The sequence below is a fragment of the Mustela erminea genome, chromosome 11, assembly GCF_009829155.1.
Source record: "Mustela erminea isolate mMusErm1 chromosome 11, mMusErm1.Pri, whole genome shotgun sequence".
NCBI classification, from domain to species: domain Eukaryota; kingdom Metazoa; phylum Chordata; class Mammalia; order Carnivora; family Mustelidae; genus Mustela; species Mustela erminea.
Window position 1 is genome coordinate 49,478,325 of NC_045624.1, and position 71,750 is coordinate 49,550,074.

Here is a 71,750-nt window from a genome sequence, read left to right on the forward strand (position 1 = left end):
CTGGGCCAGAGGAAGTCCTCCTCTGCCCTGCGGAGGTGGGGTTCTGTGTTCACGGGCTCTCCTTGCAAGGGATTTACCCCTGGGCATTCCTCCAGAGCGCGGCAACCCCGTTAAGGCTCCTGACACAAGTCCATGTGTTAGAGATATGGAAATTCTGCCATGTCAGGGCTGGTGAGGGTTTTCCTAACCCAGAGAGGGCTTGGGAAGGAACTAAACCGAGGGATCCACCCCCCTTCCTGCTTGCTTCCCAGAAGCCACCCACACACACCAACAGAATCAGGCAGGAGGGTCCATGTGGGCTGACCTGACTCAGGGGACTGTTGAAATGGCAGGGCCCAACCCTCTTCAACTCCAGGTAGGCAGTGCCATTGGCAAGCTGGTTCACTGCCAGAGTCTGGAACCTAGTGCCTTGGGCAGGACAAACTCTGGCTTTGATACGGAGGTTGCAAAAGCAGAGGCTGTGATGGGTGCTCTGGAAAGCTGGTGCACTTCCGAATCACCTGGGGAGCTTCTCTGGCCTCACCCACAGTCCCATTCCCTAGTTCGCACCAGTGGCCTGGGAAGTTGGAATTTTAATAAATATCCTTGTGCTGCTTATCAGCACGAATTCCCCAACACCGGTCTTCATATTCTACACGAACTACTGCACTTGGCCGTAGACTCCACAGGTTTAAGGGCCCAGTACCCCCCAGGATGGCCCTCTCTTCAGAGGCCAGTGGCAAGTGCAGGGTCTCTAGGCCCACCAAATTCTCTCTGACTTGGCTACAAATTCAAAGGTTTCTATAGCTCACCCGCACCTCCCCAGTTCTGATCATTCACAAAGTGACTCATAAAACTTAGGAAAAGTCCTACACTGAATGCTTTCTTAGAAAGAACACAACTCAGGAACAGCCTAACGGGATTTATACCTATAGCGTAAAGTAAGGGGTGGGGGCACTTAGCTTCCGTGTCCTTGCAGGGTGCCCCACCCTCCCAGCACATAAATGTGCTCACAAAACTAGAAGCTCCCAGAAGCTCCTCCTTCAGAAGTTTTTTATCTGGACTTCATCAGTAGGCACGACTGATTCAATCACTGGCCATTTGTGATTGGACTGGATCGTGCAGCACTTCCCCCACACCCCGCTCCCCAGCCCCCTGGGCTGCAAATCAATCCTTCAATCACGTGCTTGATCTTTCTGTTGTGTTCAGACCTTCCCTTGAAACTCAGGGGCCACCAACAGTTGCCTTGCTAGCATAAACTCAGATATGATTCAGAAGGGGATGTTGTTGTTGGTTTTTTTTTTTTTTCATGAGTAACAAAAGATGCTTCTATCACTCAGAAAATGTCAAGAGTTTTAGGAGCTCTGTGTCGAGAATCAGGGACAAAGACCAAATATAGTTTATTATAGCACAACCCCCCCCCCCCAATTGATTCTGATGCAGTTGCCATACATTGAGAACCACTGTGTAAGAAGATACTGATATTGCTTGAAAACTCCAAGTATCTGGCCACCTGGGTGACTCAGTTCGTTAAGCATCTGCCTTCAGCTCAGGTCATGATCCTGGGGTCCTGAGATGGAGCCCCACATCTGGCTCCCTGCTCAGCGGGAAGTCTGCTTCTCTCTCTCCATCTGTGTGCGAGCTCTCAATCTCTCTCTCTTTCAGATAAATAAATAAATAAATAAATAAATCTTTAAAAGAAGCAAGAAAACTCTTAAGTATCAACACCATTTTGGTGAGCAGAGAATTCTGCCTTTGATGTAGGCTTCTCCCTGCCTTATAATGTCGTTCTCTCCTCTTCCCTCCAGTAACTTTCTTCAAGATACAACTATAACTTATTTCTCAGTCCCCATGGGGCTCCCTCTTCTTGGTGTTAGTGTGGTACTGATTTGTAAAATTCTCTGGCCCTTTGCGCAATGTTTTCAATGCTCCTCTGCTCCTCTCTTATGTGTGTCTGCCTGTCTCATCAGATCAGCTGTCCAGGGACCCTGCTTTATGTTTCTTTAATGACCCCTGATGCAAGATTTAGTATCCTTGGGCATGGTGCTAAGTCAGCTTTCAATAAGTAGTCAGTAGGAATAAATGAAGGCATGAATGTTTGACCTAATATAGGAGGAAGGAGCAAGTGGTCTGCATATAATTTGGATGTCATACATTTTTGTCAACTACCTGAGTGAATCCAACATTGAGACTAAATTCTTTACCTGGGGGCGCCAGGTGGCTCAGTGGGTTAAGCCTCTGCCTTTGGCTCAGATCATGATCTCAGGGTCCTGGGATGGAGCCCCGCATTGGGCTCTCTGCTCAGTGGGGAGCCTCCTTCCCCCCTCCCCCGCCTACTTGTGATCCCTGTCTGTCAAATAAATAAATAAAAGCTTTAAAAAAATTAATAAATTCTTTGCCTGGAACCAGATAATTTGTAACGAATGTCGAAGCAGAACTTCTACTTTGGACCGACCACAGTTGACTGCGAGGCAACCCAGCTTGGTGGATTTATTAATAAGTGTGAAAATCAGTAGAACTGTCACTAGACTTGAAATCGGAGAATATAGGATCATGGCCTGGATCTGCCCTTGGGAGTTGTGAGATCCTGGGGGATGTCCTTTGCTTGAATAAGTTTTATTCACTTATGCATTGTTTCGGCCATCTGTACTGAGAAACCACTGCGTATTGGCACTGCACTATATACTTTAAACGCGATCTCACTTCGTCTTCACACCTCTTTTAAGTAGATAGTTGTCTTCCCGATTTATACTTTTTTTTTTGACATTTTATGGATTTTAAAGCAAGAGTGCGAGTTAGAGTGAGAGTGCCCTGGAGAGTGGAGGGAGGGAATGAGGGGGAGGGAGGGGATCTCAACAGACTGAAGACAGAGCCTGATGTAGGGACTGACCTCTTGGCCCTGAGATCATGACCTGAGCTGAATCCAAGAGTTGGATGCTTAGCTGACTGAGCCACCCAGGCGCTCCCATTTATAATTTTATAGTTGAAGAAAAATCACATTTCCATGTCATTCTTGGCAGATGTGCCCTTCAGCCTCTAGACGGCTTTCCCAGGGTTCCTGACCTCTGAACCCCAAAGCACAGCTACTACTATTTATCCTGAATGGCCTCTGAGGCCTTAGAGTCTGTAAAAGGGCATCAATCTTGAATGAAGGAACAAGAGAGATGGTCTAATTGACCTGCATTCAAATGAAGATTTGGAGGCCAAGGTCCCAAATTGGGGAGTAAGAGGAGATTCTTCCAGAAAATCCCCTTTGGTACCCCAGGTCTCTCTCGCTTTGGCTTCTACTCTCTGCCTTCAAGTTGACGACATCATGGCAACCAGACGGCAGCGTTCACAGGAAGTGCCGTCAGATTCACCCTTGTGGAGGCCAGCCTCTCTGAAATTTGCAACCACACATTGAGGCCTAAAGTGGAACCAAACATGGTCCTTGCCTGGTGTATTCAGCCAAACTCTACACTCTCCGTTAATTCCCAACTGATTTTCCCATTTCTTTCAGCAGGCTAACCACTGTAAGCCAACCAAACCTATGTGTCCTGGCAGGCTGGGAAAGGAGCGGAAACCGTCGATGCATCAGAAGAAGAAACTCATGATTGTTGCTGATCTGGATGAAAATTATGAGGTTCCCCCAGCCAAAATGATGGGATTCTCTTCAACACTCACTCCTGGTAAGGTTAGAAACCAGAGCTGAAAAAAGGCAGGATTAAACAATCACCCAGTTAAAAAAATAAAGACGCAGTGTTTAGCTCTCACTTCTCAATGTATGAGCATTTGTTGTTCTGTTAAAAAAACAAATCCTGAGGGAAGTGTAGTTACACGGGGCTCGTTTGGATACACTGCACCTCCCCCTCATCCCCAGAACAAAATGAGCCAACAGCAACAAGAATCCTACAGCTGGAATGCATTCTGGATTTCTGATCTGAATATTTACCCGGGATTATACGTTGTTCCCCGCCCCCCACAGCGTTCCCATACCCATAAGCATACATTTAAAGCCAAGATCCCAAATCCCTTAAATCAAACCTTTTTCACGAGTCACATGCTTTATCCAATTCAAACTTAGGAGCTTGAAGAAAAAAAAAAATCACTAACTACAGCTGGATTCACAAGCAAGTTCTCCTGCCCATCGACTCACCACAGTCTTATTTGATGAACCAGAAGGCAGGATCTTGTGTGTGTGTGCTTGCACAGCAATGAGCTCTGAGGATGCAAATGTGTGACTTTGAAAGCCATTGAGTGACCTTCTGGCATGTGGTTGTTGGTATTAGCAGCATATTTGCCCTCCAGATCAGGTGAGACATGAGCTGGTGTTCCCAATCCTTTTGCTCTCCCAGGGTGACCCAGGTCACAAGCAGGAGAGGGGACGGAGGGAACAGCGGAAGCAAGCAACCCTCATAGTGAGGACCCCGACAGTACTCGCCGAACAAGCCTGACACATAGAAGGACTCCATAGGTTTGGAAAAAGCCCGTTTCTTGGGTTGAACTGATTTTTGCCTGGGGCTTGTCCTGTTGCTAAGAAGAGACTATCTGCAGCAGGCGCTGGAGAGATACAAACTGTACATTTGCTTCGGGGCTTTTCCTCAACGATCTGTGCCTGGACAAACAGAGAACTGCATTTCTTGGCTTCCTGCCCATCTGGAGTGGGGAAGCATCCTGCTACATTGGCAAGACATCAACCGGACTCCACAGGAGAATGAACAAAAAGAATGGCCTCCTATCCTCGGCTGGAGAAAAACCACTCACAGGATTTCAGGTCCGCCGCGCACCGTGGAGAAAATGCCTTATCGGTAGGTAAGAGAGGCTTCCTTGCCATTCTTGGAGCGTTCCCTCCATGGTCCAAATGTCACCCATGCTTTAGAGCCAAACCAAAGTCTTCACTAAGCGCCCAGAAGGCAGGCAAGCGAGTCCTTGTTTATGGCCAACGTGGTGGGACTTCGGAAGAGTCCTGATTGTGTCACACTCTGACCCGTGGGAGTTCTTCACCGCTCGATGGGCACATCTGGATATTCAGTGAAGCGAGGGGTTGCCAGACTTCTCAAGTCTTCAGAGCAAGGTGGGGGAGATAATGTTGAAACTTCTGGTGGGAGGCGACTGGGGGTGCAGGGCTCAGAGAACAGGTGGGTCCTGCTTTACAATGCTCAAGTTCAATTCAAAACAGCAGCAGCAGCAGCACCAGTGACCCTCCAGGTGTTCTATACCTGGCCTCTACTCTCAGTCCAGATGTCAGTGTCTTGCCTGCCACCGAGGCTGGTACCACTGGGGACAGGCACAGCAAGTCTGGTCACTGGAGGATTTTGCAGGTTTCATGTCTCAAAACACAGAACCCCGTGTTCTGGCCACCCCAACTAGCAGGCAGCCACAGAGGTTGCTCCTTACCAGGCACTACAGTAGAATTGGTAACCGATCTAAAGAGTGTTACCCGAGCATCTATTATGTGCCAGGTCCTGAACAAAGTGGGCGGATTCACTACAGCTTTCCAGCAAGTGCATGGCAAGGCTGCGACTCGAATCAAGCCCGACTGACAGCAGACTTCCTGTTCTGGACCATGGCTGTGAAGGGGAGTTTCCTACTCATTGCATCCTTCACCGAATGTAAGGCAGTGTGCCCCATGTAGCCTGTGCTGGACATTTCCAGGACATAGGGAGCACTCAGGGTGGCTCTGTAGTTCCACTTGGGGAGAGAGTCTGCCCCGGAGTGAGGCTGATCTGCTGCAGCATTTCAGAGCCTCTGGATAGTAGATCCTTGAAGGTGGGGTCCAGGCACGCAGCAGTAGTGCGTCATGGTGTTCAAACGACAGAGGTGCCTTTCCAGCACATGAATCCTCACTGGCCCCCCATGCTCCGCTGTTGGATACCAGGGCTATTGGTGGGCCCATGAGGGAGTCACATTGTGCTCTCTGGAGCCTTCACTGGTAAGTTCCAGCACTGCTCAAAGATGGTGGTGCAGAGCTAGGTTGGCACAGAAGGAGCGAGTTCCCAAACAATGACAGTCACAGTCCCACCCAACAGGAAGCTGGGTACAAAACTAGAGCAGAGGTGATAAAGGTTCCAAAAATCCGTGATTACCCTTCCTTTTCCTCTAAAGCCAAGAGGAAAAAGACTATGGCTCTTTCGCTCCAGAGGAGCAGCCAAAACGAATGAATTCTGGATAATTTATGAATGACAACTCATCATGGGGCACCTGGGTGGCTCAGTCAGTTAACCATCTGTCTTCGGGTCCGGTCATGATCCCAGGGTCCTGGGATCGGGCTCCGCATCGGGCTCCCTGCTCAGCAGTGGAGTTGGCTTCTCCCTCTCCCACTCTCCCCTGCTTGTGTTTTCTCTCGCTCACTCCTTCTCTCAAATAAATAAGCAAAATCTTAAAAAAAAAAAAAAAGAATGAGAATGCATCAAGCACACAAACAGGTGGGAAATAAAAAGTGTGTCTTCATGCACACTCTACATGTTCAGCTTCATAGGCTGCAGGCGTTCTATGTAAGTCAGAACCAACTTTTCTGGACTTTTCTTTTAACCCTAAGAAATATGTTTGCATTGCCAATAATGCTCTTCATTTCGGTCAGTGTTTTAACATAAGGTCTCTTCAATTTCACAAAAGAATCCAGTTTTAAACTGAATAAAATGTTTTGTAACTAAAACACCAGCAGAAAAAATTGAAATAAGAAAATGCAAAGAAGCATTTGCAATGAATTCTTGGCAAAAAATACAATACAAATGCAAAATAGTTCCCCTGTGGTTTGAGCGAAACTATACCTCAGGTATTTAGTTAAACAACCTGGTTAGAACCAGGAGAATTCTCCCAGAGTAAAATAGTTCTCTGGGAACCAAGACATTTCACACCAAGGGCAGGGACTATCTGGGGAGAGATTGATCAGAGTTTTAATCCCCACAGAAATATTCCAGGACAGTGAAAAGACAAAGCTGATTGCCTACATGGTCTTCAGCAGGGCAAAGAGACAGAAGTTTCAATAATGCAGGTGTCAGTGCTTTGCTTGCCTGAGCTGCGGTCTGGGTGATGGGGCACTGTTTTTCATAAGTGGGTGGATCTGAGTGTGTGATTCTTCCTTCTGTCGCAATTTGCACAGTGCACAACCACGTGTCATGTCTCCCCAGCATTGGTTTCTCCCATGCTGACTCATCATGAAGAATTTGCTTTGGTTGACTCTTATCCCATCAATTATTTTTGGAACGACGTTGGCCAGGCACTATACTGGGGAAAAAATTACTACCTTCCGCTACCACCATCTCTCTCCTCAATTATTGCCATAATTTACCCTTACCCTATTCTTACGTTGAAGAAAGATCATTTCCTTCCTATGCTTTTTGACCTGGCAGGAGCTCCCCAGTTCACTCAGAGTAAAGGCTTGGAAGGCCCTTCATAACACGCCCTCTCCCCCAACCCTTCCACCTGACCTGTCTCCCACTGCCTCGGGGCTCCATGTTCGCCCCCACTGCAGCCACACTGGCCTCCTTGCTGAGTACCACAGGATCACTCCTTCTTGCCCCAATTCCACTTGGCTCGCTTAGTCCCATTCTTAAGTCTTTGCTCGGATGTTCTCTGATGATCCTGTTCAATACAAACTCCCCCACTACTCCCCTGCTTTCTTCCTGATCGCTCTTACCTACCTTTATGTCCCATTTTTTCCCCAAAACACATATTACCTTCTAACACCCTATACAGTTTACTTATTTCTTATGCTTATCATCTGCCTTTCCCTTGGAGATGCCAGGTCTATGAGGGCAGAGATCTTTGTTGTATCCACGATGTGTCCCAGTCCCCTGGAACTGTGCCTGGCCCGCAGTAGGTACTCAACAGATATGGTCAAATGAATAAAACACACCAAGGCCCCCCTTCTTGCCACCACCCACAGAGATCATTGGTTTTCACCAACCACAGTGCTAGGGGTGTTTTCAGTCCCTGCTGGCGCCGTATTTTACAAGCAGTGGCCACACAATTCCACCATCCAGTTGCTCCCAGAGGGTGAGACCAAGTCGAGCTTGTAGAAAGGAGGGGGGTAGTACACGCATGTCCCCATCCCCACAACCCCAAGTGGGGTCAAATCTAAGAGAAAGGTGCAGAAGGGATGCCGATGAACAAAGAAAGAAGACGCTTCATATAGAATGGCCTGTGAAGTAATTGTATCTTACACACACCAGCAGTCGTCATCTAGCAAATAGCTCTTAAGCCCTAGCTTTTGCTACAGTATATCCTGAATCTTCCTTCTCACCAGGCCTAGGCCCCATCCTGCGGGAATGAGTGACTATTACCCAGATTAAGAACATGAGGGAGGGACCCTGATGCATCCGTCTTCTCTTTAGCGGAGGGCTAATAGCTTTCATCACATCACACACCAGGAGCTGGTGTAGCCTGCTGGCAGAGAGCGTGGGTTCCTGAGGCCTGAAGCCTGGATTCACATCCTACCCCTATCACGTGTAGAGTACCTTGAGTACGGTCTCAGGGTTTGAGCTCCTCCAGCGTCTTCAGGGGGAAAGCAGCCTCTCTTGTATGACGTCCTCACTGTAAAGTGCTCAGAGCGGAGCCTGTCTGTGATAACCCCCCATCTGTGTGAACTATCATTGCTGTGCTACTCAGAAATCTACATATAACCTTGAATATCTTTGCCTGACCTTCAAGTTCACCCTCACTCCCAACCTTATTTCTCAGTATCAGCTCTTCATTGTGCCAGACCCATCTCTCCCGCTGAGCCTGGACTAGTCATTTTACTCCTTCTTGCCTTTTTCCTCATTGTACTTACTTACTTTATCAACTCGACCCTAGAGTTTCTTCTTTATTCATTCTCTCAGTCCTTCCAGATTGAACCCAGACCCTGAAGCTGAAGCTCCATCATCTCCTGCGTGGCTCCTCCCACTCCATCTGTCTCCCCCTTCCCTGCAGGCATGTGGAGCTTATCTCCTGGCATACACAGGAGAGCTGTTGCTTGGAAGCCAGCCATACATTTTCCTGCCTCTTTCAAGGACCTTCTGAGAAAGAACACTGGTCCTGCAATTGTCAACTTTCGCTGAACCTTTATCTCCATTCTTGTTTTCCCAGGTGCAGCCTGGCCTTGGAAAAAGCCCTACATAGCCCAAGGGTAGAGGGCAGGGTTTCATTCATTCATTCAACAAATATTTATAGAGCACAAATGAAATGCGTGGTATAGAACCAGGCATATATCATTCCTTCCCCACAGGAGTTTACGGCTTATGGAGTTGGTGCTGAAATATATATTAATTTATAATATAGCACTGCGGACAAAAGGAAATTGCAGCCTGGCTTATCAGGACGAATATAGTTTTGGATGCAGCCTCAGTGGGGTTTGAGCACTGGCTTTGCTACTGCTGGTATATGACATTGGGTGGGTTGGTTAACCTCTGAGAAACTCAGTTTTCTCATCTACAAAATGGAGTGATAACTCATGCTTCCCAGAATTAATATTTTCTATATTCTTCTACTTTCTGTTGGTCTTGGGCTTCAGCTCTGCTGGTTAGTCCAGGGGTGGGTGGGTGAGGTGAAAAAGCAAGTTCCTTAAACTTGACAATGATAATGTCTTTGTTTCTTCCTGTGCTTGTGTCTCAGAGTAAAAGAGCTGTTTCTGGGACAGATGTTAAGTTTGTCAGGGTCTCTACCCTTGCCCTCATTTCAAAGTGGCGGCTAGGTCTAGCGCAGTTTCTAATTCAGCAGTGATTTTATTTCCCCCAAATGTTTGACAATATCTGCAGACAGTTTTGAATACCACGAGAGCAGTGGTGGGGGGGAATTACTGCATTAGTGTGTAGAAGTCAGTGAAGCTGCTAATTATCATCCCAAAATGAACACAATGGACTCCTTCGATAAAAAAAATTATTAGGCCTGGGGGCACCTGGGAGCTTCTGTCAGTTAAATGTCTGACTCTTGAATTTGGCTCAAGTCATGATCTCAGGGTCGTGAGATCAAGCCCCACATTGGGCTCCTTGCTCAGTATGGAGTCTGCTTGAGAGTCTCTCTCTCTCTCCTTCTTCCTCTATTCCAACCCCAAAAGGCTACACATGCACTCTCCTTTTTACTCTCCCTCTCTCTCTCTCTCAATATATATGTGATTATTATATTTAAAATGTTTTTTAAAATTTTTAGACCTGGATGGCAATAGTCTGAGTATCAACATTGGCCCAGTGGAAAGAGTACGATAAGTCATGACAAGGGATGTACTTGCTGATTCTGTGGCTGAAGAGACAATGAGGTTTTGCTAAACCAACACCCTAACCCAAACTCCACCTTTAACTAGAACCCTAACCTCAATGCCAAACTCAATGCTAACAATAACGCTAAATAAACATAACCCTAAACATACGCAAAGCTAACCCCAATCCCAGCACTAACCCAAACTCTAAACTTAATATGAACTCCAACCCCAACAGCAGCCCTAATCCTAACTCTTCTACCCCATTCTAACCCTAATCCCAACCCTAACCCAATCCTAACCCTATTCCTAAGGTCAACACTGACCCCAACCCCAACCCCAACCGAACTCTAACTCCAACCCTAACTCTATCTCCAACCTAAACTCTAACCCCAACCCTAACCCTAACCACAACCCTAACTGGCTGGGCCTGGTGTTCTTTGAGCTCTCCATCTTGACTTTCACTGGCTCCACAGACCTGAATTTCATCTTTGACCTCTTACGGACCTCTGTCATAGAGTTGACTCATCCCTTAACAACTCAGCTCATTGGCAGGTGTGTACCCTCTACTCCCCAACCCCACATAGGAAACAAGGGAGGTGCAGAAGCATTGGCTCAGGGCCCTTCTCAGTGCAGCTGTGCTGGGCTGTCATTTTTGCTTTGCAGTGTCTGTGCCGTCCTGGTACCATGATGCCAGCAAAGAGAGTCACTTCCTGGAACCCACCATGAAGAGTGGAGTAATAAAGCCTTCCAGACCATTTTCCCTCCAATCTTTCTAAAGCCCAGGTCCACCCCCATGCCAAGATTTCTGTCCAGAGTAGGGGGAGGGCCTGGACCAATGGGTTTGACTATTTGCTCCCTAGACTTCTGTTCCATCAACTTTCTTTCAGAACTAGAAGGCTTTCTTTTACTTCCCTGTCTGTCTGGCATATCAAACCTCCCTGTGCTGTATTCTTGTTTTTCCTGGATGGCAATTCATTTCCCTTTTTTTCTGGAGCTATGGAATGTCTGCAGGGAATGTGATGTGGGAGTGGAATAAAAAAACCACACCATTAATATTTTCAAAATATTATTCTTGTTGGTGGCGTGTATTCTAGAGCTTCTAGGCTAGGCCTAGACCATCATGTACCCTCCATCCTCCATGAATGTTAGCTTTCCCCAGACTGTGGGAGCAGAACAAAGTGGGTGATAGGACAGCAGCTTCTCGGCACATTTGTCTGGTAACAAATCATTCCTGGATTTCTCCTGGAAACTCATTCTTCACTTCCCTGAGTTAGGAAGGTGCCCTCTAACGAAGTCACCTGCCTTGATCTTAGACTTAGAGCAGGAGTAGGGCAGGTCAACACCTGCGCACTGTTTGCCTGGTTTATCTTGTTTTCTATGGGAGAAGTTGCAGCTTTTCACTCTTAAGAAAGAGTTTTAACTGCAGTCACCTCATGACAGAGGCTGAGACTTTGATCCTGAGCTTTATTTAACAACCGTGCTCTATTTTGCAGATGCCAACTTATCTTTGGGAAATGTGTTCCAAGAAATCAATCATACTAGTCTTACTGTGGACTCCTGAAATCTTAAAATAAGAAAAGATATAAAAATATATATGTAATATAATAATAATATGTCTCTTAAGAAAACACTTTCATTACAATTTCTGATCTCAGTAACTATGATTTGGCAAATTTATTTTTCATTATATAAGTGGCAAAATGCAGTTAAGTAGTATTAAGTATAAGTGAAAAATTACGTTTTCCTCCACTAAATCCTTTAAGGAAAAACTTTAGGACTTTGCATTCTTTTAATGGCTTTTATAATTTAAAACCCCTGCTTATATTGCTTTACCTTTATGAGGGTGATTTAAAAGCATTGCTGGTCATTTTTATACATTGTCATTTTATGATCATCAGAAATACAAACTTGCAAACTTGTGTTCATGTTTATATGTCAACATCCTTAAGGCCAGAAGATGTTCTGTGATCAATAATGCACAATTTATATACATTTTCCTGAAGTGTCCTTGGCTGGAAATGATGGTTGGCAGTATCCAAATTATGGCTGAATATGAATAATGGTGATGAACAAGAAAGGTGGCTTCAGTATGGCCATTGTGGCAAGTTTTATTTCAGCAGGGGAAGTAAAGTAGCTATTGATTTCAATTAAGTTTTGTAAGCCCAAACATGATTTTCAGTAGACTAGTGGATCCATTTGGGAGTTCAATGGTACTCAAATGAACCTTGGTGTTCCTAGGGACATACAATTGCTAACAATCTTGCATTATGTTGCAGAAAGTTTGCTCCTTAAGTAAATTTAGGCCCAATAAAGTGTCTGAAATATATTGTTTGCATTTGCAGTTAGTAAACAAAATATACCAAACTTTTTTTTTCTGATGCCTCATAATCTCAGTCAAGAATAGATGAATGTGATATATTAAATATCTTGAGGTGGGGCTACTGTTTCATCTTAGGGCAATGGTTCCCAGCCCTGATTGGTATTAGAATCACCTAGAGAACATAAACAAAATAAAACAATGTCAAAAATCCACCAGACCAATTGAATCGTCTCTCTGGGGATGGGTTCTGGGCATTAACATTTAAAAAATATATATACAAGGTATTTGGGGGGAGGTGCAGAAGGGGAGGGAGAGAGAGAATCTTAAGTGTGCTCCGAGCTGGGCAGAGGAGGGGTTTGATCTCACGACCCTGTGATCATGTCCTGAACCAGAATCAAGAGTCAGATGCTTAACTGACTGCTCCACCCAGACACCCCTATACAAGGTATTTTTAATGTGCATCTTGGTATTAGAACTTCTGCCCTACGTGAACTATCTCTGACAAATAATCCTGTTGAGGAAAACTTGGAAGTATTGCAACTAGTTTGCAAACAAATTACCTTCTATTACAGTTTTATTTCAGCTAACATACAAGTGGTGTTTTTTAAAAAGATTTTATTTATTTATTTGACAGACAGCGATCACAAGTAGGCAGAAAGGCAGGCAGAGAGAGAGAGGAAGGGAAGCAGGCTCCCCACTGAGCAGAGCGCCCGATGTGGAGCTCGATCCCAGATCCTAGGATGCTGGGATCACGACCTGAGCCCAAGGCAGAGGCTTTAACCCACTGAGCCATCCAGGCATCCCACAAGTGGTGTTTTTTAAAAAATTAATGTGTGTAAGATTAATCTTACATTAATTAAAATGAGGGTATAACTTAGGTTATCCCTGTGTGTCCAGAGCATTCACAAAAACAGGTCCACCTTCTGGAAATATCTGAGTTAATTAATCCATCGAAATGATAAGGATCTGTGTTCTTAGTGGGATTTTCCTTCTTTTGCTCCTTGGGAGGGTAGAGTGATTCCTGTTGGGCTCCTTGAGAGTTAAAAGAACTCTCTTTCATGTGTCTAAAGAGTCAGGTCTGAATCTCAGTGCTGCTGCTTCTTGGTCCTGACCCAGTGCTGTGATGTGTAGACACCTAGCATTGCTTGAGGACAGGTTAGAAATGCAGAGTCTCAGGCCCCATCCAACCCAGCGAATCTGACTTGTGCATTGTGACAGGGTCCCCTGGGGGTTCTGGGCACGTCTAAAGCAAGTCAGTGGATTCTTTTGAGCCTTCCTTTCCATGTCTTTGCAGTGAAAGATCCTACTATCGCCTCTACTTCCCCATAGGGCATTTGGACCAAATGGATGATATGTAAGTATTTTTCATAAAGTGTTTTTTATTGTGGTAAAATATGCATAACATAAAGCTGATCATTTTAAGCATTTCTAAGTGTATAGTGGCATTAAGAACATTCATGTTGTTATGCAACGATCACCACCATCCATCTCTAGAACGCTTCATCCTCCCAAACTCAAACTCTGTGTCCTTAGACAGTAACTCCCTGTTCTCTCCTACCCCGGCCCCTGGCAACCACCATCTTATTTTCTGTCTCTATGAGTTTGACTACTTTAGGTATCTCACATGAGTAGAATCGTACAATATTTATCCTTTTGTGACTGACTTCTGCCAGTTAGCATGATGTTCTCAACGTTCATCTAGGTTGTAACAGGGTAAGAATTTCACTCCTTTCTAGGGCTCAGCATTATTCCATTATATGGATATGCCACATTTTGCCTGTTCGTTTTTGGGTTTTTGTTTTTTTTTTTTTTTTTTTTTTGCATTCAACTTTGCATTCTATCTTTGGCTATTATGAATACTGCTGCTATGAACAAGGGTGTGCAAAATTTTCTTTTTAGGTCCCTGCTTTCAATTTTTGGGGGAATAGCCCAGATCACATGGTAATTCTGTGTGTAATTTTTTTGGAGGGAGCTGCCATATTGTTTTTCACGGCAACTGCACAATCTTACACTCCCACCAACACTACCCAAGGATTTCAATTTCTCCACATTTTCTCCATAGTTAGACACATGATTTACCAGTTTTCTTTCTTTCTTTCTTTTAATACACTAGCCATCCTAACGAGTGTGAAGTTGTACCTCATTATGGGCTTGACTTGCCATCGACCCAGTGTTAGTGATGGTGAGTAGCTTTTTATAGTACTATTAGCTATAGACTATTTTATACCACGTACACTGTTGCCATTTTGAGATTATTCTACTGAATTTTGAACATACCGACTACTTTGTTCAAGAAATGCTACAGAATTCCGTTATCTATTTTTAGGATTAAATTAGCCACATTTTCTTCTGGAGACTGAGTGAGATGTAAACACCATCTGAGAATTGAATCATGCAGTCTGAAATACCTTCATGTTTGGCTTAAATTCCTTCCTCCATAAAGTGGAGGAAATAATCCTACCTTGTAGAGTTGTTTTGAGAATTAAGTGAAGTAATGGATATAAAATGCTTAGTGAGTAAACAAGAGGCATTGTTTGCTGTTCTTATACATAGTGGACAGACCGTTGCACCTTTGTTTGGAGAAGGGGAGGGACCCTCTTAGGGTTGGGGGATGCGGAGTGTGCAAGGTGACAGTGGCAGAGGAAGGAGAAGGGAAGATACGTCGAGGTCACTAAGTCAGCGGTGAGCTGTGTGCAGCGTGCTTGGTGGATTTGTTCATAAGAGTGGGAAGCAGTGGGAGGTAAGATTGGGAGCGTGGGTGGGGACCAGGTGGCAGGAGTATGGAGAGTGAATCCACCAAAAAGTGTGGGCTTTTGAAAGCAATGGGGAACCACTGAAGGTTCTGTGTTGGAAGGGACACGATCAAAGCCATCCTGTGTTTATTGTTCTTCCCAGGCAGGTATGACCCTCAAACCGTAATAGCAGCATGTAATAGCTGAGGCTTTGATCTTGACTAATACCATTGTTTGCCTTTTGGGGAGTACCCTGGATATTTACAAAGTGCCATGTAGTCAGTTTCATTAGTTAAGAGATAAGATTAATGAGATTTTTGTGGCAAGCGAAAGACTGAATTTGGCTTTGAAAATCACAGGCACTAAGGAAGGGCTGCAGGAGGCTTAGGGACTGGTTCTCTCTGCAGATCTGAAGTGTGACTTCCTCAGTAACATTTTTGGTATGCAGAACAGCATACCAAGAGTTTCCCAAAAGGGATAAACCTGGCTTCAAGAAGATTACAATCTTATCCACCAGGAGTGGGAGTGCTGCATTAATATAGAATGGAGTATTTTCAAATATATACTGTCTAATATTTATGGCAAGGGCTGGGTTGGGAAGGAGGGTGGTCGTCTGAGAGAGGCTGTCTTCTTTCCAATACATTTTGGTAGAATTGACAAAGAATGGCAAAGAAATTGTCCAACTTTCTTCTATTTTTAATGAATATACTATAAGAATTACCAATGAATTTCTGGGACTTTAAGTACAACAACACATTAACCTTAGATGGGAGAGCAATAAATATGTAAGGTATTTACGTTTCCAAAGTGAAAGGTTCTGTCTTAAGGAATGGCTATTCGTGGCTCTTAGTAAATAAAACCCTCGTTTGATTTTTAAGTATATGTTTTAGGGGCATCTGGGTGCCTCAACCGCCTAAGCACCTGCCTTCAGCTGAGGTCATAGGATCGAGTCCCATGTTAGGCTCCTTGCTCAGCAGGGAGTCTGCTTCTCCCTCTCCCTCTGCTGCTCCCCCTGCTTGTGTGTGTGCTTTCTTTCTCTCTCTGTGTCAAATAGATAAATAAAAACTAAAAAAAAGTTTGAGTTTATAAATTGTACTTTTCTTACCAAGAAACCTTGTTCATTTTATGTTTTATATAATATGATTCCATAATTAAGGTATTAGAGATGGTTATATTCCCTAAATAAATGATTTTACTTGAAGTGACAATGGGATAATGAACAAATTTTGCTAACTTTTCTTCACTGCCATGGACAACTCTGGTCTTCAGTTTTATGGGCTAGCCCTCAGTAATACGCATGCTAAAAGATGGCAACTGGAGTGATTAATTCAAGGATCATTTCTGCAAAAGGCACATTTTGAGCGTGAAACTTACACACTAGTGGAGATCACTCAGGGTTCAGTTAGTAAAACAGAAACCACCTTAGGTATTTCAAATAGGAAAGGATTCAACAGAAGGAATTTGGTGCTTGTAAAAAGAAATTGAAAAGTCTGAGGTTGCAAATGAGGTCAGTCAGAGGAGGCACCTGCTAGCTTTCAGGTTGGCCACCGCAGTCTCATTATTAAAAAAGCTGCTGCTACCGCCCATATCAGGAAAATTACAGGAAACTGCTGCCATGGTCACAGCTGGTCAGAGCTGTCCTGCAGCACCCAGGCTGGTAACTACAAAGGGAAAACTTATAAGTTGCTGGGAAATGTCACATTTGCTAAAGCCGGAACTTCCAAATCTCGCCTGAGGCCATATAGATCATTGTCAGAATGGATTTCCTATCAAGAACCATGACAGCAATGATGGAGTCTGGGACATGTAATTAGCAGCCTCCCAGTCCTGGCATATACGGATGAATGTTGAAAGGGGTGCAGGTGAATGCTGGTTGCCAGAGAATAATTGCCCAAAGAAGTATGGAGTGTCATTCCCATTTTATAAATGAGGAAACTGAGGCATGGATGTCAGTACATTACCCAAAGACTCAAAATTCTGGTTTCAGAACTAGAAGTTTTTAGCAATTATATTGGGAATTATCCATTACATGGCGTATGGCTCCAAAGCTTAATTTGCTTCCTTGGCTTTAACGCTCATCAGCTCACATTCCTTTAGGCTATATAATTCAAAACAGACTGTTACGAAACGATTATTTTGGCAACTTATTTGGTGGTATTTCCAAATTGGCTAACCTTTTCAACTCCTTCCAGAAAATGTGATCTGGGTAGCTCTTGCAATTATGGTAAGCTCCCTAGATACAAAATCTTGGGTTGGTGATATTTTAGGGAGTAGGGTGAAGAATGATTTGTGTCACAACTCCTAAGTCCATGCTGAAAGTCAAATTATAGCACAGACAGTATCTATGAAATCTCGAAAACATGTCCAGTTTTCCTTATTGAGTTCCTTATTGACCTTGGCTTAGTATGAAGTTATAAGCAAAGGAACAAAATTGACATTTACTGATTATGAGCCCCCCCAAACACAAGCCCCAGTAGAAAGAATGTATATTCAGTATAATTCTTGTAATTCATTCACGAACAAACAATAATTACTATGTACCTTGCTGGATTCAGTCATTCACTCAACACATATTCATCATGCTATGGTCGTTCTCCATTTTTCACCGACCCCTTCCTCCCCATGTTCACACAGATCCATTGTCCTCCCTTCTCTGCCCTGCTCTGTCCCCGGGAAGCTGACTCCTGCATGATCAGGGCGCCTGGGCTTGCTGGCTTCCATTTGGGTTTGGTTGATGGGAGGAATCAGCAGTCAACCCAAGAGACAAAGGTTGGTCCCAAGGCCCGAGAGGCAAGATGGGGCAGTGTTTCCTCTCTGTTTTCTTTCCACATGCACCTCATTTCTGACCTCATTTCTGACCATGGACATGTGCTTCCAGGAGTACAGATTCTGTTGGGTGGCCTGATGCCCTACAGTTCCCACCGCCACTGGGGGACACCAGGGACACTGTTTTCTCTCCTGTCCCTTCAGCCCTAGCATGACAATGGCTTCCCACTTTTGCCGGTCCCTGGGCGTCTCATAATCCATTGTTTATTCCAGTAATCGTGCCCTCACTTCTGTTAAGAGTCCCTTCATTAAATTTCCTTTATTTAAACCATCTAGGTTATCAGCAGCTGACTCTCCTATAAGACCACCAGAATCACCTGCTGATCAAACAAGCTGAGTGAGCACTTAGTAATATCTCCGGAGAATATTCATAGAGTTCCGGGGCTGAGTTTAGTGGTTTAGGGTGGGTCTTTAAATTCTAGAATCCATTTAGAATTGGGCACAGTGTGTGATAAGATTGCTTAGCGTCAGTGGATACGGCAGACAGGAGAGTTTCAAAGTGAGACTCGATGAATACATGATTATTTGAGAGGTTAGAAGATTTGCCCCATTGAGGGGACCACTGTCCTGAGAGGTGGGCTGTTTGCCCAGATAAATGACCTACTGTCCTGAGAAGACAACTGGCCAAGCAATCTTCATTCAGATTAATGAGTATTATTGGAAGATCTTGTTGGTTTATGACCTTATTTTTGTGAGCATAACTCTCCCAAACAAACGATACAGTCATGTTGATAGAAGAGCCACTGGGCTGCAGGCATCTGCCCAGTCATGCAGCGCCCACTGCGGTCATCCTGCGGCCTAAGCTGGAGGGCAGACCCTTGCCTTCCGGGGGGCACCCTCAGGCCAGGTTTCCTCCACCGCTTGAGTTCTGATTGTGCACCAGGTTTCTGGGGGCGCTCGTTTCAACCCGTACAGAGGCCAGATGTTCTCGTTCTTATTGCTGGGGGATCCTCTCGTAGCTCATTGAATGAGACAGTGGCCCCAGAGCAGCTGTAAGGTTTCCGGAGATCACACATACGAGCACAGCAACACAGACAAATACGTAAAGAACAATTATATTCAGAGTTCATAGTATACTTCTGTGCCAGGAGCCAAGAGTGCCCGAATTAAATCAGGAGAACAGACCAACCCTTGTCTGAAGAGTCCTCAGAGCCAGGTATGGGGGTATTAGCCAAATCACCTCATTTTATATTTTTTTTTATTTTGTTTTGTTGGCTTTCTGGATCTTTTTTTTTTTCTTTTCTTTTTTCTTTAAATAAAAGCAGAGATCCCAGAGGGCTCTGTAGGGATGTAAGGACAATATTCTTCCACTAATAGAGCCCCTATTCCCCTTCGAGAGGCCAAGAGCATATCTAAAGTAGCTCTACTTGGCGATGATGGAAGACAAGTTGTTTGGAGTGAAACGTTTTACTGGCTTAAGTGGGAAACAGAAGGGGCTGCTCATGGTTGTGTGTTTCCTTAAACTCATCTTGTTAAGTCATTTATCACAATGTTCTCTGATTTTCCCATTTTTAAAATGAGGGAGGTTGGGTGTTTTTTATTTTATTTTTTTTAGTGTTTTTCAAGCTGGGTTGGGACCCATTCATGTGTAGTGAAATCAATAAGGTACGTCACAACCAATTAAAAAAAAGAAATAGATTAGAACATAAATATCTCATGGTTTCACATGGTAAGGGTAAGTATTCTCTTGTGAGAGTACGTATGGCAGGCCAGGAGAAACAGGTTTACAAAACACTGGATTAAATCATCTTTCACAGCCATTCCTGTGATTCTCAAATTCCCATAATGAACGTGCTTCATGTACTCAGCGCACAGCGTAAACTTCTACATGTTTCTGAACAACGCTTTGTGTGTTATGTGGAAAATATAAACAGGCCTGGGTTTTGGAAGGTCCAGGTTGTGAGGGATTGAAATACCTTGCCTCAGCAGAAGGACCTTTCTAGATCGTCACTGGAGATCTTCTATTTTTAAATATTTGGTATGATTAAAACCAACCATTAATGAACATGAGCAATTTGATTTTTTTTAAATTTCCAAATTTTAAACGTTTACTTTCTTTTGAATTCTCTTCCAGTTGTTGTTCATGTGTGTTTACACATCTTACCTGGTTGTTAAAAAGAACGTGTATTTATGTTCAGGGTCACAACACTTTCTTTTTCTAAAGATTTTATTGGCTTATTTGAAAGAGAGAGAGAGTACGTGGGCAGGAGACAAGGGAGGGGAGGTCAGAGGGTGAGAGAGAAGCAGACTGTCCCCCTCCCCCACCACGGAGTGGGATGAGGGACTTGATCGAAGCACCTGAGCCGAAGGCAGCTTCTTAACCCACTGAGCCACGCAGGTGCCCCCTTCACGGCACTTTCTTATAAAGATTGCTACTTAGTGAAAACAGACCCAGGTTAGAGCTGTTACGGCTAGAGAGCATTCAGTTGTGTTCATATGTAAACAGTGTGATTTCAAAACACACAATGGTCTCTACCATCAGAAGTTTTGCACTGACCATCTCTGACAAACAGTTGGGTGTTTTCCTTGATCAAACCCTGTGCTGATTTTAAAAGCTGGTAATTTCTGATGCTGGCTGAGTCAAGTGTTTAGAAGGACAGGGATCCTCCGTCCTGCCGCGTCCTTATCAGTAACGCTGAGTATCAAGCTGGAACGCTGGCTGGGTTAGGGCAGGGAGGAATGCTCAGAGGTGAGCTGTGGCCAACACAGCTGGTTCTGGAAGGAAGAAAACCCTAGAAGCACAAGGGTCAGAGCCAGAATTATCTTTAGTATCTCCTCATTGAACCCAATCCCCATTTTCCATGTAGGAAACAGGCTCAGATGGTGACTTTCCTTGTTTATATAATGCAGATAACAAAAGTTGGATCTTCTGACAACACCATCGCTGACGCTACTTCTGAAGTTTCAGGAGAGGATGATCCTGCAGACACCAGAAATGCACAAGACACAAGAGAATACAAAACATATGCAATCCAGAAAAGCACAAGTCAGGGAGTGGGCCATTTTCATGGTCAAAGTGGCAGAAGAGGTTGGGACTACAGAGATCCCTCAACCCAGAAAGTGTAAGGCAACCACTTGCAAGTTCAGCGCTTAGGCAAAGTTTGGGGACTGGATGTTCCCCTGTACCGACAGGAGCTGGGGTCAAGGCATGAACGGCCACAAATCTGCAGGGACGCTGAGAGGCCAAGGAAGGAAAGGTGAATCTTTCTGTTACATGGCTCTGACAGAGACAAAAACAAAGACATCTCCCGGTGGGAAGCAGGGAGCAAATTATCATATGGAGTTGCTAGATAAAATACGGGACACCCATTAAGTTTGAATTTCAGATAGACCACAGATAATTTTTTAGTGTAAGTATGTCTTGTGCAATATTGTCCAGTATTATATAGTACATATATATAAGCAAATAACAATTCTTTGTGGTTTGTCTGAAATTCAAATGTAAGTGGTCATCTCATGTTTTTATTTCCTAAATCTCGCAACTCTACTCTCCCAGCTAGACTAGTAAGAAACATGATTATTCTCAAGGGTGCTAGACAGTCACACTCGGGGGTTTTGGAGCCACATAGCTCTCTCCGGCACCGGGACAGCCTACATATTTGCACACAAGAAACGTACAAACCATTGCCAGAGCTTCATCTTCCCTTCCGCATAAATAGGTTGTAGTTTTACGAAGGACTCAGTTATTAACATGATCTTGACGCTGAGTTCTCAGACTTCTCAACCATCTCTGTAAGTTTCCAGAGGCGTGCAAGTTCACTAACCGGTTACAGAGCCAGTGCATGGGTGGGGGGAAATAGTTCCCAGCGTGGAAAGGCCAGGGGATGATGAAAGCCTTGCAGGACAAGCACGTCCTGCCTCCAGCAAGGAGCAACGGCTGTCCCAGCTCTAGACTCAATACTGGCGGACAGTTTGTGGGCACTCCGCTCCGTTGATGTAAAAACATGCATTTGAAAAGGCTATTTCTATGCTCTATTAAGTTATTTCTAATTATTTTAAGGAAAACTGATATGGAAAAATCTGAACTTGGAAAGGAAGCCCAGGAGTTGCTACTCCTATAGGAAATGTAGCAGGAGAATGTCTCTTGCAGCATTGTTAGTGGTCGTAGGGGGAAAAAAAAAAAGACAAGGGAAAAGCGGAATGTCCATCAAAGGGACATGGTTGAGCAAAGCATTATGTATTTACATGTAAGAAATTTGTTAACTCTGGCTCTTATCAAACATAATTAGCTAGCACCGTAAGCAATTAAATGGGGGGATTACTGTGCTGTATAATCCAGTGGGAAAGAAGAAAGGATAATGTGTACAATAGAATTTGTTTTAATAAGAAGGTTGGGGCACCTGGGTGGCTCAGCGGGTTAAGCCTTTGCCTTCGGCTCAGGTCATGATCCCGGGGTCCTGGGATTGAGCCCCACATCGGGCTCTCTGCTTGGCAGGGAGCCTGCTTCTCCCTTTCTCTCTCTGCCTGCCTCTCTGCCTACTTGTGATCTCTCTCTGCCAAATAAATAAATAAAATCTTTTAAAAATAAAATAAGAAGGGTGAAAACAAGAAGTAAAATTCTGCCACGCTTCAGTAAGCATAGGTGTGTATTTGTGTATATTTTTATGAGTGGAGCATGGGAAGATCCACATTGGATGGTCAGTATCTGTTATCTGGGGTGAAGTGGGAGTTGGCGGAGAGATTTTTTGCTTTCTGCTTGTAAGTCTCTGGATTCTCTGACTTATTGCAACAAGTGTGTATTACTTATGAAACTAAGGAAAAAATTAATGTCAAATAAAACATAAAACATTACATGACATGTAGATAAAAAAGGCTTCACCCAAGGGCTTCTTTAAATAGTAGACTCCCTACAGAACTCCTTCTTCTCCAATTCAATGAACGTATTTAAAATGTATTTCAATTCACAAGATTTTAGCTGACAGTTTTTCAAGGAATGGAACTTGCACTATGGTATATTCATGCCATTTATCCATGGGAGCTAACCAGAAGAAGAGTTTGGAAAATGCTAGGTATTGTGAGAAAATTGAGATGAGTTAATGGTAATAAACAGCTTTATCAGGATCACAAAGCTGGGACTCAGTTATCTGTGAAGTTACAGAACACACACGCTCTGTGTATCTTTCTTGCAATGAAAAAGCAGTACATGTTTGTATGTATTTGTAAAGTCTTACTTAAAAAAAAAAGATGTTATTTATTTATTAGACAGAGAGAGAGAGGGAACACAAGCAGCGGGTGTGGGAGAGGGATAAGCAGGCTTCCTGTTGAGCAGGGAGCCCAATGTGGGGCTCGATCCCACAACCCTGGGATCATGACCTGAGCCAAAAGCAGAGGCTTAATGACTGAGCCACCCAGGTGCCCCAAAGTCTTACTTTAAAGATGTGTCCATTCTCTGCTTGTATCATTCAACTAGTGTCTGAAGGCCTGATTTTTGAGGTCCCCATTCTCAATGCTGAGCAGTGTTCTAATCTGACATTTTATAGAGTTACCATCACCAAGTCTGTACTCTAGAGAGTTTTATGTATTTAGATCCAAGAACAGAAAAGTATTAGGTGCTTTTTTATATCTCTGTATATTTTATATATTTGTATTAAAAAGGTATGTATATATTTCCTTTGTTTTCTACAACGACCACAGATTTTCTTTTTTTTGGAATGGGGTATGTAAATAAAAATAAATATGAAGTGTGTAATGATGTGTTTTTTGTTTTGTTTTTTGTAATGATGTTGTTTATGGGGAGAGGGCAGGTGTCAAATATGGTTGATAGGTAAATAGAATGAGGGTCAATCACCTTTGTATTTCCCTCAATTTCCAGCTGAATGGAAGTACTGAATTGGTTTCCATCTACAGGTGGAGGTCGGTGGGGAGGAGAAGGCTTTTTGCTTTGAACTCATGCTAGATCACTAAATTTGTCGGGCATCTGTCCTGTCCATAAAATTGTAAGAAAAGGATACCAAATATCCATACCAAAAGCAAAAATCATTGCAAAGACGATGAGATAAAATGCATGAATTGTTCTGAGGCCCTTGGAACTGGTGGGATCAGTCCATGGAATACCATTGTTAATTTGCTGCCTTGTTGGGCCCCAAACCAAATCGAAACAAAAGAAAGCCCTCACAGGTACGTATTTAACAATATTCTACTTTGTAAATAGATTAGTATAATAAAGTAATAAAGTATAATAAAGTAAAGATATTTTTCAGTTATGTGAGATTTATTGTTAAGACACATAAAAACTCTGGGCTGTCCCCAGATAAAATGTTTACAGCTCCAGGAACGAACTCATGGCATTGTAGCCCTTTGAACAGTGCGAGCATCCCATGTCTTGGCTTCCTCTAACACGTCATCGAGGGACTTGACCCAACCTGTTCCGAATGCCAGAATGGTGCCTGTTCTTCTAACCTGAGGGCATTTCTGCAGTCTCCTGGAGCTCCTGCCACTGGACCACTTCTGATCCATGGGAATTCTCGACATTTTGAAGCCACGGGGGGAAAACTATTCTTTGGACTGGAAATATTGGAGGAGATTGAAATGTATGCAAGTTTTTAAACGTGCTTTCCACATCTGAAACCGTTTTATGGACACAAGAGGATAATACTGGAATGTACATAATTTGGTTTCCTCATAAAGTTTGGTATTTTTGAGACCGAACTGAAAATGTTTTTTTGTGAGAAACGTGAGCTTCTCTTTTAATCACAAAGTCCAAGAAAACATTCGATTTACTTAATGATTCCATGTTTGCAAAAAAAAAAGAAAGAAAAAAATCATCTCAGGACTTCTTTCCTCTGTGAGAAGAGAAAGTTCCAGCAAGGCCAGTCGTCCTTCAGGAGAAGGCATGCCTCGGGTTGTGGTGCCCCTGTGAAACAAGCTCCACCTTCCTGTGGCCATATCTGCTCCGTAGCTCTAGTCACTGTTCCCTATTCTGCCCTGTACCCTTTAGGCTCGAAGGGTTTGGTGGTAAATCCATGGTCAAAACCACCTTACTATTAGTCCAACAGCTTGCACGCACACACATGAAGTCCAGAAGAAAGAGCAAAACAGCTCTGTACATCCATTCACGTGGATTACGGCCCATAAGCATCTATCAGGTAGAGATTTGAGAGGGACTGCTTTGCTCTCTTCGGTTCACGTGAGCTCCTCAGTGGCTCTGGTGCAGAGCTGCCACGTATCATAAAGGACGCTGAGTTACACTTGGACTTCACAGAAATGAATGCAGGCAATATTTGGGACATAGATTAATTTGGTATTATGTGCATGCATTGTTTATCTGAAATTCAAATGTCCGTGGGTACTTCGTATTTTATTTGCAAAATCTGGCAACCCTAGTCTGGAGCCTCCATTCTGGGCTTTCGCAGCCACTCCGCATTGCTTCACTCACTCACCTACACACTCATTCAAGAAACCCTTTTGGGTTTGGAGGGGTAGGAGAGGGGCAGAGGCAGAGGGAGAATCTTAAGCAGGTTCCACACCCACTGCAGAGCCTGGCACGGAGCTCAGTCTCACAACCCTGAAATCATGACCTGAGCCAAAATCAAGTTCGAGCTTAATCGACTGAGCCACCCAGGGGCCCCTGACTTGTAGTTTTAAAAGATCACTCTGGCTGCTCCAGGGAGAACGTATTTTAAGAAATAAAGAATAGAGGCTCAGAGGCCATGTAGGAGGCTGTGCCCCTCCTGGACCACGGTGCTGCAAGGAACACGGGGTGGAGGAGGGGGCGGATGGACCCGGAATTTGGTTGGAGATCCTTGCTGGAGGACTTGCTGAAGAGCCCTGTTGCGGGTGAGGCACACAGAGAATCCAGATGATACCCTTCAGCTTCTCAAAGAGGCTGTGCCCTTGCCCTTCAAAACCTTCCCGATCCTGCTCTTTGCTGGCGTGGAGGCCAGGTTTTCAGGGAGCTCCAGACCTGCCTTTTGTGGCTGTTTGGGGTTAGGGTGGGCTGGGGAGGGGAGGGGGGCCTGGGATTCTAAGGGCAGGGAAGGAGTGGGGGCAAGGGGTCCTCTCCCACAGCCTAGCTGCTGTTTGGCTCATCTTTTAGATGTTATTCTAAATATACTGGGTCTTCCTTTCCTTCCACTATTCTAACGTCAATCTATCATGCCAGGCTCCAGGAATGGACAAAAGCTGCAAACTTGTCCCATTTTGTAATTGTCCAAAGAACAGTTACATTTGAAATAAAAATTTCAGACAAGAATGAGAAAAGGGTCAGGGTGCCTGGGTGGCTCAGTGGGTAAAGCCTCTGCCTTCAGCTTGGGTCATGATCTTAGGGTCCTGGGATGGAGCCCCACGTTGGGCTCTCTGCTCAGCGGGGAGTCTGTTCCCCCACCCCCGCCCGCCTGCTTCTCTGCCTTCTTGTGATCTCTCTCTCTCTCTGTGTCAAATACATAAATAAAATCTTAAAAAAAAAAAAGAGTAAGAAAATGGTCAGTGGATGGCCCTTGTCCCTTGAATCTTATGCTTGTGGTAGTTCTGTTTGGATTCATGATTCCAACGGAGATGTTTCTTTGCATTGCCAAGGTTAGGAGGAAGAGTAAAGGTAAAAATGGTAACTAAATCTGCTCAAGGAATAATGTATGTTGGAGGGAAGGAAGCAGGGAAGAAAGGAGGAAGAAAGGAGAGAGGAGAGAAGAGAGGGAGAGAGAGAGTAACAGCAAGTTTCCCCAGAATAACACATGAACAAGAAGCTGCAGCTTTATTTTTTTAATCTAATGGTCACCAAACCCCACCAGCACAGACATAAAGCAGAAGTCATCTGAGAGCCAGTACTGATTCATATCTGGGAGAGAGGGAGGCCCTGACTTAGCGGGAAAGCAAAACAAAGCAAAACAAGAACAAAAACAAAATCGTCCTAACTTGGGTTTGATCTTGACTCCAGCAGCCGGTGCTGGGAGCCCCCGGCAGGCAGGGCTGCCTGCGTCTCCCGTCCCCACAGCCCTGTGTTTCCTGGAGGATGGGCCACGGCCAGCATTCAGTGCGTGTAGAAGGGAGAAGGGAGGCGCCAAGAACTCTCTGGGCCCCATTACCTCATGATTCGGGGAAGGGGTTGAACTGAATGAGCTCAAAGGTCCCTTTCAGCTTCAACGCTACGAGGTTCCCACACCTCTTCTGTTTTCTCGCCCCTGCTTCACGCTCACAAATTTCTCTGCAGCCAACCCTGTTTAAAAAACTTTCTTTTCCTTGCCTCTCTTCTGAGCCTTGGGCATTGAGCAGAGTTCCCAGCAGTTTCTCTCTTCTGCCGTTGGCTGTTTATTATATCTAGACCTTGAGGAGGACAGATAAAGAGATGGATTGGTGGGTCAGAGTCATGTACACTAAAATCTTCATATTACTGTAGAGTTAAGTGCCAGAGAAAAAAATCTGGGAAATTCAGATTTTAAATACTGGTTTCCAAAATGCAGCAACTGCAATTCCAAAATTGCATCAAGCCCCCTTCTTGAAGCCCCAGAAAGCGAATTCTAGAGACACTAACTACCAAGTTCTGCAAGGTTTGGAGCCCGGCAGCTGGCCTGAAAAATGGCTTCCTCCCCACCATGTACTCAAGGTAACTGCCTATGAGTTAATACAGAAACAAATCAATTCTGTATTGCCTGACCTGGGCCTACTCCTTAGTTACACATTGAAGAAAAAAAAGAAAAAAGGAAAAGAAAAAAGAAAGTGGAGTCTTACTCAGAAAAGGTGTTATCAAAACCAATTTAGTTAGCCACTGAGGATTTTTTTTTCATCATCTTTTCACAATAGATGATGGTACATTGGAATGGATCACAAAAGAATTATCCAAATAATTGCCTGATTTTCTCCTTATGTTTCAGAGAAAAACTTGAATATAAGTGAAGAAGAAGGATAGTTTAACCAGAGATCAGCCTCTAACACTGTTGTCTCTAGATGGAATGTTTTTGTCAGCAAGTAATAGGAAACCCATTTAAATTTGACTGTAATAACATATTATTTACTTAATGTAATACCCATGATTTTAACATAAAAATTCTGTGGGTTCAGAGGCTCTGTTGTGTCATCAAGGACACAATTTTTCTCTCTCTTTCTATTCTGATGCATTTTCTTAAGTCAGCTCTTCTTACGGTCCCAAAATGGCTGCTTTTATCCAGGCAGCACACTGTGATGTCAGCAACCATGGCAGAAAAAGGAATTTCTCTTGTTTTCTGTATGTTCCGTCTGAAGAGAGAGGAAAACCTTCTAGAAGCCTTACCATCAACCTGCCCCGATTTTCACTGGTCATAATGGCATTACATGCTCATACCAACCTACATCCTATATCCTTCACCTGGTATGGGAATAAGACCACCGTGATTGGCTTGAACACACACTATCTCCTAGAAATACAATGTGAGTCATATTTATTATTTTAAACTTTCTAGTAATCACATTAACAACAATAAGAAGACATAGGCGATATTAATTTTAATAGTATATTTTACTGACCCCAAATATATATAAAATACTATTTCATCATATATCCAACAAATGATTAATGTTATATTTTACATTAAAAAAAAAAATACCAAGTCTTGGGGAGCCTGGGTGGCGCAGTGGGTTAAAGCCTCTGTCTTGGGCTCAGGTCATGATCCCAGGGTCCTGGGATCAAGCCCTGCATCGGGCTCTCTGCTCAGCGGGGAGCCTGCTTCCTCCTCTCTCGCTCTGCCTGCCTCTCTGCCTTCTTGTGATCTGTCAAATAAATAAATAAAATCTTTTAAAAAATAAAAAAAAATACTAAGTCTTTCAAATCTAATGTATATTTACATTAACAGAACATCCCACTTTGGATTAGTCACACTCTGAGTGAGCGAGAACCACGTTTCCAGTGGTACTTTCTGGGACAGTGCGGGTCTAGATCTAACAGGATTTGGCTGTGTACTGGAAAGGGGTCCAGCCTCCCCTGAATTCATGGCCCCTCAGAGGAGGGAGAACAAAATTGGGTTCTCCCAGCAAAGAAGAAAAGGTGAAGGGCCACAGGGGTGGCAACTCTAACCTGTACCTCTTCTCATACTCCCTGGTTTGAGGAAATTACCACCACCTACTTAGTCAGCAAGAGAAATAGGGAATCATTCTGGACTCCTTTCTGTTCTTCATTTCTCGCACACAACCAGTCCTAAATGTTTCTCAAATGTGTCTTCTCCTCCTTATCCCATCTGCCATGGCTATGACTCAGAACTTTCTATCACAATCCCACCTGAATCTGATCATGTCACTGACTTCTGTAAGGCTCCTCAGGGCTCCCCAAATTTTCAGGACACAATTCATATCCTTTAGCACAGCATGTAACATTACGCTTGGCTTTGTGCCCATGGGCACTTTCCAGTCTGGCCATGAGGAGCTGTGCTTGGAATATATTTGCTCTTTTATGCCTTCATCATTCTTCTGTATTAATCCTTCTCTTTAGGTTACCCTCTTTTTCTTTCTCCTTTCCTTCTTCCATGTTCTTCTAGCAAGCCTTCCTTACCTTTCTTTCCAGGTAGGATCAAGCACCATAGAGCTATATGCATCCTCTGCTCTAGGACATGTCAAACTGAATTGTGCTTGCTGTACTGTTTCCATTAGATGGTGAGCTTCCTGAGGGTAGGAGCTGTGCTTTGATCGCTCTAACCCCACTGCATAGCACATATGGACTGCTTGTCACAATACCTGGTGAAGTAGAGGCTCCATGTCTATTGGATGGATGGATGGATGGATGGATGGATGGATGAATTCTATTCTCCTATCTAGTTTTTTTCCATCTATGATTGGAAAGCAGCCCTTCCCATCTTCCTGCCTTTGAAAACTGTTATTTTCCTATGGCTGTCATAACAAAGTACCATGAACTGAGTGGCTTAAAGAACAGGAATTTTTTGTTTTTCAGTTCTGCTGGATAGAAGCTAGGGTTGGTTGGTTCCTTTTGAGGATTGTGAAGGATAATCTGTCCCAGGTCACTCTCCTAGCTTCTGGCACTCAGGCATTCCTTGGCTTGTAGATGGCAGCCTTCTCACTGTGGCTTCCACCTGTAGATATCTGTGTTTCCACTCCTTATGAGGACACCAGTCAAATTGGATTGGAGCCCATTCCAGTGACCTTATTGTAACTTGGTAATCTGCAAAGACCCTATTTTTTTTAAATATTTAATTTATTTATTTGAGAGAGAGAGATTGAGAAAGAGCATGAGAGGGGAGAAGGTCAGAGGGAGAAGCAGACTCCCATGGAACTGGGAGCCCGATGCAGGACTCAATCCTAGGACTCCAGGATCATGGACCTGAGCCGAAGGCAGTCGCTTAACCAGCCGAGCCAACCAGGTGCCCAAAGACCCTCTTTTCAAGTAAGGTAACACTCGCAGGAGTTAGGGTTTCAACATCTTTTGTGGGAGACAATTTAACCTATATCAAGACTCATAGTTGAAGTCAGGTGTATTTATTTTCTATTGCTGGGTGACAAAGCACCACGAATGTAGTAACTTAAAACAACACACACTTAATATCTCATTTCCATAGGTCAGGAGTCCAGGCACCGCTTAGCTGGAATCCCTGCTCATTCTCACAAGGCCCCAGTCAAGGTGTTGACCAGAATGTGTTCCCATTTGGAGGCTTGGAGAGGGTCTGCTTCAAGCTCATTCAGGTTGTCCTGGTCCTACCCTTGTCCTACAGGACAGAGTGCTCTGGAGTCTGCCTGCCATTCCCTGCCCCACGGTCCTCTCTGTAGGCAGTTCACAGAGGGGGTTTTGCTTCGTCATGTCTTGTAGGGAAGAGTCTCTCTCTGTGGCTCCAGATGGAGTCGCTCCCTTTTTATGCTTTCTCTCTCTCCTTCTTTCTCCAGTTATGGGAGCAGCATATTCTACTGCCGTATTCTAGTGATCATAAGCAAGTCACAGGAGATTATATGGGGAGGTGACCCCTGGTCATAGTGGGTGTGTTTCTTTTTGGGTCTCCCAACTTGCCCATAGCAGCTTTGTTCTGCTGCCATCTCACAGATTCAACAAAATCTGCCAAGGATTGTGGGGAGGAAGAAGGAATGGGGGTCATGCTCAAGAGATTCCGGTGGCCTCAAAAGAGCATAATTTTAAAAATTAAGCACGAATTAAATTGATTTTCATCTAATATTAAATCAAATTAAATATTTAAGTTAAATTACTATTGAGTAAATAGTAATTACATTAATATTAAATATTGACAATATTAAATATCAATTATTAAATCAGATGGAGTATTTATATGCAACATTTAAATAACATTTATGAAAAAGCAATATTTAATATTGAAATAGTCGTACAGTCATCATCATCATCATCATCATAGCTGATAGCAAGGGCTGACCATGTGCCAAGCATCATTCCAATGCAGTGTAGAATATGGTATTTCATTTCATCCCTACCACTGACCTATGCAATGGAAACTATTATTATTCCCATTTTACAGATGATGATACTGATGTACAGAGGAGCCTGTGAAAATGTCCTTAAGTCACACTGAAGGTAGAGCTAAGAAATGAGTTTCAAATTTCTGAACCCCACAAGATTGCTTGATGGCAAAACCCACATACTTAACTGTTGAGCTTGACTGGCTGCCCTTGGAGTGGTGCTTCTCCAAGGATTAATGTGGACACTGCTAGCATTTCTCTGTGATTCTCTTTTCCAGTCTTTCCTTAGGACTGATCTAATTTTCATGAATGATTAACCCATTCAAATCACAGAAAAAGGTATAAACAATTTACAAGGCAAAAAGGATTCGTTTGTAATTAGGTATTTCTTAGCTGGTATTGCTGACATTCAGATGGTTCTCTACAGTGGGACATTTTTTCAAGAGATTTACTTCTTTGAGAGAGAGAGAGAGAAGATAGCTAGTCCCAGGGTTTCTGATTCAGCAGGTCTGAGATGGGAACTGAGGTTCTGGATTTCTATAACACTGAATGATAGCTCCAAATGATATGGAAGAACATAAAAGAGATGGTTATATCAATAAAGACAAATCCTGTTTAGTGTATGTTCTTGATGTACTCATGGGGCAGACACTGGGTTACATGTAAGGCAGCAACAGTGCCCAACTGAGAAACCAAATTGCACGGGTCACCTTGCAGCTGGTCCTGCAGCTTATGACACAGTTTGGGCCAATGAAATACGAAATAGAAGTGTTCGTGAGTATAGTCTTTTGGAAATACTATCATCTTCCTGGCTAGGGGGAAAAAAGAAGATTCAACTTGCCTTTGCCTTTTGTACATGGCTGTTCCCTCTTCATCCTGTCTGGAGCTTAGATGTAAGCCCTGGAAGGATGGTGGCCATCTTGTGACCACACATGGAGGATAGTGGTCTGGGAAGCTAGCAGGTGGTTGGTTTGTTGAGCAACTACACCAGTTCTGCACTGCCTACCTTTTTTAGTTGAAAACAAACAAACAAAAAATACTTTCCATGTCAAGTTTTAGACACTTTCTACATTTGTTTTAGTATCTACATAATATTCCATTTTTTGGATATACTGTAACTGAATTTTGTGAATCAATCCTTCATTGATGAACATTCAAGTTCTATTTTTTTTTTCTTTTTTGTACATATGAAAAAGAACACAACTTCTGAGGTTTGTTCTGGGAAAGGGAAGACTTGGCCATCTTCAGCGTTTCTGCTCACAAAGACTGAAGTATGCTTGTTTCCTGTCCCAGGATAATCAGTGTAGGAACAGGAATATAGACGTGTAGTATATGTCTGTTTTTTCTGGCTTGAATAAGGAAATTCCAATAATTGATTATAGAGTTCCCCAAATCTGTGTCATTTTAAGAAATACTGTATGTTTAGTCCCTTCTTATAGTTTGGCATAAAAAGAAGGTCAGAAGGTTTCTGGCCTCCCAGAAAAGTCCAGACTTCTCTCTCATAGGAGTAAAAACTTGGACAAAAAGACACACATTTACTGCTAAAACTAATTTTCAGAGCTGGTTTAGTCTAAACCATACAGAAAGAAATCAAAATTTAAAAGTTTTCCAAGGACATGATCTTATTCAAAATGAACCCAATTCTCTTTTTAACTCTTCTTAACTGAATGCAGTTTAACTTAACTGCATTTAGAGTTGACAACGCCCTCACAGGGTTGTCTAAAATAATGGTGGATATTGCTTTACATTTGTATTAATAGACGGATCATTTAAGAAATTTTTGTCCAAACAAAAGAAGCTGACTACAAAGGCAAATTGATCTCCTCTTTTTCTCGGATAAAAAAATTTGCCAGGCATTAAAAATGAAATGAAACTTCCTCAGTTTCAAGTATTTGAAGCCCCACCACATCCCCCAGTAAATAAACGTATAACCAGTTTCCCTTTTTGCTTTTGCTTTTCTAACGGAGTCTGGATCCCACTATTGAATAATCACAAAGACTTTATGGCACAAGATTCCAGAAGTTAGTGAGCCCTTAACTACAAGCAAGGAAAATTACTGAGCCTTTCAAATGAGAAAAAGCAATGATCAAACATCTTTTCAAAGGAATGTTAAAGACTCTGGGATTGTGTGATGTTCTAGGAATGCGCATCCTTGTTTATCTTTGAGTGGACCTACAACTGCTTAAAACATTTACAGAAAGCTGACAGTAATGCAAATAACCCTTGCCTATAAAGATACAATTAGTTTGTCTGCAGAACGTAATTGATTAACGCTCCATTGGTGGACCGTGTTTTACAAATGCATCTCAACATTTCTTCACTGTATTTTCCTTTGTGCTCTATTTGTAATCTGTATTTATAATTTGTTCATTCTTTTCTGCAGGTCAGCTACCGCTCCTCTCTCCGCTAACCATCCTCCATGCATCTCCTGTTGTCTTTTCTGGAGCCTCTTTCTGCCTGCGGCCTAATAACTTGGTATTCCCACTTGAGTCATTTGCTGAGACTTCAGGAAGGTGAGTGGATGAATGTGTGTATTCTGTCTTCTGGAAAGTCTTCCACGCTTTCTTCTTTTACATTTTCTGTGATAGGTTGAATCGAATCCCTTCAAAATTACTGTGTTGAAGTCCTAACCCCCAGGACCTCAGAATGTGATCCTATTTGGAAATAGGGTCCTTGCTGATGAACTTAGGTAAGATGAAATCACAGCAAGCCCCACGTCCAATAAGACGGGTGTCCTGAAAAGGGGGAAATTTGGATGCTGACGCATACACGGCAAGAATGCCATGTGAAGACTGTAGTTATGCTATGAAAAGCCAAGAGACCCCCAGAAAAAAGGAGAAGGCCTGGAAGAGATCCTTCCCCAGCTCTTCCAGAAGGAACCCACCTTGCCCAAACCCGATTTGGTACTTCCGGCCTTCAGAACAGAGACAATACATTCCTGTTGTTGAAGCCCTGCATCTTGCGGTGGTTTGGGATGGCAGCCCTGGGAAACCAAAACGCTTTCAAACTCTCCTTTTGAAGTGTGTATTCTTGTAGGTCACCTCAAATCTTTTAGGGCAGAAGGTTGAAAATAAATAAATAAACGTAAGATCGAGGCTTTGGTTACACCCAGCAGCGGTGTCCTGATTGCTGGTCGGTGTGCTGGGTTGGGCAGGGACTGTTTTGTCGCTCAGTGAGGCTCCTGGAGCTTCGCTCATATTCAGTACGTTGTTAGTATAACTGAATGTATCTGGTATTCTTCACTTTCTTTCAAAATTTAATTTGGAGAATTTTTATAGCATCTCTGATGGGACTTTTCCACCTAAATTTCTGAGTCTGCGTCAAGCAGGCTCTGGGCTCTATTCCTGCCTTGGGGGCAGGAAAACTCTAAACAAACATGAATCGGGTGTGGCTCCTTCTCGCCAATAATCAGCACTGTCTTCTGGGTTTTATTAGCGCCCCCCCCCCCCCCCCCCCCCGCGATCCTCCATCCCCTCTCTGGTCCTGGTGAGAGGTTTTAAGGAAGCAACACACATCCAGGAGTGATCTCGCATCGCTGGTGTCCCGTTAAACCGCCTCTCTAAAGGAGAAAGTTGGCTACCCTTGGAGATGGAGGGTCACGCTCAAAAATCCCTGCATGAAAGATGCTGCACATTCATGATGTGGCCACTTGACATATCGGTCATTTCTTAATGGTATTTTAATTTCTTCTTGAAACCAGCTCTGTGCTTGGGATGCTTTCCCAGTCAGGTAATATGGGAAGGGCAGGCTCTTCAAGGCAAACTCCCCGGGAGCAGCCTTCTGAAGCCTCAGGACGGCAGTGGCAGTCCTGTGCCCACTCAGCAGGTCTCGGCTCTGGACGGCAGTACCTGGGCGTCTGGAGCTGAGGCTAGAGCTGGGAAGACCCGGATGGGCACGAGTGTGCTCTGTGCCCAGCATGCACTCCATCCCTTGCTGTGCAGCTGGGGCCATTTGCATCAGCCTGTGCTATTTCTGACACTTCATACTCGCTCAGAAAGAACCGTCTCATTTTCTGCCTGCAGCTGCCCACACGGATCTGGCTGCCACCGGGGGTTTCCGGCAGGCCACCACGCTGCCACATCACCTCGGATCATTTTCCACGCATTCTCGGTGGTTCAGCCACCCCAGCTGAGTGGGGATTCATGTCAGCACAGTCATTCATTCAACCACTGCACAAGCAGCACCTACAGTGCGCCACACACACTGCTTGAAGCCCGGGGAATGCTAAGACAGATGAAGTGCAAATCCCCCCCACCCCCCCACCCTGAGCAGCTTGCAGACTACCAGGGAGCCTGGCAGGAGACTGATTGCGTGGATTCTCTGCCCTCGGTGTTAGACTCTACTCGCTCTTCTTTCTGTTTTCCAATGAGATCCTTTGCGGAAAGCTGCCACCCAGCAAGCTCGTCTTTCCATTCATTGTCAAACTTTACAACCAGACTGCACCTGGTCATTGAAGCTCCGCAGCGCGCCTTCTCGTCTACACACCCGCCCTTCCGGTAAGAGCCCGGGTCACACCTGCCCCTTCCCACTGAGGAGTCCACTGCCTTTCCTCGGGTTTCATTTATCTTTTGACCCAGTACAACACCTGTCTGTCTCTGCAGATGGTGCCTGTTCTGTCCTGGAAGCCTCGATTTCATCCTGACCTCCCTTCTTTCTGAACCAGAACCCAGTCAATTCAAACATGGTCTCCCCCAGCTCATGAGAGGTGTCATGGTTTCTCGTGCAGCATCTTTCATACTGATGCCTGGCAGTGTTATTTGAGTTGTATTGTGACTTGACTTTTCCTGTAGATCACACATGGTCCTTGTTCTCAGAGCTAATAAGTAACCTCTTCTGTTGAATTTGCTGGAACTGAGGTTAGAGTCCACCCCCACCCCCTTCTTTTCCGTTAGTTGACTAGTGTGCCTGGCCTGGTCTGTGAGCCCTCATACCCTTCCCTGCTCTGCTCTATATTGCAGGAGACTGACCCCTGCAGGCTGAGTTTCCTAGGATCCTGTGTCAGCTGGTTTCTGGCTGAGTTTGGTCAATGGAAGGCACCAATGGGAACTGGATGGTGGGAGGAAGGGAGAAGCCATGATATTTCTCCTTGTCCTTCCTTGAATCCATACATGATCCCTGATGGCTTCCATGGCCTCTCCTTCGTGGACGCAGCACCCCACTTCCTCCCCTAGTCTAGCACACTGTAATTCCTGCTTCCAGAGGGTGAGCTGGTTTCTGGATTCTGGTAGCACCATCTACTCCTTTTGCCCCTCTACCCTAGCGGTGGTAGCAAGTTCTTGCCACTGCTAATTTCTGGGTTGCCTTGTCACCTTCTAGCAGCTGCTCAGAAACCAAAATACTCAAAATGGTTTCTGCTTCTTGGCTGGGCCATGGCTGGTTTAATTATTCCTTCCTTCCTCCTTCCCTCCCTCCCTTCCTGAAAATAGCAGAAATTATAAGGGGATTATTTTTGGATTTTGTGCCACAGATTGTCTTCCCAAGGCAGAGTACTACTCTTTGAATCCTTCATACTTCTTTGATCTCCCAACATCATCACCATAACCCATGAATGAGATGTCTGTGGCCGGTCTGGGACCCTCTTATCCTTTCCCTACTGCATATACGGGCACCTATAGAGGACACTCTCTATTCCAAAGATACAAATGAAAAATTTGGAGATGATCTATTTGTAAATGGTCAACTTGCTGGAATAACAATAATACAGGCCTGGTCTTTTGAGAACTACTGATTATTAAAGACCAGAGAGGTTGCCATGTTCTTCCTGGCTGGTTTCACTTCACCTGGGACTGACATTAAAGCAAGTGTATTGTTTTGAGTATGGATACAGGTTCTTCCTCACATCTGTCTGTTGGGGACAAACTGGAGCATGAACATCAGAGAAAAGGCAATATTATTTCTTCAAAAGTACGTATCCCTTTTGGAAATAATACTTGACGACCTTCTTCTTCTTCTTCTTCTTCTTCTTCATGTCACGGAATTGCTAGTGTCATTAGCAGCAAATTTGGCTTGTGGAGCCTTCTATCTGCCATGCTAGTAGTCGTTCTGTGAAACGCCGCCTCCTTGGTAATACTGAATCGCACTGTTAGATGGCGTCACTCGAAGAGATAATGAGAAGTGAAGCAAACGTTATATACGCCATCCTTCCACTCAGCTGTAAGAGCTGTTCTTCTATTTTCTTCTGAGGACTGATTATTCTCCATCTCGTGGCAATTTCCATGTCATTCTTTGAAAAGAAGTAAAGCAATATAATGAGAAGGCAACAAGCACTTGTCACTGCTGATCCCTTCACAGACACAGGGATGGATTACGTTCTGACATATGTGCCACAAATACGGATATGGACGGAAGCTGCCCATTGCAAGAGTCAACATGTGTCTGCCAAAGCAAACACAGTGACGTTCTATTAAAGATGTCTGTCTTTAGAAAGCACTGAAGTGTACCACTTTTTAAAAACTGATTTTTAAAGGTTATTGTCAAATCTTTTGGTTTATTCTCCCTGTTCCCTCAGAAAGGAATAATTTCTTACTCAGTTGTCCTGGCAGGTAGGCTTGGAATAGGCATGACATTTACCATGCTGTGGCAAGCTATGGTAGACCAAGGGAAGAGGGGATAATGTTGCTGAGGGTTTTATGAAAGGAATTGGATAGCGTGGAAGCGGAGCCAGAAACCCACACTCCAGGGCAATTTCATAACGATCACAGCAGGAATTTCTGTGGTAATTTTGCGTATATATAACTTTCATACCTAATCTTCAGTGCTTTGCACAAGTGGCCCATATGTTTACCCCCGAAGCATTTTTTTGCCTCCAACTGGAACATGTTCAGAAACAACCTATGACATTTTCATGTTCATAAGCTAAAAGCACCCATATCTATTCCCCAGCATAGCCACACATGTCCGTTTACTTCTGGTTCATTTTCTGTTCCATTGCCATTTCACAGAAATAGGTTGAAAGGTGCCCTAAAGGTGATCTTCATGGCTCTCAGTCAAGTGCAGAAAGCCAACCTAAAGACAGAGGCCAATTGTTGGAAAAGGTCATTGCTGCTTTCATCAGCTGACACATGAACCGGTGAATGGGTGCCTTATCAATGGGGAAAAAAAAAAAAAAGCCACAGGCAAATTCAGCATGCTGCATCCTCAGTTTTGTATCCTGGGCAGGTTGGAGATCAGCCTTGTTTCTGGTGAGAGAAAGACAGGGAGAAGGAGAGAGGAAGAGAGAGGATTTGCTTTGGCTGAAGCAGATGTTTTGTGGGTTGTATTGTGTGTGTGTGTGTGTGTGTGTGTGTGTGTGTGTGTGTTTGAAACAGGATAAAATTGGGTGGAACAGGAAGACACACAAGCTTTTATTGAAGGAAAATATGCTGGTTGCTAAAATTTAGGGCTTCATTTTTAATGATTAAATTATCTCAATGGAAATACTACTTTTGGCGAGGTAATAAGGTCAGAGCCAATGGCAGTTACTATAGGTGAAACCCGCGTTGGGGAACCCTCCAGGAAGGATGGGCTGCGAGGTGGCTGAGCTTTGCTGAGGCTGCGCCAGTCTCTCACTATTGCTGGATGGCTCTTTGTCTCAGAGGGACCACACCCTCATGTTTGCACCTCAGTAGAGTCCCCTAGTGTCTTACTGAGAGGCCCCTTTTCACCACAGAGATGCCCACCAGCCCTTATTTGCCTAGGCTTACCTAAACATCATTGGAAGGACTCTGTTGCTCAGGCTTTTTGTTTTTGCATTGTAGATGTTCGTGCAGGGAAGCTTACATGAGCCAGCAAACTGGAGTCTAGTTGCAGCTGTAATTTCAAACATTCATAAAACAAACATACCATATATATATGTGTGTATATACATATAATTTATACAAATATATACTTATATATAATTTATATTTTTAAGACTTGTAATAAATATATAGTATATATATAATGAATACAATATTTATATTTCTCTATATATTTATATACACAGGAAGACAGCCCTCTAGACACCGAAGTTTCAACCGAAAATGAATTGTGTATGAGGATTTGGGCACTCTATTTATTTATTTATTTATTTATTTGGATGGATTTATTTATTTGACAGAAAGAGAGAGAACACACGGGGCAGAGGGAGAGAGCATCTTAAGCAGACTCCCCACTGAGCTCAGAGTCCAAGCTGGGCTGGATCCCACGACCCTGAGATCTCAACTTGAGCAGAAGCCAGCTGGGCCACCTTGGTGCCCGGACGGATGACATTCTTTTGTAGTTCTCCCTTGAGTAACTTCGATTTTCTGCCATGAACACAAAATCTATGTGTTTCTGTAATAGGGCACCCTTCAGAGGACTAGCACAGCATCTGCTCATTGTCTTGCAAGGACAGTGTTTATTATTAATAATTAGCTGAGTTAGACGGTTTCACCACCTGATTTTCATCCTGGTTCTGCCATCAAGCAGTAGCTGTGTAACCTTGTCTAGATCACTTATTGTTTTTTGACTTGGGTTTCCTGTTCTATGACCTAAGAGGATTAAAATAGATCAGTGAGTCCCAACCTGTAGGCTTCAGCCTCTTAGTGAATTATGAAATCCATTTACTGAGTTGTGATCAGCATTTTTTAAAATCTTACACAGGCTCTACGCTCAGCATGGAGCCCGGTGTGGGACTTGATCCTAGGACCCTGAGATCATGACCTGAGTTGAAATCAAGAGTTCAATGCTTAACCGACTGAGCTACCAGGTGCCCTGGTCAGCATTTTTTTTTTTTTAAGACTAGTATAAATAGTATTAGAGCGCATTCCTTGTTGTGGGACTAAATGTTATTTCCAAAAATTTTTGTTTCGGTTAAATCTAGGTTTACATAGTCATGTGTGTATAGCACTGCAATGCAAAAGTTTTTCTTACCATGAGGTGATGTCAGAGAGGCTTGAAAATACTGAAATAAATGAGGTCTAGGGTTAACTACGTTAACTACGACTCCCTGAAATGGGGCCCCGTAGTCACGCTGTTATGTGGAGCAGCGCATGTCATCTAAGGACCCAGAACATGGCTGGGAGAAAGGGAGTGGAGAGGCCTATGTATCTCCCCCCATGGGGATGAGCCTCTAGCTCACTGAGAGAAGGACTCTCCAGAGAGTGCCCCCTGTTGGCCCAGCCGAGGAGAGGAGCGTCCAGGGCACCAGTTCACCCAGAAGGTTCTTCAGGACACTGTAAAGATTCCTATAATACTACCTTCTCACACTTTGGTCCCTTCCCTTCTCCCCTGCAGTCTCCCGACTTCCCCCAAAGAGCTCCCAGGAGGGAGAAATGATCAGGTTATTTTTGGAATGGTCTCAGGCCCGAGAAGAAAGCACCATTGCATTTTTTCTCATGTTCTCTTTGAAAAGCCAAAGCACAAGACCGTCGCTAACAAAGTGAAAGATCCCTGTATGGCTGACGACTCGCAACGCATGCACTTGAAAATCAACAGCCCTGTCTCTTAAAAAAAAAAAAAAAAAATTCTCACACAAAATGCTGCCCTGGTTTCATTTATTCGGGAAGAGATTTGGTCTTTACATGAAAAGACCTCACTCCTGTTAACAAGATATATCTCACAACTGAACTTAACAAAAAAATGTTGTCGACCGATCCCTCTCCTGTTTCGTGGTGGAGGTGCGGGCTGAAGAGGAAGGAAGATGAATGTCCTCCTTGCCCTGTTCTTCTCCCTCAACTTGATAAAAATACATGGTTGGTAATATCCCACCCTTCTCTGACTCCTCCAAAGGAAGGGGGTGTCTGTGTCTAATTTACACAAAGGTGCCAAATGAGCTATATGGGTGTCAATTTTTTTTAAGATTTTATTTTATTTATTTTACGGAGAGAGAGAGCACAAGCAGAGGGAGCGGTAGGCAGAGAGGGAGAGAAACAGGCTCCCTCCTGAGCAGGGAGCCCAATGTGGGGCTCGATCCGAGGACCCTGGGATCATGACCTGAGCCAAAGGCAGATGCTTAACTGACTGAGCCACCCAGATGCCCCTTGGGTGTTAATTCTTGATGGCAAAACTCTGTTAGATGCTGTAGGAAGATTGGTTGGAAGTGTTACTGAAGCGTAAAGGGGAAAGCGACTGAGTGGTGCCTGGTCAGCCAAAAGGAGGGCAGAACTCCAAGCGAGAGGAGCAGAACGCTGGATCTCGAGGTATTGTGCGTCCTGCAAAAGGCTCTCCTGTGCTGGTGTCCCTGAGTCTTGCAGTCCCAATGCCATTGGTGAGTAGAAGTAAGCCTGAGCATCAGTACCAACTCCGACAGCCCAACTCATATGCAAGAAACAAAACCGAATCTGGAGCAGAGCTATCTGGGCTGTATAGGTTGGTTAATTTCAATGGAGCTGTGTTTACAATATACTCATCAGCTTTTGCTTTAACAACAGAGTCCCTGATCCTGGAGAAATCCAACACTATCTTGTGACATTGACAATATAAGGAGAAATAAAATTATAAAAAGTGAATCAACCTAGAAGATTAAATGAATTCCAGCATAGTCTCCTCTATTTCCCCTTCTTTCATTTTCTTGGAGAAATGAAGTTTCTGACTCGCTTGGAGGCTTTTAGAAAGTACCATATGATTCTGTAGTCAAAATAATATTTTTTAAAGATTTATTTATTTATGAATTTTTGCGAGAAAGAGGGAGAAAGAATGAGAGAGAGAGAGAATGGATGGGGGGAGGGGCAGAGGGAGAAGCAGGCTCCCCGCTGAACAGGGAAACCAGGGCAGGACTTGATCCTAGGACCTTGGGATCATGACCTGAGCCAAAGGTGGCTGCTTAACTGACTGAGCCAAACAGGAGTCCCTCTGTAGTTAATATTTTAAAAGAAATTGCTTAAAAAGGCATAGGAGCCATTTACATGGTCTTTAGTGAAGGTGACTTTTCTCCAGAAATAATAAAGTATTATTATTTAGAGGCATATCAGGTTGGCAGAGATTGAGACACACAAAGAAAGAAAAATTCATTGAATTTGATGATAGGAAAAGTGTATTTTATACACTTTAAATAAAAAGGTTTCACATATTTTGACTAACAGATTATTTCTTTAAAAAAATAAAAAATTCTCACAAAGAATGTATTTCTGAAAGCAGAAGCCATCTTTTTTCCTACTGTATTTAGGGGCAGGTTTAGAATGTTCTTGACAGTTTTAGTGCCTGCTGGGTAACTCTTTGCTAGATATTCAACACACTGTCACATGAAAAAGTACTAGAAAATTTCTTTTATGCAAGTTTGTCCTTCACTGTCTTTCTTTATATCATCTAATCTCAGCTCATTTATTGACTCATTTAACAAATATTTAGAGAATGCTGACAACATGTGTGTGTGCTGGTTCTCTGGAGACCCTCTGGGGTGAAGGACAAAGTTTCTGTCCTCAGGGAGCTTATAGTTACCAGGAGAAAGGGGAGACAAATCATGCAGTACGCAGGTCAGATGGTCAGAGGAAGGGTAAGGGAGGGTGGGAAGCTCTGAGTGTGGGGTGGGGGAATTATTTCATCTAGTTCGGGGCAGGGCTCCAGCAGAGTGAGTGGCTATGCCATTATTTTATCACTAAAAAAAAAAGCCGGAAAATGCCATAGAGTGGAGAGAAGCAAGAGGGAGGGAAGCCATAAAAGTCAGGAAAACAAATATGTCCAGACCCTTTAGCCTCAATGGCAATGAGGTATTAAGTAGATGGAAAATCAGGGGGAAAGGTTCTGAGAATTTAATACTAGCCTCTCTTTTGAGAAGTCTGTGCTATATGGTTTTCCTGAGTCCTTGGGCTTTTTGATGTCTCCTGGCAAGAGTGGCTTCTGGAAAAACAAGCTCTTCCTCATGTTAGAGCAGGGGAGCAAAACAGGGGGGCAGAAAACAACACAAGAGCAAGCACCTGGGGGGCTGATCAGGGCCCTCCATTCTTTGTAGGATGGCAATCAAGACCCTGTAGGACATCCCAGCTTGGAGAACTGATTCCTCAAATCTCTCCTCCCTCGTAAAGAAAACTGAAAACCTGGAGAAAAAGAAGAGTGATTCTACTAGAAATGTACTGTTACTTTCATGGAACACAAAACTGAGGGATTTCAAGAGAGGTCGAGGGTACTTAACGGTGTGGTTCTTCGATGCGGGCATAGTGGGAGGTTGATTTTCAAAAGGTTCTAAAGGTTCAAAAGGGGGCTTGTACATCTTCAGCAGAGTATTAGCAAGCTATGATAGGTTTCCCTTTTTAAGATCAGCATCTGAAGGACAAAATCAGCGCTGATTCTGAAGTTTAATGATTAGAAGCTGGGGGTTTTCTAACTATGGTGGTAGAGAAGTTAAATAGCTTGAAATTTGTAATAGAACTGCCTGGTGATTTGTAAATGGGAGATACACCTGATGCCATTTGATCAATATAGATAGATTTTTTAATGGGGGGGGCATTTGCACTTCACTTTGGCCTTACCTTCAGATGCTCTAAGCGAGCACTTTTGTGTGCAAATGAAAATCAGATGATCACCTATGTGACCCAGCTTCTCTACTTCTTTGGCTTGGAAATCACGATCTCTATTAATGTTTCGTTTAGAGCACTTTGTTTGGCAGAGAATCTTTAGGAAAAACCTTTCCCACCAGTGGGTTTGTTTCAGGAAAACCAGCAAGCAACAAGCAGGTCTGACCCGCTTCTGGGAATAAATCGCCTCCTACAGTCTCCCCATTCAGTTAAACTAAACAAACACACTGAATAAAGACAGACTAGCTGGACAGGATTTTGAGTCGGGTTTCTACTTTAATTCTACTTTAGATCTACTCCTCTCTGAAACACTGTATCCGACATCAACTATGAGATAAAGTTTATCCAGTTTTCTTGTTTCTCCTTCCCCCTCTTCATTTTTGATCTATTATACTGAGCTTTACCTCATGTTTATAAACAGGATCTGAAAAATGTTCCCCTTCTCATTTGACACCAAGATCAGATTGCATGGACACAGTTCTTGTAAAAATAACCTACGGATAGGCCTTCGTGTGTGTGCCTCTCTCACTATGTATATACACAATGCATATATTCCATGACATGCAAATATATGTATATTATTTATACATATAGATACAATATATATCTATATATACACTACACTACAATATTCATTTATATGTGTGTATACAAATATATACACATATATATACCGACATACACATATATATACATATATATATATTCTAGCTTAAATTCTGTACATTGTTTGTAATCAAACAATAGTCCCTTACAAAGTTTCTAATACCTACTTTAAGCCTTTAGCAGTAATGTACTTGAATTTTAACACCAGTCAGTCTTTGTGAATAACTGTAATGCAATGTCTTAAAATAATTTGAAACCATAATGAATTGCCATTCTTGTAGGTTGAAATGGGTCAACTATCAGCAACTTGATACGGTACAACCTAGTATAATATCCACTTGCTCTGCAAACACTCGCAAGCCTATGGTGTACATTAGGCCAGCTGCCAGGAAAGATTAAAAATTGAGAACGAAAGGTTCTCCCTTGGAGCCTCTAGTCTATGTATCACAACTAGGGTATCAGTTAGAAAGTGATCTGTTCTTTAGGAGGGAAGAGCAGCCTCCTGGTTTGGAGGAGCAGACCATGCTTTCGATGGTAATTCCCTAAATGATTACAGTACCTAGAAGTCTAGAGAATCTCATGACAAAGCCCCATCCTTAACAAGCTTTAGTGTTCCCCTCCCCAGAAATGGGGCACCTGGGTAGCTCAGTCGGTTAGTGTCTGCCTTCGGCTCAGGTCATGATCTCACAGTCAAGCCCCACGTCAGGCTCCCTGCTCAGTGGGAAGCCTGCTGTCCCTCTCCCTCTGTAGCTCCCTGTTTCTGCCTGCTCTCTTTCTCTTTGTCAAATACAGAAATAAAATCTAAACAAAACACAACCTTTGGTGTCCCAATGCCTCCTGAGTCAAGTTCAGAGCCCTTAGTTTGGCATTCAAAGTACCTATCCAACATTATTCCTTTTCCTTTATGTCTTTACCACTGTCTTCCCATCTGTTTCTGCTCTTCCTTCCTCCTGCAATGTTCTTTCCTCTGACTTGAATGGCAGTCAAGAGTAGTTGTTAAACGTGTGGTTGCCGGACTCATAGTGTTTGTGTTCAAATCTCAGCTCTCCGCTTATTAGCTCTGCAACCTCTGGCAAGGTGTTCGATCTATGGGTGCTTCAATGTACTCTGCTGTACAAGAGAGATAATAACAAATGCAACCTCATAGGACTGTGTGTGTTAAATAATTCATTATATGTAAGGCTCTAGAACAAAGCTTGATTCAGAGTAAGCACTCAATGAATGTTTATTAAAATTTCTGGAAGTCCAAATCTCACTCATCTTTCTAGGCAAGGGCCATCTTTTCCCCAACACCTCCTCCAGTTTCCCTAGTTTTGAGTTCTTTTTCTGGTCTCTTGTTTCTTGAAGCACATCCGTAACTCTTGCATAACTAGGCAGGTTTTGAACCCATGGCCCTGAGATGAGGACTTGAGCTGAGAACCAGAGTGGAACACTTAGCCGACTGAGTCACTCAGGCCCCCCCACCACTGCATGATGCTTTTAATTTTATTCACATCTATATCTTACCTTCTCTACTAATCCGTGAATTTCTGAAGGCATGAGCTACATAACACCGCAGTGCAGTTCTGAGCTCCTGAAGACTCCACAAGTGAAAAGCACAGTCAGTCCTCAACAAAACTATTCTCACTTTAGGTTCAAACACCAGCTGCCCCATAGGAGATCCCCAGGCCACCTGCCCTTCTGATCCACCAGCTACAAATTCAGGGGGTCTCATGAGCTCCTGAAGTTTGAGAATTCACTAGAAGGACTCATAGAACTTAGGAAAGTGGTCTGCTTATGATTACAGTTTTTAAAAAGATTGTAAATCAGGACTAGCCAAACGAAGGGACACATAGGGTAAGGGTCCCAAACACAGCTTTCGTGTCTTCTTAGTGTGGGCTTAGGATGCATCATCCTCTGGGCACACCGATGTGTTCACTAGCCAGGAAACTCATCTGAGCTTTGGGTGTCTAAAATTTTTATTGCAGTTTCATTATTTGGACCTGATTGATTGAATCATTAAATCTCAAGTTCTTCTTTCTTGCATGGATATCAGGTTGCTATCATCTGGATCAAAGACCCAACCCTCTAATTACATAGTTGGTCTTTCCCTCATGACCAGCCAGCCCCCTGAGTCATCTTATCATCATGAACTCAGGTATCTGTCTTCCTGAGGTCCACCATGAATAACAAAGGTACCCCTATCGCTCAGAAAATTCCAAGGACTTAGAAACCCCTCCCAGGAGCCAAAGACAAAGACCAAATTCTTCATTACAGAACAAAAGCCACATCTGATTTGTCTTCGAATTCCCTCCTGTGTCTAGTAATTTGCACATAATAGACACCTATATTTACTAAAAGGATAGGCAAAGGTGGAGTTTAGAAAGATAACTTTAGGTAGCATGGATTATAAAGACCAGCTAAGATTACTGTAATAGACCTCAGGTTATTTTGTTGACTTTTTAAATACTCTTTTGGTGAGACTGAAGAAATAGAAATCTGAACAAAGTTAAATCATTCTATCTCTCCCCACTACCCAAATACAAAGTCCTGCATTGCTTTTCCATATCTTGAATTTATTCAAGAGCTTTTGCAGGGAAGTTAAAGGTGGTCTTGAGTGTGAAGAACTTTGGCCTCTCATTATTTAACTGCTAAAAATAAATAGCTTGTAAATCATGTTGCAAAGAGAAATTGTGCTCAGTATTACCATTCATAATGCTCTCTTGGGATCTTTGAGCTTGCTTATTGTGATGATGCATTCCCAACATCTATACCCAGTGATACTGGGAATTTGTTTCAAAATAATCCTGAAGGGGGTGTGGGGAGCAAAATAACAAGGCCATTCATGAGTTAATAATTACTGAAACTGGTGATGGGTAACAGATTTCATTACACTCTTTGTATAATTTTTAGAAAGATTTTATAGAGTATACTTATATGGTATTCTTTTTCCATTTGTGTATTTTAGGGAATTTTTCATGATAAAAAAGTCAACAAAAAAAATAACTTCGCCTCCCAAACTGAAGACCTCACACAAAGTAGTGAATGAGTCAGGGGCCATTTCACAGAAGGTAGTGAGTCTTAAACAGCAGTACTCCACCCAGCTGATGTGTCTCTAGTGTCCAACGTCCAAAGATGGATGTAAGTGCCGATGTTCGGATGCCAGGTGTCAGTGCTGCTCCGAAGACCCCTCAGCCATCCTCCCACACACACCTGGCACCAGCTTCACTTGGCAAACCCAATGCAAGCCAGTCCTCCCATTGGAAACTACTGGTATTTAAGGCAGCCCTGAGTCCTGATAAGTGCTCTTCACTGAAGGAAGGAGAAAACCAAATCAACACAGCTGCCTTGTTCTTTGGAGACCGCGGCATCGTGGCTTCAAAGATGGAAGTCAAAAGTAACACAAATGCCAGGGCTCTGCAGGACTTCGACACCAAGCCCCTGGGGACCATGACCAGATGGACGAACCATATGAAGTGACTGAGGGCAAGTCAAGGGAACGGGGAATGGGATTCTTCAACACTGAAATCAGAACTGTAACGAATCAGGGGGGTAACCAATTCACCTGGGCTGGAGAGGAAATTTATGGACCGTGTATCTCGGCCCCTCCTGCAGAAGGTGTGCAAAATACGGCTGGGTCTGGGGGGCCCGCAGAAGACAAGCTACAAGAGACTTCTGGAGGTCCTGCTTCTGCGGGCATAAAACCCTTTTCGGGGCATGGATCTCAGAGAATAGGAGGTTCATTGGGAGCATAAACTGAAAACAACTGTTGCACAAACCCACGTGGAGGTGGCTGTTAAGAAGTCTGTTTAACCAGGAGGATTACAACTAGCAAATTGGCAACAGAGTTCGATTTTATTAGTCTGGAAGGAATCTAAGCTAAACTGTAGCATCAACTATGAGCAATAAAGCACCCCGGACCAGAATACAGAAGCCCCTGTGCACTATTTTTTTATATATATTTTTATTTATTTATTTGACAGAGACAGACCCAGCGAGAGAGGGAACACAAGCAAGGGGAGTGGGAGCCGGAGAAACAGGCTTCCCGCCGAGCAGGGAAGAAACCCCATGTGGGGCTGGATCTCATCAGGACCTGAGCCAAAGGCAGCCGCTTAACGTCTGAGCCACCCAGGCGCCCCAGCACTATTCTTTTTTAAAAAATTTAATCAAATGTTTGTACATACAAAAAATACATCTCACAGATATGCAAGTTATGAAGCATAATGAAATGAACACTTATGAGCCTGACCAATTTAAGAACTGGAGCACGACCAGTTACACGCCCCTACCTTCCTTCCCTCTACTCCCTCAGCAGTAGTCCCTATCCTGAATTCTCCACTTACCATTTCTTTGTTTGTTTGTTTGTTTTTTAAATCACTTATTAAGAATCCCTTAAAAAAATACATTGTTTGATTTTGCTTGTGTTTGACTTAAAAAATGGTATCATATTTGTACTCTCCTGGAATTTGTTTTTTTCCTACTTTTTTTGTTTTAAAGATTTTATTTGACAGACAGAGATCACAAGTAGGCAGAGAGGCAGACAGAGAAAGAAACAGGAGGAAGGAGGCTCCCCGCTGAGCAGAGAGCCTGATGCGGGGCTCGATCCCAAGACCCTGAGATCATGACCTGAGTGGAAGGCAGAGGCTTAACCCACTGAGCCACCCAGGTGCCCCCAGACTTGTGAATTTTTGCCAGCCTAGTGAGTATAAAATGGTATCTCACTAAACATCTCACTTAAATTGCATTTCCTTGTTACTAATGAGGTGTCACATATTGACCTATGCTTATCTGCTGTTTGTTTTTCTTCTTTTGCTTATGCTTTGTATCCATTTCTTTCTCCTGTAGGGCTGGCTTTTTTTCTTACTGATTTTTCTAGCATTCTTCATACACTAAGAACTGGAAGGACCTTGCAAAATATACAGTTCATCTCCATCATGTGACTGATGAGGAAAACTGAAATGCAGAGAGGTAAGAGAATCTGCACAATAGCACAATTTGTGTTAGCAGCTGTGCTGAGAGGAGCACCTAAATATTTTAACTCCAAGTTAAATTATTTCTTCATTATACTACAAAACCCCTCTTTATTCATTTGTCTCATTTTCCTTAAAATTTTTTAAAGTACCCCAAGTGATATGTGTTAATGGTAGAAAAAGGAAAAACAAACATAAGCAACAAGACTGTAAAAATTTAATCCCACCTTCTAGATGCAACTACTGTTTACAGCCTGCATTTCTTTCCAGATAGTAACTATAATAAATAATTATTAAGGAACACTTACCATAGGCTGACTAAATTGGAGTGCTTACTATATGTCAGGCACTGTACTAAACACTTGACACGCATTGATTCTTTGATGTTCTTCACAACCTCATGACACAGATTGTCACCATTTTCCTGAGTATGATAGATAAAGAATGACAGCTTCCCAAAGATGTCCACATCCTTATCCCAGGAACCAAGAATATATGTCATGTTACATGGCAAAGGAGAATCAAGGTATCAGATGGAATTAAAGTGGCTAAGAAGCTGATCTTAAAATAGGGAGAGTGTCCTGGATTACTCAGGCAGGTCCGAGGGAATCACAAGGGTTCTTAAATGTGGAAAAGGAGTCAGTATGGGTGTGAGTAATACAGTCTGAGAAGCCTTTGACCTTTGGGTGCCTGGGTGGCTCAGTCAGTTAAGCGTCTGCCTTCAGCTCAGATCATCATCCCAGGGTCGTGGGATCGAGTCCCACATCGGGCTCCCTGCTCAGCTGGAGCCTGCTTCTCCCTTTCCCTCTCCCTCTGCCTTCTGCTCCCACTGCTTGTTCTCTCTCTTTCTGTGTCAAATAAATAAAATCTTTAAAAAAGAAAAGAAAAAAGAAGCCTTTGACTTACCACTGCTGGCTTTGAAGTTGAAGGAAGGGAGCATGAGCCAAGGAATGCAGGCGGCCTGCAGAAGCTGGAAAGCTGGAAAAGGTGAGAAGACAGTGTCCTGTAGAGTCTTCAGAAAGGAACACAACCCTGCTGACTTCTTGATTTTTACCCAACATGGTAGCTAGAATAACAGCTGTAAAGATGTCCACATCCTACTCTCTTGAACCTACAGTAAGACAGTTAACAGGGTCATAGGAACTTTGCAGATGTGATTAAGAATCTGGAGATGAGATTATCCTGGATTTGCCAGGTTGGCCCAATAAATCGCAAGAATCCTTTTAAAAAGGAGGCAGGTAGGATTCATGGAGGAGATATGACCACAAAAACAGAGGCTGGACTATTGTGCTTTGAACATGGAGGAAGGAGCCACAAGTTAAGGAATGTAGGCGGCCTCCAGAAAAGGTAAGCAAACAAATTCATGCCTTGAACCTCTGTAGGGAGCATAACCCTGTCCACACCTTGATTTTGGCCCAGTGAAACCCATTTTGGAAATCTGATGTTCCAAATTGCAAGATATTAAATTTGTGTTGTTTTAGGTCACTGTGATATTCTGTTATAGCAGCAATAGGAAACAAATATACCTTGTTGACATCTGAACAAAGCCACACAGCTAGTTAATGGTAGAGTTATGAACTCAAGCCATGTGGCTCCAGAACCCATATCCTTTACCACTGTGAGACATTTATAAATACAGATTTAAATATTACACACATGGCAATAAATGCAAATCTTCCACATTATTTTAATACCCATTCAGCTCTACCATATTAAATAGTTGTGTTTCACACCATATACCATTACCCTATGATATTTACTAAGTTCCCTATTATTGAATACTTAGGTTGTTTCTAATGTCTCAGTATTTTAAAATCGGCAGTGATAAACATCTTTCTAGTGATATTAGTAATTTCTTTAAGAAAAGCTCTTAGAAATGCTAAGTCAAGAGAAGTGCATTTAAAAAAAAAAAAGAAAGAAAGGCCAAATTATCCTCCATAAGATGGCACTGGAATATAATTTAAAAGAAATAAAACACACACCCAGAGCAGGAAAATACCTACTTCCCATTTCCGCAATACATCCTATAATAATCCACTTTTCTTATCCACGCTATATGCGTGACTTAATCGCATTTTTTTGAAGGTTTTATCTATATTATTTTTTTCTGTACAATCATAGATGTTAGGCCATAGAGGAGTTTATAGAGATATTGGGTTTAATCCTTTAATTTATAGACAAAGCTCCTGGACTAGAGAAGCTTCCTTTGGTGGGGTGTGTGTGGTCAGCACCTCCTGGCCTGGCCTCAATTCCAAGGTCTTTCCACGTGGGCACACGAAGAGCCCTGAAGTGGTACTATTACCAATTTTTTCGCTTCAAATCATGCCAGAAATCTCTTGTCCTCACTAATCAGAAGCATATTTTAGGGGCTGCCTATTAATAATGATCTGTAACCCAGTAAAAAAAAAATAAACCCTAGCTAGCCCTTTCCTGGAGGAAGCCTCTTTGTTATTTCCTCATTGTGAAATCTGGTAGGACTGATGGCTTACAATAACTTCCTCCTCCCCAGTGTTACACGTAGGAGTTTTGAGAGCGGATAATCAGAGGTTCTCCATCCTTTCCTTTCTCCCTAAGAAGTGGATCGTTCTCTAACACGGCTTGTGTGTTCCCCAACAGCGCTGCGGTTCCTCTGTCGTGGAAGTTGAGGAACACAACCGTCCGCACCGCTCCTTCCTTCTCTGTGAAGCAAACAATGAAATAGGAAGAAAACACGCTGCCATTTTCTGACTGACCTCAATCGCCGAGGGTGGACCCCGCACGTTACATCAGCAGGCCGGCTCCGTTACACTGCCCTGGGCTGTGCTCGAGCTACTGAAATATTGATTTTTACAGAGCCGGCGCGCACACACTGAAAAATCAATATTCCAGTGCACACAACAGAACAGGAGGCAGAGCCGGGACCAACTCCTAGGCCCAGCGAGCACTGCTGGCAGGCCTTGGCCGAGGAGGGGGTGGGGGGCTAGAGGAGACAAAGCCGGGGGAGAGGCCCCCGCAAACCCGGAGGGGTCAGATAAACAACCAAGTGTGCGGAGGGAGGAGAGTGGAGAGAAAGATCCTTGAGGATAAAACAGTTGGAAGGAGCAGTGATTTATCCTTCCATTGGGGGGGGAAATGGGGAGAAGGACAGAGTAAATTAAGAAGAGAGGATGGGAGGAATTTTACAGGTAAGAATCTTCCCATGAATTTTTTTTTTTTTTTGGCTTTTCTGCATCATTCGGTCAGATTTAGAGGGTTCCCCTTATAAAGATGATACAAGATATTTCCTCACACAAAGGGAAGAACTAGGCCAGCCGAGAGAAGGCTTTATATTTTTAAAAATGCAGCTCCTTTCCTTTTTCTTGGTGACTGGAAGCTGGCAGACATTGCAATAACCATCAAAGAGTCAGTATTTATAATCCGGGCTCTACCTTTGCAATGCTGTTCCTTTCTTTTCCATGGGGAAGGGGGAGGGAGGGAAGGCATCCCGGTCATGTGGCCATTCATCGATTCCTTTTCTTTCTAGAAAAGCACCTTTGGCGTGCTTGGGGAACCACTTAAAGAACTGGTTCCTTTTACATGCCCCGTGACTTCTCAGGGAATTTGGGGCTCCTCAGAGTCACACCTCTACCCAGATGTGGGGAGGAGTACGTGTCCCAGGTTGCACTTTTGGTGTCCAGTGCTGAGCAGAGGGCGGGGTGGAAACGGTACCGGCCTTTCGGTTAGTCTATGTAGACGTGTTTAAAGACAAACAAACAAACCCAGAACTGGCACTTTTAGTTTGCATTTTGGCCTCTTTATATTAGGGGTGGTGGTGGTGGTAGGTAGTTAATTAAAAAGGGAATACTTTTAGCCCCGATGAATTCTTGATTTTGCTTTGTCCTAGAATTCTCTTACCAGGAATCTTGCTTTTAGTTCTAACTCACTGCCAGAGGAGGAAACTGCCCTCTCTCGGACGCTTCCATTTCGTCCTCTGCCCTGCAAGCAGCGTCGCGGCTTCCTCCTCCCTAGCCCAGGAAAGACCCGGGGCCCAACCTGTGTTTGGGCTCAGGTCTGGTCTGGTGGAAGGGGCTCCAAAGGAAGCGGGCGTTCTGAGGCACCTTGCAAAACGGGGGATCCTTAACCCTGCCGAGGCTGCCGGGGAACTGGGGCGGGTAATCTGCTTCCAGAGGAAAGAGCGCCCGGAGAGCGGAGGTGGGTGGTCAGGGGGGCGGGGCAGGATGCGGAGCCAGGTGGCTACCTGGACGGCCCCGCCCCTCGCATCCCCTCCCCGGACCGTCTCCCGCCTCCGCGCCCCGCCCACTCCCGCCCCCGCCCCCGCCCCCAACGCCGCGCGGCCGCTCTATTTGCATAAGGAGGCGGCTCCAGGGCCCGCCCGGGGCGCACGTGACCCCGGGGGAGGCGGAGGGAACCTGCTGACAGGACATGAGCCGCTTCGCGGCTCCCCTTGGCGCGGAATAGCGAGAGCAGCCGTGACCTCCGACCCCGCCCGCCGGCAGCCAATAAGAGCGCAGGTCGTCTCCAAACCCAAAATTTCCACGTCGGCAAAAGTCAAGATGGAAGGGAGCGGAGCAGAGCGCAAAGGGGGGAGCCCGCCCGGAATGTCTGGCGGCCGGCGCTGGAGTGCCAAGCTGGGGAGCTTGCGGCGGGCGCGGAAGGTCCACAGGGGAGGGCACCCCGGCCTCCTTCGGACGGAGCGCGACCACCCGCCCCCAGCCCCAGGCGCCTCTGGGAGCCCGCACTTTGCCAGCCTCCTGTGCAACCCGGCCCAGGGGACGCAGCCCACTGCACCTCCGGCCTTGGCTCTGGGGGGACGTAGTGGAAGGGACAGTGGCCGGAGGTTTCGGGGGGCGGGGAGGAGGTGGGGAAGACACTTTCCAGACCTGTTGCACGGGTGCAACAGCTGTTCGGTGCGGTACGTAGGGGGAGGGGGCTGTTGGGGTGGGGAAGGAGAGTGGTCTTTACTGCAGGGGCAGGGGGTGCAGGGCTGGGGCTACGAACGGGGGGCTGTGTGCAAGGGGAAAGGTGTGTGCAGACGGGTTCCATGGGAATCTTTCTGCCTAATGGGACAGAGAGAATCCCAAAGAGTGGATGGGTGTAGCGGAGTGGAGAAGACTGCATAGACGCGAATTCTGGGGCTGGGCGCGGGCTACGGGAAGACCGGGAATAAAGTGGGAGGGGAGACGCTGTGGCGGCCCCGCAAACGCTTGCTTTCCTGGACATGCCATCTGTGGGGCATTTCCCGGGCTTGTATTCGCCCCCGGTTAACTCTTTTCAGCTCCGAGAAATCGTCCTCTTGCGGTCCCCTCCCCCACCAACTTTCCGGATGGGAAGGTAAAAAGTTGCCACAAGTTGGATGGAGTTGAGTTAGCCGCTGGCAAAAGTTTAAATAGCAGGACCGAGGAGGAGGTGGGGTTCGACCGGGAATGAGTTCTAATCTGGGATGGGTGGGAAGGAGGGGGCGGGTGTGTGATTACTGCAGCCTGTTTGCTGTGACATTGCAACCAGAATTTGTCGAACCGGGCTGTTAAAACACCATTTCTGTTGGGCATTTGCTCCTGCTGACTGCGGCAGTAACTTTCCATAATTAATGACCCGTTCCATTATCGGTCGCATCCTGAGCTAAATTGCTTTTAACGAGTTACTCTTCTTTGTCTTAGTGGGGGGTGGGGGAAGCACACCTGCGGGAGGAAACTTCTGGAGGAAGACAGCTTCTTTGGTCTTTTGAGGCAAAGTTCTGAGACACTCCGACTCTGAATATGATAGAAGTCAGTGCACTACAGAACTTTGTCTCTAGAGACTGTGGTCGCCACCACCATCGCCGCTAGGTTTTCGGACGCTGGGCAGGGTAGCCCGGGTGGCCACGTAGCTGCGCCTTTCCCCTGGGGGAGGGGCGAAGCCAGAGAGGGGTCCGAGTGTTGCTCAGGAACTTGGCAGCCCTTTTCAAAGCCGCGGGTTCAACCCCATGAATGGGAACAAAATCCTCCCAGGTCTCCCTTAGTTCATTTTACTCGGGTGGACTCCTGACTACAGAGTTTCGGGGTTTAAAACAAAAACTTTGGGCTTTGCAAGGTGATTTAAAAGGTACTCAAAAGACCGGCCTCACTTTCTGGAGGAGGGGAGAGCCACAGGTTTATTAATTGGTGTGTGAGTGTGCAGTGCTTTACAGGAATTTAAACTCTCTACCCTTGAAGAAGGAAATGTATTTGTACAAAAACCATGGATAATGGTCCTTTTACTCAAGTGGCCTGCTAGATAAATGAGATCCTGCAAGGACTGAGTTTGGTGATCTGTTCTTAATTTTGCTTCTGATTTAGGTCTAATATACTTGTATTTTTTTTAATTGACTTTATTAATTGAAAGGAAGCACTTTTGCCAAGACAGCATTTTGAAGGACGTTGGGGGGGGGCGGCGGTATTTACATTCTGGGGTGGTAGAGATATTTTACACAGAGACGCCGCTCTTCGCATCCCTGCGGGAATGTGGGTTTTGGTTGGTGAGCTCCTATCAATAGCCTCCTCTGTGCCATGGGCCAGTGACTGGCACCGGATTTTAGTCTTGTTCCATTAACATTGCACTATTTTGATTTTTTTTTTTTTTTGAGCTCTTGGCGGGAGCTGATTGATCCAAGGAATCACAAAAACTCCTTATTAGTAAAGGCATCTATCCAGCAAATATTCATGGAGTGCCTTCTGGGTGGTAGGCACAAGGTGGTGAGCAAAAGGGGATTGGTTCCTGTGCCATGTTGCTGACAGTCAAGTGAAGGGGTGACTCCCAGTTGATACAGTTTGTGGGATGCCTCAGAATCCTTGGGGTTGCCTGTGTGTGACCCTGAGACACAAACATTTAAGAAAAATAGCTCTTGTTTTGAAAAAGCCACTTTTTACTTGGTCATATTTCAGCTGGCCTATCCGTGGGAGGGGGAGTTATCCATGGGGGGGGGCAATAATTAGTTGCCTGATAGTAGAGCTTAATGGCGGGACTTAGCAGTTGCTTTTCATAGGAATGCTGTGTCCTGATGCTAAAGCAGCCCCTACACTCTTTTCCGCGCCTGGGAACCAGCCTCCCGCCTTTCTGTCTGTTTTGCCTCAGTTCTTCAATCCTTTGCCCAAAAGATAGAAGAATTATGTTTGTGCAGTAAAATAAAGTGATTCAAATGCATGTGCTTGTATTCATTTGAGAGGTGGATTTGCTTACTTGTGAAAAGGATTCTTTCCACTGATTTTTGTGGCTAAATGTGTCCGTGAGATATTCTGAAAATTCCAGCCTCCAACAAAACGGAAAACCAACTTTGTAAGAGGATGCGGGGGGATCATCGAGGGTATGGGGAGGAGTGGTTGATGGGGAGAGCAGTCCTCCAACTAAAGAGAGGAGGCCAGTGTCTCCTCCAAAGAAGGGTAAGGTTTTGAGTTCCTGACATGATGATGGCTGGTTTGACTTGATGCTTAAATGCTTTGCTTAGAAATCTGCTTTGTCTCCCACCTGTGGCTACTGGTGAGGAAGAGGACTGACTAGATAAGAAGGCTCAGGCTTACCTTGCACTGATGATGATGGAGTAGGAAGTAGGACAACTGGTGGTCTAGGGGTGCTGCCTGTAAACCCTGCCTTGCCCCACAGTCATTCTGCAACCTGTGTATTGTCACATCCTGAATATCAGGTGGTGGTCTAGATGCTACCAATGTAGCAGTGAGCAAAGTAAGCCAAATTCGTGGTCCTTTTAGAGGTCATTCTCGTGCTGGAGGGAGACAATAAAAATATAAAATTAGAAGAGCAGAAAGCATGCCAGGAAAGGGGGAACAGCACACTGGGGAGGCAAGATGCTCTTAGAGGCGGGGTGGCCAGCCCAAAGGACATCATCCCCAGCAGCCTACTTTGCATGGCCTGGGCCCTCCTGTCTTTATTTTCAACATTTGAAGTGAGTAAACCAAATGATAGGCATATTGGAAAGCCTATGTATCACTACATGTTGGTGGCCTTCCACTTTTTTTTTAAAAGAATGTGTTTCCCCCCAGTGCAAAGGTTGGGAAATGTGGGAGATGCTAGAAAATCTTCCACGAAGAGCTGGGGAAGTGCATCATTAGATCACTGACACTTTCCTTGTATATGTACTGTCTAATCCCAATTTCCAGCAGCAAAATTCTAGGATTCTAGGAACCTTGCATCTCTAAGAGTGTTTCTTCCAAAGAGCCCCCTGTGCTCTCAAATGTCCTTCAAATAGTGGGGTTTGAGGGCGGGTGGGCATGTATTTCTTGTGACCCCCAGGAACCAGGGGAGTTCACTGTCTAGTCCGCATGTGATTTCAGGAACTACTTTTTTGCTAAACTCTTGTTATTTGACTCAAATTTTTCTTACTCGTGGGCAGTACACACAGGGAGCTTTCATAGGATAATCACTACAGACACAGAGAAACCTTACAAATACAAAAGCTGTGGGCAGGAAAAGAAAAAGGCAGAACTCATTGTTCACACTGCTATCTGTGACATGTAAGGAATAAAAATCTGTCACTTTGGGAGCCTTGGAGGAAGCAGATGGAAGGAAGATGATGTCTCGTCTACAGACCCCATCGAGGACCCAGGTCTCATGATTCTGGTCTGTGAATTTATTAAATGGGCACTAGGAGAGCTAAGAGTGGCTTCACTACAGCAAAAAGCCACTCCTGAAATGACTGATTGGCTCCTCAGCTGTGCCTCTCTTTTTGCCATTTAATAGGAAAATACAAAAATTAGCTGGTGGTTTAACAGTACCTAATTTGTGCCAAACACTGTTAGAATAATTTGCATATGTTAAGTCACTTGCTCTGAGGTTAGTACTGTTAATATCATTCCCATCATACAGATAAGAAAACTGAGGAGTAAAGAGTTTAAATAACTTGCCCAAGGCACACAGCTAGTCAATAGCCAAAGCGAGGTACAGACCCAGGCAGTCTGGATCCATCTGTGATCCCGGCAGCTATGCTGTACGGGTATCATTCAGTTGTTCAACAGGTTACATACAGCAGAGTTCAAAGCCTGGGATTCTAGGTTTAAAGTTAAAAGCACTGAACATGATTAGGACTTATCTCAGTGCAGATCCTGGGTATGTCTTTAGCATGTGTGGTTGGTTTACAGAGCCCTGAGATAGCACTGCTTTGGGGATTAATTTACTATTTTGAGTCTGTTGGTCACTTTTGCCACTGGGCAGAATTGAATGCTGAGAGGAAAAAAAAAAACAGCAGTTTCTTTAATAAACATCCTGGTTGATATGGTATGAGAAATGCAATAGAAACAGAAAACAACTGAATTGCATTAATGCATTCATTCCACAGACTTTGAGTTCCTACCATGTGAGCGCCCCTGATGTAAGCAGTTTGGGGCAGTGGGAAGTGCATGGGGGTGCTGGGAACTACTGCTAACTCAAGCCAGAATCTCCAGGAGGGCTTCCCAGAGGAGGTGATAACTGAGCTCAATATGGAAGGATGAACAAAGATAGCGGAATGAAGGGCAGAGAGGGCATTCTAGTTCAAAGGAACAGCAAAAACAGACTCCGAGAAACATGCAACAGCAAGACACGTTTGGGACTCGGCAAGTCCTCACGTGTGGCAGGCAGAAACATCATGTGTAAGACAGCGACAGGAAATGAGACTAAGGAGATTGGCAGGGGTAGACCATGAGGGGCCTTGTGTGGTGTGTTTAAAAATTTGAACTTTATCCTGACAACCAAGCGAAGCAACTAAAGGGGATCTTAAGCACGGAAATGGCCTGATCAGCTCTGCTTTTTGAGAAAATGTGTTCTGGCAGCAAAAGAAAGAGTGGATTATTTGGAGATGGACTAGCAAGTTTAGAAGCTGTCGGAGTCCTACGGGGAGAGACCACGAAGGCCCGCGGGATGCACAGGAGAGGTGAGGAGGGGCTCAGACCAGCTGGCCTGGGGCAACCCAGAAGAACTTCAAGACAGCCTGCTCCCCAGGCCCTTACATACTGCTGCCGGTACTCACCCAGGGAATAAAATTGGCACTAAGCTGCGTCGTGTATGATATTTCGAAATATTAAACTTGCTTGGCTACGATCCCAAGTTAATTCTAGGAGTGTAATATTGAAAACATCTTTTTAACCCTCTGTGGCATTTTGGAGATTTTACCCTAGTTCATCAAATCTGAGAAGTCAACGGTTGTGAGATGCATCATTACTTGTGTTCCACTAGGAAAGAAAAAAAAAATGCTGCCCATGAGACTATGGCACAGTGCTTATGTATCTACTTAGTTTTTCATTTTTTGAGAAGCTCTCTCTTCGATTTACTTGGATATAGATTTTTAAAAATGAGTCAGAACCCCAGCAGGAAACAGAGCACCCTTAACAAGGTGGGAGCACTAAAGAGGGTTTGATGAGAAGAATATTTGCAAAGTATGGGAACAGGGAGGGGTGAAGGCCCTCAGGGGCTGGTGACCGTGGGAAGCAGGTATCACTTCAGGCTGTAAGTGGTACACGAGGATCCTAGAGGGAGTTGATGGGGGGTGGGGTGTAGAATATGGTCCCTGGCAGGAGCTGTGGCCTTTGGCAGAGGAATGCAGTCATGTCTAACCCACTGTCCAGCAGGGAAGGAGCCAGGGGAGTGAGCACCCTGACCTTTCTCCTCTCTCTCCAGGCTCCGGCCATTGCTTCCCATTGGCTGACCCCAATGGGAAGCCAGACGCAAGGGCCCTGGTCACCACAGTCCCTAGAGGTCAGCCCCCAGTGGGTAGCAAAAGGTAGAGAGTACATCTGGAGGGTCAAATAGGGAATTGCCAGAACACAGTTGGGTTTTTTTTTTCTTGTTTATTTGTTTGTTTTTGCCTCCTGTCACTTGTGTATAGACACGAAAGAAAACTCTCAGAAAAATAACTGCTTGAAGTATGCCACCAACCTCATGTTCAGGATCCCCAATGTCTAGTTTTTTCCACTCAGCATGATCCCCTGTGCCAACAGGAGCAGATGTCAAGATACAGTGTTTCTTAGAATCGTGCCCCATGACCATCTCTGCATCTAAGCCGCTGACACCCTGCCGGGCTGCTGCTGGGCCTTTTAAAAATTTGTTGCAAAATACACAGAAGTGAAATTTACCATTTTAACCAGTTTTGAGTATACACTTCAGTAGCATCAAATACGCTCACACTGTTGTGCGACCTATCACCAGCCTCCATCTCTAGCAGTTTTTCATCGCCCCAAACTGAAACTCCGTACCTGTTAAGCAATAACTCTCCATGATGTTGGGACTTTCCTGACCTTACCAGAAGGGGCCAACAGAAGACTTTCAGATCGAATTCACGCAAAGGTAGAAAATGTCAGGAAGACGATCCCTGCTGCCTGGCTGACAGCATTTATAAGGTATGATTCACTGTAAGATGCATCCTAATATCAGAGATCTTCAAATGTGGAAAAATAGGTTGCTCAGAATCAATGGAATCTGACGAAGCTCTAGAAAAGCACTTATGTTCCATGAATGGGTTTCAGGTGAGCCAAAGTATTGTTCTCCTCCGCTCTCAGGCAGGCAAACCCTAAGGCAGTTGGAACCCTTAGGCTTGAAACCCTTAGCCTCAAGTATGGTATTGTTATGCATTTACCCCAATGTGCCCTTAAACTATTACCATTTACTATGTAACATAGGAAGAGGCTAGGAAGCACAGCTTTGGAAGATGCCCTTCTTTAGTCTGGCCAGATTTCTGATATTACATTTACTACCGAATCATCTGCATGCATCAGGAGGCAGGGGATACTGATGGAAAAGCTGTTCAAATACGCTTGGACAAATGTAGCAGCAAAGCCGCACCCTGTTCCAGAGGATAGAAGACACATGAAGCCACTGAGATCCTTTCTGCATTCATGCTATGGAAAGGTCAAGTAGAAATGACTTAAGGATGCTTATTGGAAGCAAACCCATGCATACCCTTTCAGCCAGCAACTGCATTTGTATTGGTTAGAATAGTTTTGACTCGAAGTAATATAAACCCAAACTCACCCGGCTGAAATGAAAAACTACTTCTCACACTTTAGAAGAAGTCCAGAGGGAGGGAGGCTTGGGGGCTGGTTAACTGAGCATCTCTGCTGTGCATGAAGGATGCAGGTTTCCCCTCTGCCCTCCTTGGTTTCTTTGCCTCATGTCCAGGCTAGGTCCTTTCCTGTCGATGGACAGGTTGCGGCAACTCCAGATGTAACAGAAGAATGTCCCCGAGCCCCTTATATTCTCAAGGCCGCCAGCTTCTTCCTGCTCCAGAATGGAATTGGATGCCCGGGTATTCACCGATGACTGCCAATGGGAATGGGACCACGTGACTGGCTAGACCAACCAGAGCTTCATTTGAGTCAGAAGGCATTGAGGGGGACCGGGAACCAAACCAATGCTGTTAGCAAAGAGATGGGGGCAGAGTGTCTTTTGGGTAGGGCAAGGGAAGTGTCTGCTGGCCCACTTTTAGGGCGCTGTCTCCTAAAGCTGCAACTCCCTGACGATTGTACACTCACTGTAGTATATTTTTAAAGGCAAACATTTAGAATTAACCAAACTGCCCATCAGTAGAGGATCCAACACTATGGGATGGCACAGCCATAGAGTAAAATAGTTATCTATTTTAGTATAGTTATATTATAGTTATAGTTTATTATAGTTATATTATTATATTATTATTATATTTAGTATAGTTATATAGTTATATATTTTAGTATAGTTATAGATATCTATACAATCAACAGGGAAGGATGTGAGATATGGATTTACTAAAGGAACTGTAGAACCGTAAAGGGGGTTTGATCCCATTCTGATCCTTTTATGTGCACTCATGTACACAAATACCCAAAACAGAGTTCGTGAGTTCTGATCTGAAGGGGATTCGGATGGGGTTGGTGGAAAAGAGGAACTTTCACTTAACAGGTTATATACTTTCTATTGTTTGACTTTTTAACTCAGGGTAATACTTTTGTAATTAAAAAAAGGAGTAAGTTTGCCACAGGGGAAGAAGTCAGATAGAATGCGACCCTGGCAATAGTGCATTACTCAGTAATGAGATAATACTCCTCTCCTACATGACAGCCACATGTATAAATAAATTAATCCCTATTTTATTACTTCTTTCTGGAAGCCTCATGCCCACCCTGGAGGCGTCTGTCTCTGTAGCAGACAGTATAGCCTTTTGAGTGGGGCCAATCAATCCCATAGCAACTGGGGTGCCTGGATGGCTCAGTGGGTTAAAGCCTCTGCCTTCGGCTCAGGTGATGATCTCAGGGTCCTGGGATTGAGCCCTGCATCAGGCTCTCTGCTCAGTGGGGAGCCTGCTTCCCCTTCTTTCTCTGCCTACCTCTCTGCCTACTTGTGATCTCTCTCTCTCTCTGTCAAATAAATTTTTAAAAATTTTTTTAAAAATCCCACAGCAACTAACCACACGTGGCTATTTGCATTTAGATTGATGACGATGAAATAAAACAATGGCTCCGTCACACTAGCCACATTTGAAGCCTCAGCAACTACGCGGGGCCAGCGGCTGCCTCGCTGGATGGCTTAGATTCTAGTGCGTCTGTCGCTGCAGAGAAGTCTCACGGGCTGTGTGACTCCAAGCCTGGCCGCTAGAATTCCAGTGCAGGCTTCATTTCTAGTAGCCATGTGGCTCTGGGCAAGTGAGTTAACATCTTTCTAACTTTCTAGGCATTGAAACAGGGATGATGAGCTTTACCTCACAGAACTGTGGAGCAGATTAAAATTCTCGGTGCCTGGTACCTGGTATATCGTCGATGAAGTTTCCTGTAACTGTGATAACTGTTTTTAGGACCGTTTCTACCACCGTTGACTGAACACTTCACTGAGTGTTGGGCATTTTCCTCACACCTTTATCTTATGGCTAAAACTGAGGTTTGACAAGTGAAGTAAAGCTACCTCTTCTCACTGAAACAGGAGGGGCTGAGTCTGAGCCTGGTCCTATCCCAAGGCTTGTGCTCCTCAGTGTTTAATCTGTGAGAGACCTTTTCTTAGGGGGTTGGGAGGACTGAGTAGTTAACCCTCCCTCTGGCATCTTTGCCACCCCCCCAACCCCCACCTTTTTCTTCTCTTTCCGAACAAGAGCTGGCTGATTCAAGAGGACGATAAGATTTGAGATTTCTACTACATTTTCTTTTTCTTTTCTCTTTTTCTTCAATGGTGGAAGAAAAGGTTAGAGATGAGATGACAATGAAGTATGTTAGCAGCCGAATACCCATTCTCTACGGTGTGCAAATATTCTCAGTTCCTTGTGGGTTTTCCTAAAGTCGAATAGTCCTTTTAAAAGGAAACCACTTGTGATCAAATTAAAGAAGGGGAGCTCTTGCTTGAAGATGAAGCAGGAAGAGACAATTATCTTCAACAGCTCCTAATCAAAGTTTAAAATCATCATATGTCTCCGCTTAAAGGTTCAGTTACACATAACCCTTGCTTGGGGGGAGGGGGTCTGTAGGAAAGCATGTGGGTCACCGCAGACAGTGATGAAAGAGGCTCATGGAAGACAGGAGGCTGGAGGTGCCCTTTCACTCATGCACTTGGGAGGAGACTCGTGTTGGACACATCTTCTCGGGCTGGACCTGGCTTCCTTTTCGTTGGTGGAAATGGCATCCTTTGCTGGGGAAACTTTAGAATTGCTTTCCTGGTGGTGCTGCATGCTGTCAAAAAGATGTGTTCTGTTTCAGCAGGGAGAATAAAACCTTGCAGCAGCACAGCAGAGAACTGGTATCTGCAGATAAGGTCTTGCTTTGTATTTCATTTCTTATGCTACAATTCCAGTTGGCTACTGTTTCCTTGTGAGTCAACATTTATATTGAAGTTATTACCATGAGCTGAAGTGCTATGGAAAACACGCCTTCAGGTTTTTTTCACTCTTTCTAAGCTGAGAGAGAAAGAGAGGGAGAGAGTGAGGAAGGCAAAGTGTGTGAGGTGTCTGTGCGTGTGTTTGCGTGTGCACGCGCTAGGGGAGAGGGAAGACCGCTAATGCAGCTTTTGAGAGGCCATTGCAACTGGCTTGTTAGGGTGTCCTGGTGTTGTGTCTGGGGATCAGAAGAGGATGGTTAAGCAAGACCATCTTGGGCTGTTAAACCATGTGATGTTAACCGTTGACCGGGGTTTATCTGTACCCTGTGAAAACCCATTATGGAATTTAGTTCACCTCTCTAACTTCCAAGTGGTGAATTTGAAATTATCGGAGGCGCTTCACCATTAAATGAACAGTGGTTAACTTACTTTGAAAAACTTGAATACAACTGGACTAGGAAAAAACAGGAACTAGTAGGAAACGTTTTCTCTTTTATACTGGATCTTCCTCTCCAATGCAAATCATGAGGGTTGTCTTTTTGTTGTTGTTTCTGAAAGTGATTTATTGAGAATAAATTGTAGCACAACGCCTGGAACATGGGCCACGCTGCCTTCGAGTCTAGGCTCCACCATGGCGGGGTCATCTGTGCTTGACTTATTGCTACATTCCAACACCTATCACTGCTCCTGGAACAGTGTAGCCATTCCATAAATATTTGAATGAATGGGTGTGTGGCTCCTAAGCTTTGTGTGTGGGTGTGTCTAAGTATCTTTACTTTGAGAGTTAATATAATTTCAATTTGCACTGATGTTGGCTTCTCGGATGTTTGATGTGATGATAGGTGAGATCACCACATCCTTCCACATACGTGCTTGCCAAGTTTTTCTCCTGTGGAATTAGTTAAAGCATATATTTCGTTTCCAACATTTCTTTTTGGGTTGATCCCGGATGGAGAAGTTTCCAGGCTGGAATGATTACAATTCAAAGAAACTTTTTTTCTTTATTCTTCCTGATGCCGACACACCCACTTCTCTCTTTTAAAAATGATAGCATTACATCTTGGATTAATGTAATGAAGCCCAGGGATCTTCAGACTGGGGGCTGCACATCCCAGGGAGTAGATAAAGACTTTGTAGAGGGATACTTGGGCATTGAAATGTGAGAATTGATTCTGTATCCTCAGTGTCCTCTTTGGTGATTTTCTAAAACAGACCTGCCTTAGGATCCTGTGGGCTCTGTTTTTTTCTCCTCTCCTACCGCTCCTTTTCCTAGTGCTCTTCTCCCACTCTACAAAAGAAAGGCTCTTTATCTTACCCTCACCCATCTCAAATCTTTTTAAAGTGTGTTGCCTGGAGTATAAAAATCTTTGAGATACCAAACAAAGGGGCAATTTCATTTGACAACATATATTTATTAAATACCAACTATGGGGATGCCTGGGTGGCTCAGTCAGCTAAGCATCTGACTCTTGGTTTCCACTCAGGTCATGATCTCAGGGTCATGAGATCGAGCCCAGCATGGGGCTGCTCACTCAGTGTGGAGTCTGCTTGGGTTTCTTTCTCCCTCTCCTTCTGTCCCCATCTCCCATCCCCATGCTCATATATATATATATATATATATATATATATATATATACATACATATATGTATATATATATATTACATATATCTCAAAAAGAGAGAGAGAGAGAACATTGGGACAGCTGGGTGGCTCAATCAGGTAAGTGTCTGGCTCTTGATCTCAGCTCAGGTCTTTATCTCAATATCATGAGTTCAAGCCCCTCACTGGGCCCCGGGCTGGGTGCAGCATGGGCCACTTTTAAAAACAAAAGAGAGAGAACACTATAAATACCCAAATTATTAAATAAAGAGCTTGTTTATATATTTTTAAAATGGCTAATTTGTTGGTATCAAGTTGCTATGACATTTAAGTTTCACTGGATATATATGAAAGAATAGTGTCACAATTTTATTTTAGAATCTCAATATTTACAATTATGAGAAAATGCATCCTATGAAATTAATTAAACTTAGGAAACATGTTAAGTACTTAAGTACTTAAATTTGTGTTTAGGGCACACAATTTTTCAAAAATTGCGATGGAGTGGGGCAGGGGAGCCATGTAAATAACCCTGCGGAGACCACACCAGAGCTTTTGTGTTTTGGAAAAGGGAGCTGCTAGGTGAGTGGCACAATACACATGTGACAACACGGCCTGGTTGTAACTGATATTTGTACTAAAGCTTTCCCTGAAGGGACAGGAAGAAAAGGGTGCAGACCACTTAAAAAATGTTGACTTAATAATCGCTGATTTTAAATGTCCAATGTAAATACGAATGATGAAATTTTGCAGTCATTCTGGATTGTCATCTGCAGAGGCCAGAAAAGTATGATAACATAATTCAGATACTAATCAAGGTTGGTGAGCCTCTCTGCAGTTATAACCTGGAAAGCCTTATCCTCAGGCACTAGCACTAGGGGGTATAGAGCCCCCTTCCCAGGGAAATGGCATGAACGCACTCAAGTTGGATAGAACCTTGCTCATGATGCACAGTCCCCTGTGTTGTCCAACAGGGAAGCCTGTTGTACTTTGCGCCTACTGCTAATATTAAGTGAGCACCTACTATGTGCCAGGTGTTGTGCTCAGGGGTGATTGTATACTGGCATGCAAAAGGACATGACCTATTTGTGGCTGGGCTCAATGTCTACCTCCTGGAGATGATCAGATGAGCTTTGCTGGGGGAAAGATAAGCAAGGAGAAGCTGAAGACACCATGCCTAGTGCTAGCATGCAGTCATCACAGCTGTTATTAATTAATAAAAAGTAAAGCTGCTACTATTGTTTACTGGTACCACCAATATTAACTCTAGCTCTGGTTACTGCCTCCAGGATTACTGCCTAGGTCCAGTACATCTTATTTCCAGAGGCACCACTGGAAAGAGCACCAATCTGGATTTTTTTTTTTTTAATGCGTCTGGCACTGTTTTAAACACTTTACAGACCTTGCCTCATTTATTCCTTGCAACTGGACATTATTGTGTCCCTTTCACAAATGAGGCAGCTGAGGCACAGGGAAGTTACATTACTTGCTCGAGAGCAAACAGCTATTAAGGAGGGGAGCCTGGATTCAATCCCAGGCAATCCAGCTCCACGATATTAACCCTTCCGTCTTAATCACAATAGAATTAAGAGTTAATATTTATGGAGCACTTAATCTGGATCAGGCCTTGTGCTAGGCACTTTACATAAATTATCTGATTTAATTTTCACAGTAAAGTAACTCCGGCTTATTATTTCCAATTTACAAGGAAACAGAGGCATAAGGCAGTTAAGTAACTTGACCAAGATCACGATGCTGGCAAATGGCAAAACCAGGATATGGAGCAAGGATCCCATCCAGATCCCCGGAAACCCATTCTCTGGAGCTCCATAGCAGCTCCTTGCCAGAGTTACTTCCACAGCTGATGGCTTTAATTCAGGGCTTCCTTCATTAGGGCCCCCGGGCCACCTTTCACCCTCTTGCTTACCCACCATCAGAAGCTGCCACAGTGCAGGGCACCTGGGTGGCTCGGTCAGCTGAGTGTCCAACTCTTAATTTTGGCTCAGGTCATGATCTCAGGGGTGTGAGATGGAGTCCTGCGTGGGGCTCTGCACTGTGTATACAGCCTGTTTGGGATTCTCTCTCTCCCTCTCCCTTTGCCCCTTGCTGCCTCCCCCACCCTCTTATAAAGAAGAAGAAGAAGGAAAAGGAGGAGAAGGAGAAGAAGGGAAGAGGACAAAGAAGAAGAGGAAAAAAAAAAAAAAAGAAGCAGCTTACGCAGTGTCTCAACACACCATTAAACTTCAAACCGCCTCGCCCTTAAAATCTTTAGTGTCACTGTTACTGAACGGTGGATTTGAAAAGTGCCAACGTTGCTTTAATGATCAGGGTGGGAGGTAGAGAAATCACACGGAATCTGAATCTTAATAGCTGCTATCTCAAACCCGGTTATGTCACTGTTTTCACGATGGTACATTTTAGAGATGGGGTCATCATCAAACGACAGGGTAAGAACTAAAGCTGGTTCTTCTTACTACACCAATCATAATCTGACTTTGAAGCAATTGGTGTGAGATGATGACTTTTGGCTGCTTGTTTCTACCAATGAGCCCTCACAAGTAAATAGAGATGCCCCCCACACCGCTGTCTCTGAGGTCCGCCACTGTTCAAGCAGCGGTTAGCACAGTTCACGGTTGAGATCCTGGCCAGAGAAGCAGCCAGCCACGGCTTAGCAGCAAAGGGACACACACAATGTAGGTGTGCTGGCGTGCTGCAAGGGCTCTGAGGTCGGGGAGTGACTCCCTCTTGGTAAAGGATTTATTTCATAAACATTTATTAAGGACCTGCTGCTCACCAGATACTGTCAGGTACTGGTTCTACAAAGATGAGTAGAATGCAGTTCTTGCCCTACAGAAACTTGGAACCTGAAATGATAGATAAAAGTCTACACAGGGGCCCCTGGGTGGTGCCATTGGTTAGGCATCCAATTCTTGGTTTCAGCTCAGGTTGTGATCTCAGGCTCTGTGCTCCACGTGGAATCTGCCTGGGATTCTCTTGCTCTCCCTCTGCCCTTCCCACATGTGCTCTTTCTCAAATAAATAAATAAATAAATAAATAAATATTTTTTAAGTGTACACAAGTCCCTGTCCCACACAGTGACAGGTAGGTATTTAAAAGGTTGGGGATGGCACCAAGGAAGCAGGGTACATCTAGTTTGAGAAGTGAGGATCTGGGGATACATCCTGAAGTTGGTGTTACAGATTGAATATTTGTGTCCCTCAAAATATATATAATGACACCTAATCCCTAGTGTGATGGTGTTAGAAGGAGGTGATTAGGTCATGAGGGCAGAGGCTTCATGAATGGGATTAGGGCCCTCATAAAAGAGACCCCAGAGAGACCCCTTCTCTCCTCTTACCATGTGAAGACACAACAAGAAGTTCACTGTCTATAAACCACGAAGCTGGCTCTCTCCAGACACTAAATCTGCCAGCACCTTGATCTTGGACTTCCCAGGCTTTAGAATTCTAAGGAACAACATTTTGTTGTTCATAAGCCACCCTCATTATGGTAATCTTGAAATTCTCAAAGGATAAACGGGAACCCAAAGATGAAGAGAAGGGAGAAGAGCATTCCAGATAGCGGCCTGAGGAAACACATGGCGTCACTGAGTTGCACGTCAAATCAGGCTCTCGCATGGCTGTTGTAACGTGGTCTTGTAAGTGTTGGAGGCCGGTGACCAGGCGAGGGAGGCAGGCACAGACCACACATCATGATGGGCTCCATATGCGATGCTGGTGGACTTGGACTTTCTGTTGAATGCCGTGAGGAGCTTCTGAAGGACCATAGGTAGGAAAACATGGGGTCAGATGAACATTTTGAGAAATAGCTCCGGCTGCAGAGAACGGTATGATCTGGAGCAGGTATGCGGGGCGTTGGGCAGGTACGGGGGAGCTGGGCAGGAAGTCTGGAGGACGACCGACCAGATGGGAGGTAAGGGTAGTAATCCTGTGAAATTGTGCGAGACCCTCAAGCAGTGGAATAAGCCAAATTTAGTATCGGCCTGAGTGTGGACAGTAAAAAGAAAAAAATTAAGTTTAGGCCGATCGATTTCTGGCTTGCAATGTTTCTGGGTTACCACATTGGGAGAGCACAAAAGAGAAGGGAATTTTCAGTCACATGTCAGTGAACCTCATGCTTAATTAATTCACATCATTTGTGGGACTGATACATGCTCTCATGTGAGGACTTGCAAATATTATCAGCTCCGATAAATCGTTTTATGGTTATTCAATGAAAAATCTTCGACACATAAGATTTCATTTCTGTAACTCTGGTTTTCACTTCTACCAAATTCTTAGAACAAATCTTCCTGGGTCCTGGGGAATTCAAGGATAGGATGAAATGCATGTTTGGATTTTACTTCTCACCACCTGTCTAATCCCAGAGAATCACAGCTGGTCTTCTGTTCGTCATGTCCACTTACTCTGTTTTTTGGTGCTTTGACACGCTGGAACCTTGCTAACTCTGGACAGACTTTCCTTTCCAGAGCAAGCTAATCCCTAGGGATGGCAGACAACTCACCTGGGAGCATGCCTTTCCTAGGCAAATCAACCAATCTGGGGCCTACACCTCCAACGATCTCCTGTTTTGGGGGTTCTTACTCATTGAGCCCCTATTCCCCTGCCCAAATCGCCCCAGAGCCAGAATACCAGATAACTAGAGATCATCTGTATATACCCGAGACCACTGAAATTATTCCAACTCGCCAGGACTAAACCTGCTTACCTTGCTTTGTCCATTCCTTCCTGCGGAAACCACAGTAAAGGCTCTTGCCTGTGTTTTCCCTGCTCTCCCTCTGCCTCCTACTGACCTTGATGCTTCCCCAGGGGGCCCTGCATGGCACGCTAAGCCTTCTGTTTCTAGGGATCTGATGGTATTAATAACTTCTTTTTTAATGGCAGGTCTTTTCTGTATCTGCCTGCCTCAGCATACCTAATTCAAACAAATCCCAGATACCCTTAAAGCAGTGTGTGCCCTGATTCCCTGGAAGATGGACCAGTGTACAATTCTTCATCAGGACCCACGGCTAAGATGTTTTGGAAAGGGAAAGACGCAAAAGCGGGAGGACCTGAGTAAATGATGTTCGTTGATTCATTCCCATTCATGGTGTTTGCTTTACCAAAGTGCTGAGTCGGTATTGCTGGGCATTTGGGTTTTAGATTTGATGCATCATTAGTTATTAATAAAGTCGTGTTATTGAATCCTTAAAGAAGTACCTACATACCCCTTTAGGTGCTTACTGTTTGTCTCCTCTGAATATTTGTTCTGTTAATTCATGTTCACGTAGCACTTGTAAACTGCATAGGGTACATTTCCACAGGTAAATTAGATGCTTAATAAGAAGTAAAATATATGCTCCTGGGAGCTTGTAGTTAAGAAAACTATGTTATTTAGAATTAATATTATATACTAGGTGGTTGTGACTCAGGTCACCTTTCATTGAAAAGGAAAGAAATCCTTTCCCCGGGAGCCATGATGGAGCACATGAGTCCTGAATGAGTCATTGCCACATGTGCTACGGGAGGGCTGATCCACTGCCTCTCTTGTTCTGAGCTGCTGCTGCTGCTGAAACAATCATGCATTGAGCACAGCGGTTTGTTAGCAGAAACTGAGGACTAAGTGACACCTAGGACCCATTCAGTTCCAGTGTATATACAGTTAAAGCCAACCCAGGATAAAAACATCTGTATTTACACAACAGACAGATTAAGGATAATAGTTCAGTTTCCAGAGGATTTACCACTGTATGCTCTTTTAAAATAAACTAACCCTGAGATGCCTGGGTGGCTCAGTCAGTTAAGCATCTGCCTTTGGCTCAGATCATGATCCCAGAGTCTTGGGATTGAGTCCCGTCTGGGGCTCTCTGCTCAGTGGGGAGCCTGCTTCTCCCTTTGCCTGCTGCTCCCCCTGCTTGTGCTCTCTCTCTGACAAATAAATACATAGAATATCTTTTAAAAGTTAAATAAAATGAACTAACCTTATATAAAGTGTGACTTAATTTTTTTAAAAGATTTTATTTATTTATTTATCAGAGAGAGAGAGAGCACAA

The 71,750-nt window shown here is 44.2% G+C and overlaps 1 protein-coding gene and 1 long non-coding RNA gene across 7 annotated transcripts; one reads left to right on the plus strand and one right to left on the minus strand.

The window, feature by feature from the left end:
• The first annotated feature begins 4,146 nt into the window (after window positions 1-4,146).
• LOC116569289 lies at window positions 4,147-37,774 on the plus strand. Of its 4 annotated transcripts, none has more exons than XM_032305434.1 (7): window positions 4,147-5,032; window positions 5,421-5,536; window positions 13,750-13,809; window positions 14,569-14,637; window positions 33,729-33,858; window positions 35,368-35,841; window positions 36,813-37,774. In XM_032305434.1, the coding sequence occupies exons 3-7, from the start codon at window positions 13,803-13,805 to the stop codon at window positions 36,862-36,864; spliced, it is 732 nt and encodes a 243-aa protein (XP_032161325.1). In that variant the 5' UTR covers window positions 4,147-5,032; window positions 5,421-5,536; window positions 13,750-13,802; the 3' UTR covers window positions 36,865-37,774. The 4 variants fall into 4 exon arrangements, with proteins under 4 accessions (XP_032161325.1, XP_032161326.1, XP_032161324.1 ...); XM_032305435.1 differs by having other exon boundaries at window positions 4,147-4,766; XM_032305433.1 differs by having other exon boundaries at window positions 4,147-5,536.
• Window positions 37,388-53,501, minus strand: LOC116569290. 3 transcript variants are annotated; one of them, XR_004276956.1, is made up of 4 exons: window positions 53,361-53,501; window positions 50,256-50,327; window positions 39,028-39,133; window positions 37,388-37,568 (listed from the first exon to the last, which is right to left on the minus strand). It is a non-coding gene; the product is annotated as an uncharacterized LOC116569290 (long non-coding RNA). The 3 variants fall into 3 exon arrangements; XR_004276954.1 differs by lacking the exon at window positions 53,361-53,501 and adding an exon at window positions 52,082-52,896; XR_004276955.1 differs by lacking the exon at window positions 53,361-53,501 and adding an exon at window positions 52,082-52,896 and having other exon boundaries at window positions 50,256-50,460.
• Between the last annotated feature and the right edge of the window lie 18,249 nt (window positions 53,502-71,750).

Coding starts and splice junctions, on each gene's coding strand:
- LOC116569289 (XM_032305433.1), top strand. Junction 33,859..35,367: donor TTTGCTGAGACTTCAGGAAG/GTGAGTGGATGA, acceptor TTCTGCCTGCAG/CTGCCCACACGGATCTGGCT. Junction 35,842..36,812: donor TCTACACACCCGCCCTTCCG/GTAAGAGCCCGG, acceptor TTTGTGCCACAG/ATTGTCTTCCCAAGGCAGAG.